Source organism: Rana temporaria, chromosome 3 (genome assembly GCF_905171775.1).
Source record: "Rana temporaria chromosome 3, aRanTem1.1, whole genome shotgun sequence".
In the NCBI taxonomy this organism is placed as follows: domain Eukaryota; kingdom Metazoa; phylum Chordata; class Amphibia; order Anura; family Ranidae; genus Rana; species Rana temporaria.
The window spans coordinates 411,862,169-411,934,257 of record NC_053491.1 but is presented as its reverse complement, the minus strand read 5'-3'; the positions used below and the strand labels follow the sequence as shown (position 1 = coordinate 411,934,257).

The 72,089-nt window shown below is 46.1% G+C and overlaps 1 protein-coding gene across 5 annotated transcripts; it reads right to left on the bottom strand.

Moving 5' to 3' along the window:
* Positions 1-11,808: 11,808 nt before the first annotated feature.
* Positions 11,809-42,201, bottom strand: TGOLN2 (trans-golgi network protein 2). Of its 5 annotated transcripts, none has more exons than XM_040346060.1 (5): positions 42,087-42,201; positions 23,977-25,259; positions 23,596-23,946; positions 19,276-19,377; positions 11,809-13,903 (listed from the first exon to the last, which is right to left on the bottom strand). In XM_040346060.1, the coding sequence occupies exons 1-5, from the start codon at positions 42,157-42,159 to the stop codon at positions 13,898-13,900; spliced, it is 1,815 nt and encodes a 604-aa protein (XP_040201994.1). In that variant the 5' UTR covers positions 42,160-42,201; the 3' UTR covers positions 11,809-13,897. The 5 variants fall into 5 exon arrangements, with proteins under 5 accessions (XP_040201994.1, XP_040201996.1, XP_040201995.1 ...); XM_040346062.1 differs by having other exon boundaries at positions 24,007-25,259; XM_040346061.1 differs by having other exon boundaries at positions 23,596-25,104; positions 25,165-25,259; positions 42,087-42,200.
* Between the last annotated feature and the right edge of the window lie 29,888 nt (positions 42,202-72,089).

Genomic DNA, 72,089 nt, shown 5'->3' with positions numbered 1-72,089 from the left:
AGCTCTACACACAGACAAATAGTGAGGAAGGGGATGATTCCTACCCATGAAATTCTAATACAAAAGGAAATCTGAGGGCTGTAGGAATAAGGGCCCATGTCATGCGCTTCTGAAGAGGCAAGAAAATGATCAACCAACTTTAGACCCCTTTCACACTGGGGCGTTTTTTTAGGTGCTTTGGCGTTAAAAAAGTGCCTGTAAAGTGCCTAAAAGAAGCCTCATCTGCAATCCCAATGTGAAAGCCCGAGTGCTTTCAGAGCCCTTTCACACTGCCAGCGCTCGAAAAACACTGGTAAAGCTCCACTAAGACCCCTTTCACGCTGGTGCATTTTTCAGGCGCTTTGGCGTTAAAAAAAGCTTCTCAATGGGAAGGGGCGCTTTAGGAGAGGTGTATTCAATGCTTCTAAAGTGCTGAAAGAAGCTGCTTGCAGGACTTTTTTGACGCCCTGACAGCACAGCGCCTCAGTGTGAAAGCATTCGGGCTTTCACATTGGGATTGCAGATGAGGCTTCTTTCAGGCGTTTTTTTTTTAACGCTAAGACCCCTTTCACACTGGGGTGATTTTCAGGCGCTTTAGTGTGAAAGTACTCAGGCTTTCACATTGGGATTGCAGATGCAGCTTCTTTCATGGGTTGTTGTTTTTTAACGCTAAAGTGCCTGAAAAATGTCCCAGTGTGAAAGGGTCTTAACTAACTGTATATTTAGGTTTATGGTTGTTAACCACTTCCGGACCGCCGCATGTACATATACGTCGGCAGAATGGCACGGACAGGCACATGTACGTACCTGTACGTGCTCTGTTTGACGTGGGTCGGGGGTCCTATCGGGACCCCCCCCCCGGTACATGCGGCGGTTCCCGTGGCTTCAGGAGCGATCCGGGACGAGGGCGCGGCTATTCTTTTCTAGCCGCCCCCTCGCGATCGCTCCCCGGAGCTGAAGAACGGGGAGAGCCGTATGTAAACGCGGCTTCCCCGTGGCGGCTGCATCGATCGAGTGATCCCTTTTATAGGGAGACTCGATCGATGATGTCAGACCTACAGCCACACCCCCCTACAGTTGTAAACACACACTAGGTGAAGCATAACTCCTACAGCGCCCCCTGTGGTTAACTCCCAAACTGCAACTGTCATTTTCACAATAAACAATGCAATTTAAATGCATTTTTTGCTGTGAAAATGACAATGGTCCCAAAAATGTGTCAAAAGTGTCCGAAGTGTCCGCCATAATGTCGCAGTCACGAAAAAAATCGCTGATCGCCGCCATTAGTAGTAAAAAAAAAAACAAAAAAAAAAGACCCCTATTTTGTAAACGCTATAAATTTTGCGCAAACCAATCGATAAACGCTTATTGCGATTTTTTTTACCAAAAATAGGTAGAAGAATACGTATCGCCCTAAACTGAGGAAAAAAAATGTATATATATGTTTTTGGGGGATCTTTATTATAGCAAAAAGTAAAAAATATTGCATTTTTTTCAAAATTGTCGCTCTATTTTTGTTTATAGCACAAAAAATAAAAACCGCAGAGGTGATCAAATACCACCAAAAGAAAGCTCTATTTGTGGGGAAAAAAGGACGCCAATTTTGTTTGGGAGCCACGTCGCACGACCGCGCAATTGTCTGTTAAAGCGACGCAGTGCCGAATTGTAAAAACCCCTTGGGTCATTTAGCAGCATATTGGTCCGGTCCTTAAGTGGTTAATGATCTAACTGGACAATTAACCATTGGAATTGTCAGATACTTTTTTTTTTTACCTGAAAATTATGAGGATATAGAAGTTGATATCACAAGTTCTCTTTAATATTTCAGTATTGCTTTAATTTGAAGGACACAGAGGAATGGAGTTCATGTGTGGTCACTGGATTTTCCAGGTCAGTTTGGAATGTTTGCCGACTCCACCAACCAGTTTCAGTCGTCCTGCTCTCACCTCCTCCCACGATTCACCTTTACACACTTTAATCACAAGACTCATTAAAAAAGTCCAATATGATAATGTCTCCTTTTATCTTGTGCTGTGCCATTTGTACCAGATATGGCCAAGGAATAAAATAAATATTGTCTATGCCGACATTGTAAACTAGGCTTGTCCCAGATCCATGAAAGTGCAGTTATGAGAAATGGAAATGCTTACTAGAAATAAGTCAGCGTTGTTCATCCATGCCAGCTCACAACTACGTGTTCGAAGGTAATCCGTTCCACAAATTCAGCTTGATTCTAGATGACGTGAAAATAGGGAAATTTAACTTGGCCACAGATGTACGTGGTCATGTGGTTTCAGGTATGATATGACTGCAACACCATACATGATAAAAAAATGCTCAGCACAATTGTATAAAGCCTGGCAGACAGCATATTATTATTGGTTTTATACAGGATTTATATAGCGCCAACAGTTTGCGCAGCGCTTTACAGCATAGGTTAAACAGTACATTTTCAATACAGCAGGGATCAGAGGGCCCTGTTTCGTCAGAGCTTACAATCTAAAAGGAAGGGTCAAGTGAAACAAAAGGTAACAGTGGTGGGGGATGATCAGATGGATAAAATTAAAATACAGTTGTTAGGTGTGGGAGGGATAGGCTTCTCTGAAGAGGAGGGTTTTCAGGGATCGGCTAAAAGAGTTGGAGCTAATCTGACAGATTGGGGTAAGGAGTTCCATAGGATTGGAGAGGCTCTGAAAAAGTCCTGGAGGCGAGCATGGGAGGAGGTGATGAGGGAGCATGAGAGCAGGAGGTCTTGAGAAGAACGAAGAGAACGATTAGGATGGTATTTAGAGACTAAGAAAGTGATGTAGCAGGGGGCAGCGTTGTGGATGGCTTTGTAAGTGGTTGATAGTATTTTGAATTTAATTTGTTGGGTGAGCAGGAGCCAGTGAAGGGATTGACAGAGAGGGGTAGCAGACACAGAGCGATTGGTAAGGTGGATGATTCTGGCAGCAGCATTCATGATGGATTGAAGGGGGGATAGACTATTTAGAGGTAAGCCAATGAGGAGTGAGTTGCAGTAGTCGAGGCAAGAGATGACCAGGGAGTGAATTAAGCATAGTCTGGGACTGCAACAGTGGCCCAGATTCAGTAAGCAATTGCGCCTGCGTAACCATAGGTTACGCAGCCGAATTGCTGACTTGCGCCGGCGTAACGAGTTCTCCTGATTCAGAGAACTCGTTACGCCGACTGCAGCCTAAAATCTGCGTGGCATAAGGCTCTTATGCCACGCAGATTTTAGGCTGCATTCTTGCGTTGACCGCTAGGGGGCGCTCCCATTGTGGTCAGCGTATAGTATGCAAATTGCATACTTACGCCAATTCACAATGTTGCGTGGGCCCTGCGTACGCAAGGTACGGAGTTTCCGTACGGCATCTTTAGCGTAAGGCTGCCCCTTCTAATAGTAGGGGCAGCCAATAATAAAGTATAGCTGCCGTTCCCGCGACGTGAAATTTGAATTTCACGTCGTTTGCGTAAGTGATTCGTGAATGGCGCTGGACTCCATTCACGTTCACTTTGAAGCAAATGACGTCATTTGCCGCAATGCACGTCGGGAAAGTTTCCCGACGGAGCATGCGCTCTACGCTCGGCACGGGAGCGCGCCTAATTTAAATAATTCCCGCCCCCAGCGGGATCATTTACATTGCGCGCGCTTACGCCGGGCAATTTTGCCGGCGCGCCCTCGCAATTTACAGAGCTACTGCTCCCTGAATCGAGGGCAGCGCAAAATATTTGCGTGGGCGCAGGGCAAAATCGTTGCCCTGCGCCTCCGCAAATATAGCAAAGATTTCTTTGAATCTGGGCCAGTGTTTGTTTGTTTTATAAAGGGGTTGTAAAGGGACATTTTTTTTTTTTTTAAATAACAAACATGTTATACTTACCTTCACTGTGCAGCTCGTTTTGCACAGTGTGGCCCCGATCCACGTCTTCTGGGGTCCCTCGGCAGCTGGCTCTGGTCCTCCCCGCAAGAACTCCACACATTCATGCGAGGGAGCTTGCATGGTGTGGAGTCCTTGCGGGCGCGCTCCTGTGATACAGCCAACGGCCATAGCCGCCGACTGCATCACTCGCCCCCACCCCATTGGTTGTGATTGACAGCAGCGCGAGCCAATGGCTGCGCTGTTTCAATCGACCAATGAGTGAGCCGCGAAGCTGGCCAAGTTGACAGCGTGTTCACGGCGCGGGACTTTCGAGGGGTCAGGTAAGTAAACGGGGGGCTGGCGAGGCCGGTATTGTCGGAAGTTTTTTCACCTTAATGCATAGAATGCATTAAGGTGAAAAAAACTTTTACCTTTACAACCACTTTAACTGTTAAATCGTTGGGTTTAGTTTCCACTTTAATGCAGTAAAGGTAAAAAAACAAAACAAAAAAAAAAAAAATTTAATCTCTCGGACCTCCTTTCATAGAATATCACTGGAAAAAAAATGATTTGCATTGTTCTGGTTCTACCGCAGACAAATAGTAATTTTTTTTGGGTGGGACATTAGAAAAATTTGATTTCTAGTGGTAAAGGTATTTCAATTTCTCCAAAGACCTACACTATTTTGTCAAAAGTATTGGAACGCCTGACTTTACACTCACTTCTGGAAGAATGGTCAAACATTCCCATAAAAACACTCCTAAACCTTGTGGACAACCTTTCCAGAAGAGTTGGAGCTGTAATAGCTGCAAAGGGTGGGCCGACTCAATATTGAAACCTATGGATTAAGACTGGAATGCCGTTAAAGTAATTGTTAAGCCTCCTTTTTTTTTTTTTTATAAAAATAACAAACATGTTATGTTATACTTAACCGCTCTGTGCCGTTGATTTTGTACAGAGCAGCCCGGATCCTCCACTTCATAGGTCCCTCTTCAGCTCTCCTGGCTCCTTCCCTCCTGATGAGTGCCCCCACAGCAAGCAGCATGCCGAGCTACAGCTCCATTCAGACGTGGAGCCACGGCTCCCCCCCCCCCTCTCTCTCTCCGTGCTGACTTTGACAGCAGCGGGAGCCAATGGCATCACTGCTATGCCAATCTGGAGGGAGAGTCCCAGGACGGCCGAGGCATTCGTGGACATCACTGGATAGAGATGGGTTTAAGGTAAGTATTAGGGGGCTGCTACACACAGAAAGCCTTTCATCTTAATGCATTAAAGCGGAGCTCCACCCTAAAGTGGAACTTCTGCTCATCGGAACCCCAGCCTCCGGTGTCACATTTGACACCTTTCAGGGGGGAGGGGGGTGCAGATACCTGTCTAAAGACAGGTATTTGCACCCACTTCTGGCCACACAGTCTGCAGGTAGAACCAGACAGCACGGCGCAGCGCGACTCGCGCATGCGTCGTAGGTAACCGTGCAGTGAAGCCGGAGTGCTTCACTTCCTGGTTCCCTCACTGAGGATGGCGGTGGGGGCAGCCGAGTGACGAGCGATCTCTCATTCTCTGCTACGGACAGCGCTGGACTCCAAGACAGGTAAGTGTGCAGATATTAAGTCAGCTGCTGCAGTACTTGTAGCTGCTGGCTTTTAAGATTTTTTTTTTATATTTCATGCTATTGCAGCTATTCTGCCCATATAGCCACACAAAGAAAACATGCATTCCTTTTAGTGTACATGTATATATGACTTTTCTCTTCTTATTGTTGCAGCTCAGGAGGGCTGCAAATACCTGAATGTTGATAGTTGAGCAAACACACTCAAATGGCCAATGCTTGAAAAGGCCATTACCTGCAAAAAAAAAAAACACCCCACACTACAATTTCTACTTAAAATGTACCTATATTTAGTTGGGCACCTAAAAGGAGAAGTACAACCAAAGCTTGTTTAGCTGGTACTGCAGTCCGTTCTGCACTCCTGTGACCCGTTTTCAGCAGACTGAAGCCTGCTGTTGGCTGACGTCAAAGAGCCGACCCAGGCTTTGTCAAGATCGCAACATTGAAGTCAGTGGGCCAGATCCACGTACATTGGCGCATACATCCGTCGGGCGTAGCCTATCTCCGATACACTGCGCCGCCGTTACTTATTTTTTTAATCCTCAAAGAATGTGCGCCGTAAGTTACGGCGGCGTAGTGTATCTTTGGCGGTGTAAGGGCGTGCCATTCAAATGGATGTGATGGGGGCGTGTTTTATGTAAATACGTCTTGACCCGACGTAAATGACGTTTTTTTTTCAACTGCGCATGCGCCATCCGTGGGGGTATCCCAGTGCGCATGCTCGAAATTAAACCGGAACAAGCCAATGTTTACGACGGTGACGTCATTCTACGCAAAGCCCTATTCGAACGACTTACGCAAACGCCGTAACATTTTTAAAATTCGATGCGGGAACGGCGGCCATACTTGACATAGGATACGCCTCATATAGCAGGGGTAACTATACGCCGGAAAAAGCCGAAAGCAAACGACTTAAAAAATGCGCCGGCCGGACGTTCGTGGATCGCCGTATCTAGCTAATTTGCATACTTGACTCGGAATTCGACGGAAACGCCACCCGGCTCAGTCTCTCAGAGAGCCACGAGAGCCTGAGCCAACTGCTCCTGCACCCCCACAGCCCAGCACGCTCCAATGAACAAGGAGGGGCAGAGCAGACAGCGGTGACTGACAGTCACCAGCACTCTGCTCATGAAGAACTGAGCAAACAGCAGTGGTTCATCCCTCGGTTCTCAGTGTTAGAAGCTGCATCCACCTAGGTAAGTATGAGTCGAAAAAACAAAAAAAAAACACATACTTCTCTCTTAACATTGGAGGGCTAGTTCACACCACAATCCCCATGTTCAGTGTGCATTTCTGCACCTTTCTAATTGTGTTTGTAATACTTTTTCTGCGGTGGATCACTTTTCACAGTGTGGATAACCAGCCATTGTCATGCATTCAGGAGGAGATCCTGGCACCTCTTGAAAGCCGGTTTCTTTTTGCCAAATTACACTTTATAATTGGGTTAAAGCGCCGCTTGATTTGCGGCTGCAGCCCTATTTGACTTCAATGGATGAATGTGACAGGCGGTGCTACCTGTCAGATTGAAATAGCCTTCTCTGGACCTATTTTATACTTTAGGTGGGTCACCAAAGCACAGCTCATTTGCTTTGTTTTTACTGCCCCCAGGTATACAGGACTAAACCAGTCCTTACCCATGAACAGTAATACTTCTACACCAGCCAATTTCCGCCTTTTTACCCCAGAACCCTTGAAATTGATTTCAGATCTCTGGGGACCCTTGAGAAATAATACATTTTGCAAAACATTAGTGTGATCACTTTATTTTAGAACCGTCTAAATAGAATAATGTAACATGCCTAGCATATTTGACACTATAGGGGTTATTTACTAAGGGTAAACCCACTTTGCACTGCAAATGCAAAGTGCACGTGGCAGTTCAGTCGCTGTAGATCTGAGGGGGATATGCAAGGAAAATAAAAACAGCATTTTAGCTTGCCCATGATTGTATGATAAAATCAGCAGAGCTTCCCCTTATTTCAGATCTACCCTTCAGATCCACAGCGACTGCACTTACAAGTGCACTTTGCACTACAGTGAAATTGCCTTTCATAAAAAACTCCCTATGAATGCTCTGTATGACCTGCTTAGTAATAATATTAAAAATAAGGATATAATAACAGAAAGAAATAATTGTGATGTTGTATTGGTGGTCAGTGTAGGTGGGACATCAATTTGCTCAAGCTCATGGAGCACCCAGGAACCCCTTGCAACTTCAGAAGGAACCCTGGTTGAAAAAAGGGCAGTATAGATCGACAAGAAAACGTTTCCAATGGAATGAAAGATGGAAGACTAAGTTAGAATCTTCATGTCAACTCATAATTTGAACCTCAAAGTAGATTGCAGTCACACGGCTTTCAGTTACATTGTTGTTCAGACTTTATTGCAGTCATTCACTGAGGTTTGCTCAAAACAACCAACCACACATGGACACCGATCAAGTATTCAGATCAGTTGATATGGACACCTTCTTCACCATTGTCACAGTTTAATAAATCTACTACAACCTCAACTACAAATACAAGAGGCAAAAATATATCTGTGGCAAATGGGTTTGATAACCAAGGCTCCTCAATTATTAGAAATGAATAACACACCACTCATCAAAAGGTGCAAATTCCCCAGTTTTATTTCAATCAAACATATTAAAAAAAAAACAATTGTCATGTTATATTTCTAATTTATAAAGCAGCATTTGATCAATTTATTTCTGATTGGTAAGCCCCATCTAAACATTTTTAGGTGGCCAAGTACCATTCAATGTTCCACAGGAAGTGACATTGCGTAGGCTTCACCCTTGAACCACATTTAGTGGTCTATTCATTTAAATAAAGGGTGCACAAATCCTTTGATCTATGCATGCCTGCATTCTATGGTTAACAAATGGTGGTCCCTGAGTCTAGTTACAATGTGTGATCAGACACAGACACAATGCTGTCCCTAAAAAGTGTCTTTGATTTCCATACCGCACAGCGACAGCCATTTTTAATTCTAGTGGCATCAGGTGTAAATAAACAGGCCTCATGCATGTGAATGTGTTCAGGTCACAAAAACGTGCCCACTGTGGACTAGCTGACAACTGCGCTATAATTTGATCTCCTGCAGACGATTCACAAATCCACCCCGAAACGTTATATATTAGATTTTTAATAACTTATAAAATATCCCCCAACAATGTACAAATCATGTCACTTTCATTTGACAGCAGAACGTAAAATCTACAACGAAAAAAAAAGAAACAAAATCAAATAAAAAAGTATTCACATATATAAAACTATATCTGGCAGAGGAGTGTAGCGGTTTGTTTGCAATTTTTCAAGTTTACCTAGAATTTTACCTGGGATCAGGGTAGCACTGGTAAGATGGGAAGCAAGAGTCATTCTACATATATGTAGAAGAAAGGAATGAGCGACATTTACAGTGAGGGGAAAGGGGAGTGCTCCTAATCTCAGCTTGTTACCTGTATAAAAAGACACCTGTCCACAGAAGCAAATCAGATTCCAATCTCTCCACCATGGCCAAAACCAATCTTGTCCCCAAGGATGTCAGGGACAAGATTGTAGACCTACACAAGTCTGGAATGGGCCACAAGAGGGTGGCAACAGTTTGTGTGATTATTCGCAATTGGAAGAAACACAAAATAACTGTCAATCTCCCTCAGTCTGGGCCTCCATGCAAGATCTCACCTCGTGGAATTTGACGGACCATGAGGACGGTGAGGAATCGGCCCAGAACTACACGGGAGAACCTTGTCAATGATCTCAAGGCAGCTGGGACCATAGTCGCCAAGAAAACAATTGGTAACACACTACGCCGTGAAGGACTAAAAGTTCCCCTGCTCAAGAAAGCACATGTACAGGCCTGTCTGAAGTTTGCTAATGAACATCTGAATGATTCAGAGGAGAACTGGCTGAAAGTGTTGTGGTCAGATGAGACCAAAATCAAGAAATGCTGCCTATGACTCCAAGAACACCATCTCCACCGTCAAACATGGAGGTGGAGACATTATGCTTTGTGGGTGTTTTTCTGCTAAGGGGACAGGACAACTTCACTGCATCAAAGGGACGATGGACGGGGCCATTTACTGTCAAATCTTGGCTGAGAACCTTCTTCCCCAGCCAGGTCATTGAGAATGGGTCATGGATGGGTATTCCAGCATGACAATGACCCAAAACACACGGCCAAGGCAACAAAGAAGTGGCCTCAAGAAGAAGTACATTAAGGTCCTGGTGTGGCCTGCCAGCCCTCTATAATGTAAACCAACAGCAAGTGTTGTAAGCAGTTAGAAATGGACAGTCAGACTTCAGAGTCTCCTATTGTGGTTTTTAGAGATTAATTACTTCAAAGTGCCGACAGCTACCAAGGTCAGTGAGAGCTTGTTTTAAAGCCCTTCTTCTACAACCCAAACCTTTATTGTCCATAATCTGGGCACAGATGCGTATTAAAAATATAGATAGAAAGGCATATTTGCCCAAGAATATAACGAGTGGTGTGACTGGACTATTAAATTAGAACAAGGTGGTTTTGTAAGCTTTCACACCTCTTATTAGGGTTGCAGTGATATTTATTTATTTTTACCGGTGAGTACCGATACTTTTGGTCACGTACTCACCGATACCTTTGCGATGCGATTTGAGCCCATACAAAATAAATGGGCTCAAATTGCACTGTAAAGAATCGCATGAGATTTGAACAGGAATGCGGTGCGATTCCTGCCCTAATAGCATGCAGTTTCCCGCACTACTCCTGTGTGAACCCAGGCTGAAACAAGCATGGGTTCACACAGGAGCAGTGGCGGAAACCACATGCGATTTGGGCAGGTATTGCACCGCATTTCTGTTTAAAAGGTATGCAATTTGAGCCCATTCATTTTGTATGGGCTCAAATCGCACCGCAAAGGTATTGGTTTTAGGGATCGGAGCATTTGCACGAGTACTCGTGCTAATGCTTAACATCGGCGCAACCCTACCTCTTATCATATCTTTGTCTAGTCAACATCCACCATGAAACATTTCACAGACTGGATTAAGGTTACTGATTCACCAACAAGACTAATAATTCTGGGTATATTTCTGACACTTGGAAAGCAACTAGCATGAGTGGCAAAAAAAAGTCCAATAGAACATGACTAACTACTACTAGCTATGCCACAACATGAATAAATGAAAACCTTCGCTCTCCCAAACTTACTTGTGCCACCCATGATCATGATGTAAAACAGGTAATATCTTCATGATGACATTCTGAATATATTATATTTAGAGCTGCTTTAAAACAACACCTTACAATGCTGACTTGTGTGGTTAGTGCAAGACAACATTCCATAGCACAAAGGGAACATGTAAAACGTTTTCTTTTAACATAGTGCAAAACGCAGTCCTACAAAAAAGCAGCTATATTTCCCCACATCCAAGTGGAATAAAAAGGCACGAGCACAGATAAAACAGCACAGCCATTCACAAACTATATCTCTTGATGCTCTGCCACTGTACTAGCTGAATGAGGTAAGCTAAGCACCTTGGCAGATGTAGTTTGACAAAATTGTGCAGCTTTAAAGGTGTCCAACCAAGGCCAAGCGCTCTGTACTCAACCGTTGGGCCCGTCCAGCTATTAAGAAAATACAAGTCCCATCGTGCTTTGTCTTTGGGAGTCATGCTTGTACCTGTCGGACTTGCAATGCATCATGGGACTTGTAGTTTCACGACAGCTGAATGATCACAGGTGCAGCACCCATGCTCTAGACCAGGGGTCTCCAACTGGCAGCCCTCAAGCTGTTGCAAAACTACAAGTCCCATCATGCCTTTGCCTGTGGAAGTCATGCCTGTAACCGTCAGCCTTGCAATGCCTTATGGGATTTGTAGTTACACAAAAGCTGGAGGGCCACTAGTTTGAGACCCCTGCTCTAGACAAATATAGTTTGTGGGGAGAGGTCTCAATCTCATTTACACCTACAAGATAATGAGCTACTAGGGGAAATATTGCACCTCTGTCATTTGGACATACGAAACATTAAAAAGTGCTATTTATACTATGCAAAGCATGTGCTATAAAATAAAGCAGAGCATAAATGGAGTAAATTGCCTGAGGTAAAATGGCACCACATGTGTTTTATGTGTCCTTTCCAAAGGAGGACGTTAGGCTGAACACATAACGCAGTCCATATATAGAAATAATACATCCGTCTTTTTAAGCATGATTGGTATACAAAGGGCTTTTTTTTCCTCAAACAATAGGTGCTGGAACTCAACCACGACCCCCTCCCCCCAAAACCCCCCTTCCACCAAGTTCCCCTGAAAAAAAGCCCTGGGTACAACCCCAAAAGCCCATCTCCATATAACGTGCGTTTTGATGAAAGCGTAGTTTTTTTTTTTTTACATACCATACCTAAAAAGCACAGGTGTAAATGGGACACCAAATGGTTTAAAATTTAGACCAGATTTGGACGATAACTGCAATTGTCCCCTCCTCTAGACTTCCTTCTCACATCGGAGCCTTTAATGTAGTTAAAAGTTATATGTTTTAGATACCGCCCTCTTTATCCATATAGGCACATGGATTAACACACTTTCCTAAACCTGGATGTGTTATTGAGGCCTCTGCATGCAAAGAGGGGTTCCTCAATGCCATTACACCCTTTGTTCTTAAAGGGGTTGTAAAGGTTTATTAATAAAAAAAGAAGAAAAAGAAAACAAACATGTCATACTTACCTCCACTGTGCAGATCGTCTTGCACAGAGTGGCCCAGATCCTCCTGTTCTGGGGTCCCTCTGCGGCTGTTTCGGCTGCTCCCCACAATAGCAAACCCCCACTGGGAAGCTCTCTCCCGAGGGGGTTAGCTTGCGGGCGCACTCCCATGTCATACAGTCGGCGTCCATAGACACCTCTTGTATGACTCAGCGCCGCACCCCAGCGGCCGCGTCATTGAATTTGATTGAAAGCAGCGGGAGCCAATGGCTGCACTGCTATCAATCAATCCAATGCATTAAGGTGAAAAAACACGAACCTTTACAACCCCTTTAACATCAGCTTAGAAAGCAGATTCTAAACGGAAAGTATAATAAAGATCTAGCAAGGATATATTTTTGAGGTATTAAAGGGACTTTTTCTTATATTTAATATAGGGAACTGAAGATAAGCAAGTAGAAGCAGGTATAATAAGTCATTACACCTACTCTTTCACCCTGCTTAACAATAAGTTAGGTGAATGGTATAAGAAGAAGCACTGTGTAGCACTGCAGAGCCTACATAAGCGAGAAGGAAATATGGCTTCCCTGTTGTGAACAAAGATTCTTAGAATATTAACACAGACTAAAACTATTTACATCAAAACAGATCTGTTTTAAACACATACAAAAATATACACTAAGACTATACATTCCTTCAAGAAAAATCTGATGGCACTGGAGACTTGGGTGCTCAGAGACAAGGCGGCGGTTGTTCATGCAGACATAAAACTGCTTCCCAGCATCTCAGGCTGGGTATTGCCTCAGACACAGAAACTTGGCACAGCCAAGTGGTAGAAGGGTAATAACAAAAGGCAAGCAGTCATGTGCTAGTCTGATAGACATGAGACCGTCACCAAAGTGGGTAGCTGTCGTGCTAACTTTAGGCTATATATACTGATCTAGTATAGCTCTCCGTTCATGCATGTTTCGTTTGTATACACACACGGCCTGCATAAAATAGACCCAAAGGTCAAGTCAAACATGCTTCTCTGCAATCTGTTTCTAGCAGGTAAGCTAGAGTGTAAAATCTGGTGCAGCTGTGCATGATAGTTAACCAACTTCTAAATCCATCTTGTTCAATTAGGCTTTGACAAAAAAATAAAAATGAAAGCCGATTGGTTTTTATGCAGAGGTGCCCCAGGATGTTGCACTCTCCAGTTTTAGCATTTTGTATACAGCAGATATAGTCTATTCGCAGCACACCCCTCTGCCATGTTATCAAGGAGAAACATTGACTGTTAGAAACCAAAAGCAGAACCCAATTCCAAAATACCCTGGAAAATGATTTAAAGGGTAAAAAAAAAAAAAAGGACATTATTTCTGTATATGTTATTTAAAGAAAATAGCAATTAACCGAAGATATTTGAACCATATATATGAAATCTCTGGCGGCTTGAAGCCACTACTACGATTGTGGAATTATGGGAAAAATGAAAAATCAAAAATCTAAATAATGGACATTATAGGCACAGAATCTCCATGTATGCACTGCTCTATTGTCACATAGTAGCCATCTAATAGTAGTAGGCCAATCTAACAATTATGTAATCTAATTGTGAACTATAAATATGGACAACAAACTCCTATTTCCCCAGTACAGATGTAGGGAACCAGGCTGCTGGTGCTGGATGAAGGATTCTTAAATTATTCAGGTGAAGTGACTTGTGTGCAGATCCTGGGCTCTTTTTGGATGACGTATGGTTCAAGTAGACTCCGAGAGAAAGCTCAGATCTGAAAAACAAGACAAGGGGTTAAAATGGATCTCCAATTTTAGGCCACAGCCACCCTGTAAAAACAATATAAGTAACTGAGTATTTGTAGAAGCACTATTTGCAATCTTTGTGCAGTCCCTCTCTGGAGACAAACCATCATACACTTTGGTTGCATACCTGACTGACAGCCAATGCCTGCGTGGAAAAAATGCACATATTTGTGCTCTTTCGCTTAAAGAATAGCGGCTTTAGGGAGATTTCAAGCTTTCTATACAAGATTTCTCATGACATCAGATAGGTAATAACTTGAATACAGGGCACCAGGTCAAAAGAACAGGTAGTGTGCAAAAATCTTTCAAATACACATAAAGGTAGCAGTAAGAACATACTGAGTAGTGTGAAGAAGAGTTAAAATGGTTGCAAAGCATCAAGGCCCAGATTCACGCAGAATCGCGGCAGCGTAACGTATCATAGATACGTTACACCGCCGCAAGTTTTCATCGCAAGTGCCCGATTCACAAAGCACTTGCGAGAAAACTTCTGCCGGCGGCCTCCGGCGTAAGCCCGCGTAATTCAAAGGGGCGTGTGCCATTTAAATTAGGCGCACTCCCACGCCGGACCTACTGCGCATGCTCCCTTTTGAATTTCCCACCGTGCTTTGCGCGAAGTGACGTCATTTTTTCGAACGGTGACGTGCGTAGCGTACTTCTGTATTCCTGGACGTCTTACGCAAGAAGGAAACATTTTTAAATTTCGACGCGGGAACGACGGCCATACTTTATACAGCAAATACGTGTGCTGTGTAAAGTTAGGGCACCTAAAACGACGACTAACTTTGCGACGGGAAACTAGACTAGCAGCGACGTAGCGAACGCGAAAAACCGCCGTGGATCGCCGTAACTACTAATTTGCATACCCGACGCTGGTTTACGACGCAAACTCCCCCCAGCAGCAGACCCCGGTATTGCATCCTAAGATCAGGCAGTGTAAAACAATTACACCTGTCGGATCTTAGGGCTATCTATGCGTAACTGATTCTATGGATCAGTCGCATAGATACTCTGAGAGATACGACGGTGTATCAGAGATACTCCGTCGTATCTCGGCTGTGAATCTGGGCCCAAGATTATTCACCTTTTTGCAGAAGGTGAAAAACCTTCTGTGCTGCAGCTCCCCCCAAACCCCTCCCATTTTCTTACCTACGCCGATCTGATCCAGCGATGTCCACAAGCATAGCAGTTCCAGCCACTGCCTCCCACCTTATTGGACAGATTTATAGTAGTAGGAGCCATTGGCTCAAGCGGCTGTCACTGAAATCTTTTGAAAAGGCAGTGGGGGCGGGGCAGATTCCCACTGTCTGTGTCAATGGACTTGGGAGCGAGCCCATCCGGGTGCCCCCATGGAAAGCAGCTTTCCATAAGAAACCAGCGGGGCACCCCAAAAGAGGAGGATCAGGGCTGCTCTGTGCAAAACCCTTGCACAGGTTTGTTTTATGTATAAAAAAAAAAAAAAAAAAAAAGAAGGAAGGTTTACAAACACTTTAAAACCTATGACAGTTTTCACTATGATGCTTTGGTACAGTGCTGGGCTATGTCTGTTATAGATACAGGAGGGCTAGTCCAGTATCTTCAAGCACTGCAGTGACCTCTTGTGGTTACTACATGCAGTGTCACTTTTACATGCTAAAGACTAGATGAAACTTTGAAACAGACATTGCCATATACAGTATTGTGCAAACATTTTAGGCAAGTGTTAAAAAAATGCTGTAAATAAGGAACGCTTTCAGAAAGCCCCCTCATGCAACCGAGCATCAGGAATGAAGGACTTCCAAGAGTCCGCAAAGACCAGGAGACATCCCCCTAGTCCGGAAAGTGGCACATTCATGCCGGGGATTGAACCCACTAATGAGAAGAAAAATTCTGTATCTGCTTACAACAGATAAGTGACGTTCCTTTTCAGCACCTGGGGTTTGCCTAGAAACTTGTGTACCTTTGTTCAGTGTCCATGATCACGGTTTTAAATTTGAACATATAAAACTTTTGTACAAGTTCTCTGTAACAAAAACATATACAGTAAAACCTTGGATTGTGAGCATAATTCCTTCCAGAAACATGCTTGTAATCCAAAGCACTTGTATATCAAAGCAAATTTCTCCATAAGAAATAATGGAAACTCAAATGATTCGTTCCACAACCATTTATTCATAAGTCCTTCAGTTTATAGCCCATATAAAAAGATTATAGCAATGTGATTGGTTGTGTAACCATAAAATGTCCATCCTCAAATGGAAGCCTCCACAAGGGGATTAGAAGCAAAATCCAGCAGGAGCTACAGAGTATAAAAGAGAAGAGAGGCGCTTCCAAGTGTAGCAATATGTTGTACCTTCATTAAATGGAACCATATTGCTACACTTCAAGGCGCCTCTCTTCTCTTTTATACTCAGTTGTGACATGACGCTACTCTTATATCAAGACATCGCTTGTATATCAAGTCAAAATTTATTAAAACATTTTGCTTGTCTTGCAAAACGCTCTCAAACCAAGTTACTCTCAAACCAAGGTTTTACTGTATTGTATTTATTTGTATGTATGTGTTTAACCACTTCCCGACCGCCGCATGTAAATGTACGTCCACAGAATGGCACGTACAGGCAAATGGGCGTACATGTACATCCTTGCCTTCTAGCGGGTGGGGGGTCCGATCGGGACCCCCCCCGCTACATGCGGCGGTCGGATTCCCGCGGGGAGCGATCCGGGACGACGGCGCGGCTATTCGTTTATAGCCGCTCTGTCGCGATCGTTCCCCGGAGCTGAAGAACGGGGAGAGCCGTATGTAAACACGGCTTCCCCGTGCTTCACTATGGCGCTGCATCGATCGAGTGATCACTTATATAGGGAAACTCGATCGATGACGTCAGACCTACAGCCACACCCCCCTACAGTTGTAAACACACTCTAAGTCATGGGTGCTCAACCTGTGGCTCTCCAGCTGTTGCGGAACTACAATTCCCATGAGGCATTGCAAGCCGCTGACAGGTACAAGCATGTCTCCCAAAGGCTGAGGCATTATGGGAATTGTAGTTTTGCAACAGCTGGAGAGCCACAGGTTGAGCACCCATGCTCTAAGTGAACACTAACTCCTACAGCGCTCCCTGTGGTTAACTCCCAAACTGCAACTGTCATTTTCACAATAAACAATGCAATTTAAATGCATTTTTTGCTGTGAAAATGACAATGGTCCCAAAAATGTGTCAAAATTGTCCGAAGTGTCCGCCATAATGTCGCAGTCACGAAAAAAATCGCTGATCGCCGCCATTAGTAGTAAAAAAAAAAAAAAATTAATAAAAATGCAATAAAACTATCCCCTATTTTGTAAACGCTATAAATTTTGCGCAAACCAATCGATAAACGCCTATTGCGATTTTTTTTACCAAAAATAGGTAGAAGAATACGTATCGGCCTAAACTGAGGGGAAAAAAAACATTTTTATATATGTTTTTGGGGGATATTTATTATAGCAAAAAGTAAAAAATATTGAATTATTTTCAAAATTGTCGCTCTATTTTTGTTTATAGCGCAAAAAATAAAAACCGCAGAGGTGATCAAATACCACCAAAAGAAAGCTCTATTTGTGGGGAAAAAAGGACGCCAATTTTGTTTGGGAGCCACGTCGCACGACCGCGCAATTGTCTGTTAAAGCGACGCAGTGCCGAATCGCAAAACCTGGCCTGGGCATTTAGCTGCCTAAAGGTCCGGGGCTTAAGTGGTTAAGGGCACCTGGGAAGTCCCATCCTTCCTTAGGCTACTTTCACACTGAAACCGCCCGACGTTAGCGGCAAAGCGGTGCTTTATCGTCGCATTAGCAGCGATTTTCGGCCGTGTACTTCGGCTAGTGTATACACAGCTTCTAAACTGCCCCAAAAGATGCTGCTTGCAGGACTTTTTCCAATGTCCTGCGAGTGCACTGATCCAGTGTGAAAGCACTCAGGCTTTCACACTGGGGAGGCGATTTTCAAGCGCTTTACAGGTGCTTTTATTTTAAGCGCTAAAACGCCTGAAAAATAACTCGTGGGAAAGGGGACAGTTTGTAATGTTCAGTCCGACAGCATTAACCTCTTTCACTGCAATCCAGTGGAAAAGGAGATTTAAAATGCAGTTGTGCTCAAAAGTTTGCACACCCTGGCAAGAATCATGAACGTTTGGCACTGGTATTGAAAATATGACTGATCATACCAAAAAACTGTCTTTAACCACTTCAGCCCCGGAAGGTTTTACCCCCTTAATGACCAGGCCATTTTTTTTCGATACGGCAATGTGTTATTTTAACTGACTGCACGATCGTAGGACGCTGTACCCAAATAAAACATATGTCCTTTTCTTCCCACAAATAGAGCTTTCTTTTGGTGGTATTTTATCACCTCTGCAGTTTTTATTTTTTGCGCTGCAAACAAAAAAAGAGCTACAATTTTGAAAAAAATAATACTTTTTAGCTATAAAACATATCCAATTAAATATATATATATATATTTTTTTAAATCAAAATTTCTTCTTCAATTTAGGCCAATAGGTTTTCTGCTACATATTTTTAGTAAACAAAATCCCAATAAGTTTATATTGTTTGGTTTGCGCAAAAGTTATAGCACACTATGGGATATATTTGTGGAAGTTTTATTTATTTTTACTAGTAATGGCGAGGATCAGCGACTTCTAGCGGGACCGCGAAATTGCGGCAGTCAAATCGGACATAACTGACACTTTTGACACTCTTTGGGGACCAGTGACACTAATACAGTGATCAGTGTTAAAAATATATACACTGTCATTGTAATAATATAACTGGCTGGGAAGGGGTTAACATCAGGAGCGATCAAAGGGTTAAATGTGTTAGCTAGTGTTTTTTTTACTGTAAGGGGGGTGCTTTTACTAGGGGAAGGCATGGATCCATGTCTGCTTTGAAGGAACACAGAATCCAATCTGTGCTTACAGAGCGGCGATCGGCCTTGTTTACATAGGCAGAACGCCATTCTCCCTCTGTTCTAAAGGATTGGCAGGTGCAATCGGACATCGAGTCCACAGTACCCGCCGCTCAGCGGCACGCATGCGTGTCCCAGACCTGAAGTGTCGAATCACTTACTAGGTACGGGATCCGGCACAGCTGTGCCACTTTGTCGCCGTATATCCAAGTTGTATGGCCCGCAAGTGGTTAAACATCAAATAATATCAGGATAGAGGCCCTTATGTTGTTTCTCAGGGGTAGCTGGAGGAGAGAATGCTTCCATGCCCATGTAAGAATTGATGTCTTATTACAAATCTCCATTTATTGCGGTCATCTGTGAGCAGATCCACTCTAATAGTATCAATTTCTTGAAATCAATTATTGCAAAGTTCTAACCTTGTGATCCAGTCTCTGGTATTCCCCTGAATTAGGCCTCCTGCCACCTTTGGAGCGTTTTCCCTCAAGTGCAAAAGCGATGATCTGGAGGGGAGAAAAAAACTGAACATCATGTTTACAGTGTGTATGCCATGCATGAATTATAAAGAATACCAGACCCACCCAATATACACCTTATCAACTATCTGTGAATGTCACATAGATCACTAAAAATGAGTGAATTCAGGAATGTGCATTTACATGAACAACATGACCAAGTATGGTCCACAAGTACTGGAAATATCGAGTCATATATGCTTCTAGTGACTTGACTTTCTATATCATCATCTAAATCAGGGGTCTTCAAACTATGGCCCTCCAGTTGTTCAGGAACTACAATTCACATCATGCCTAGTCATGTCTGTGAATGTCAGTTTTACAATGCCTCATGGGATGTGTAGTTCCGCAACAGCTGGAGGGCCGTAGTTTGAGGATCCCTGATCTAAACCATAGGTGTCAAACACAAGGCCCGCGGGCCTAATCCGGCCCTCCAGGCCATTTCATGTGGCCTTTGCAGCTCCAGCCCTCCTCTGGTCCTCCTCCAGACCCTTACTTTTCTGCTTCTAAGCAATGCATCCAGCTTCTTCCCAGCAGCAGCATAAGGAAAGGGGTGTGCACTGTGATGTAAGGGAGAGTGGGGGGACTCAACTTCTGATGGTGGGGTGGCTCTTGACATCTAATGTAAGGGGAGGGGATGCGCTGGACGTCTAATCTTACAGATACAACCGGCCCTTTTGAGGACATTCATAATGCTGATGCGGCCCACAATGAAATTAGATTTGACACCCCTGATTTAAACCTAAAAACAAAGATGCAATATATTGCAGCTTAGCAGTCCTTAGATGTGGTGGCTGCATTTCTTTACTTTTTCAGGCTAAGAACTATATAAGGCCCCTTTCAGACTGGGGCGGGAGCTGCGGTGGCGGTATAACGCCGCTAAAAATAGCGGCGCTATACCGCCGGGATTGCCGTGGAAATCAGCCGCTAGCGGTGCGGTATTAACCCCCGCTAGCGGCCGATAAAGGGTTAATACCGCCCGCAATGCGCCTATATAGAGGCGCATTGCGGGCGGTATTGCCGCGGTTCCCATTGTTTTCAATGGGAAGGAGCGGTGAAGGAGCGGTATACATGCCGCTCCTCTCACCGCTCCAAAGATGCTGCTGACAGGAGATTTTTTTGTCTCCCGCCAGCGCATCGCCTCAGTGTGAAAGGCCTTCGGCTTTCACATTGAGGTAGCTGGGCAGGAGTTTTTCAGGCCGGATAGCAGCGCTATTTTTAGCGCTTTACCGCCTGAAAAACTCCTCAATGTGAAAGGGGCCTAAGGCAAGTACAAAACTTTTAATCTTGTCAGTTCCGACAATTATTTTTTTTTTAAAATTCAGCAGCTACAAATACTGCAGCTGCTGACTTAAAATAAGGACACTTACCTGTCCAGGGCACCTGCGATGCCGGCACCCAAAGCCGATCGATCCCTCGGCTCTCGGATGCCGCCGCCATCTTCGGTAAGGTAATCAAGGAAGTGAAGCCATGCGACTTCTCTTCCTGGTTCCCTACTGAGCATGAGCGACCCACGCTGCGCGATACCACTGGTCCCTGCTGTCTTCTGGGACCTGTGTGTCTCCCAGAAGACAGCAGGGGGGGTATCGACGGAGAAGGCGCCGGTACCTACGGGTGGCTCGGGTATCTATGCCCAGAAGTGGGAGCAAAATATCTGTATTAAATGGGTATCTGCTTTCCCCCCTCCCCCTGAAAGGTGCCAACTGTGACACCGGACGGGGGTGGGGGGGTATCCGAAAAGCAGAAGTTCAATTTTTGGGTGGAACTCCGCTTTAAAGTAGAAGTCCACCCTAACACTAAGTCCCCATTCACACCTAGGCGTTTTTTCGCCTGTAGTGTGACGCCGCTGCCACCAGAGGGCTGGAAACACATTGCCCTCTATGGAGATGGTTCACATCTCCACGCTGGACACCTGTCGCCTGCCGCCTGAAAAAAGATCCCGGACCTTTTTTAGGCGGCTTTCGGCGTTCGGGGACCATCTCCATAGAGGGGCACATCCTGGCGGACAATCGCGGCGTTTTGTCGCTGCAAATCACGGTACAAAACGCCGCTATTTGCCGCCGCAATTCGCGGGACAAAACGCCGCGATTTCGTCCGCCTAGATGTGAATGGAGCCTTAAATCTCTAAATCTACAGGCATCCACTATCTAAGACTAACCTATTTAGCCCTGTAAAGAAGAAATCGCATACCCTTTCTGTAGCAGCTCCGATCTGGTCCCACGCTGAGCTATCAGCTGCGGAGGCGGGTGCAGAGGAGGCAGCCGACAACGTAAGCCCCACAGTAACTCTATGGGTGATGTCACTTCCCTGCCGTTGTCAGCTGTCTCCTCTGCAGAGATTCCGCCACTGGAGACTAGACCAGAGCGGCTACAAAAAAGGAATGTATAGCGATTTCATCATTACAGGGCTAGATAGGTTAGCGTAAGATCGTGGAAGCCTGTAGATGTAGATATTTTAGTGTTAGGGTGGACTTCTACTTCTAAAAGAAGTGGTGCAATGTATGTTATTTGCAGGATAAATATAAAAGACGGAAAAAAAATAACAATAATAATAATGCTGGCACCTAATTTAGCAAGCTGCAATATATTACATTTTGTTATTTTGGGCTTTAAAAAAAATAATAATAATATATATTTCCAGGCAGTTATAACAGGTACAGCCTACTATAGACATGTGACCACTTTACTGAACTGAATGCTGCCTCAATCCCAGTCCTCACCACCTGCACCCCCCATCCAGGCACTTACCCCACCTAAATATCTGAATTGCGAGCGGGCATGGCTCCTATGGGCGACAGCTTCTATTGTGTCTCCTACTCTGCAATACACTTCTCCTCCTACTAGTCCTTTCAGCCAACCGGGTGAAAGGTCTCAGGACCTGCTTTCTGATTGGCCGGGAGGAATATCAGTGGGAGAATAGCGAATATTCATTCGCTATTCTCATACAACTGTGTGGACTCAGAGCGCAGTGCTCTGCATCTTGAGCCCCCACTTTTTTGAAGCCTATTAGAGCCTCTGGCTCTAATCACGTGCTTCAAAAAACACCTCATTGGAATCCATGAGTCCGGTACCCTGCATGTAGATTAGGGGGCCTGACGCATGGGAAGGAGGGGGGGTAAAACCTGTGTGCCCCTAAAGGATGGGCCGCCACTGCTGTAAAGTAAAGGCATAATGTGCTAATATGCATCGCATACTAGCACATTATGTTAAACTTACCTGCAAACAAAGCCCTCGTCGTCCCCGCTGGAGACCGCATCCACCTTTGGCTGTGTGACTGGCCGGAGCCGCATGACGTCACTCCCGCGCAATCGCGTGGGAGTCGCCGCTCACAGCACAGGCTTCTGAAGAAATGCCACGGGTGGTCGTTCCTTCAAAGCGCATGCGCCGATGACATAATCAGCTCAGTATACAGTAAATATCTCCTAAACGGCGCACATTTAGGAGATATTTACAGTACCTATAGATAAGCCTTATGCTAGGCTTCTTACCTACAGGTACAAAGAATGCATGAAGGTTTACTTCCTCTTTAACCACCGAGGCACAAATAGCACTTGTTCCTTCAATAAGTATGTTAAAGTGGAACTCCACCCAAAAGGGGAAGCTCTGCTTGCCTGCCTCCTCCCCCTCTGCTACCACATTGGGCACGTTTTGGGGGAAGCGGAAACCTGGTTTTGCAGGTACCTGATCCCACTTCTGGCTCAGTATGGCCCGGAAGTTCGGACTCCTCCTTCCCCCCCCACAAGGCTTCACAGCTGATTTCCTTTAGACAAGATGGAAGCAGCAGCACCCATTAGTTGATTGAAAGGCTCGGGTGAGGACACCGCAGGATTCCTGGACAGGCAAGTCCCCTAATATTGAGTCAGCAGCTACAGTATTTGTAGCTGTTGACTAATTTTTTCTGAAGGAGTCTGGAACTCTTCTTTAAGAACTAGATGCTCCTGGTCCCTGCACCCCAATGTGTGTGCCATCACAGTATACTTTAGTATGTGTATTTTGAACCTGGACCCAATATCCCGGGTGTCCAAACCATGGATCTGCACTGCTCTGGATTTCCTCTAAGAGGCAGGGGGGAGTTAAGAGGAACTCTCCAACTAGTAGTACTCTATTTTCAGCCCAATAGGATTTGCCACCGATCAAAAGGAAATTATTGAAATTTAGTAAAGCGTTACAACAGGTGACATGTTTTATAAAATATGTTTTTTAAGTGTATGCCACGTTAGGTTACCTTTCGTTTGTTGTGATATGCAATATACAGCACAGCCACAAGAATAGCGGAGGTCACAAGATAGGCAAAGAAATGGCTGCTTTCTGTTTCACCCTGGGGAATTGAAGTCTCTTTATTATTATTGGGAGGTTGGTATTCCTGCTTGTTCAGAGAGTCTGCATTCTCTTCATCGGCTGTATCCACATTATCCAAATTTTCCAATTCTGCACCAACTGTGTCGTCTTTCATATTATCCGACTCTTGATCATCCTCAAGCATTTTCTCTTCTTCTCCAGGCTGCTGCTCATCCATTTCCTCCTCCTCGTCTTCTTCAAGCTCAACCTTTTCATCACCGCCGGTCTTGGCCTCAACCTTATCAGCACCGCCGGCCTTGGCCTCAACCTTATCAGCACCGCCGGTCTTGGCCTCAACCTTATCAGCACCGCCGGTCTTGGCCTCAACCTTATCAGCACCGCCGGTCTTGGCCTCAACCTTATCAGCACCGCCGGTCTTGGCCTCAACCTTATCAGCACCGCCGGTCTTGGCCTCAACCTTATCAGCACCGCCGGTCTTGGCCTCAACCTTATCAGCACCGCCGGTCTTGGCCTCAACCTTATCAGCACCGCCGGTCTTGGCCTCAACCTTATCAGCACCGCCGGTCTTGGCCTCAACCTTATCAGCACCGCCGGTCTTGGCCTCAACCTTATCAGCACCGCCGGTCTTGGCCTCAACCTTATCAGCACCGCCGGTCTTGGCCTCAACCTTATCAGCACCGCCGGTCTTGGCCTCAACCTTATCAGCACCGCCGGTCTTGGCCTCAACCTTATCAGCACCGCCGGCCTTGGCCTCAACCTTATCAGCACCGCCGGCCTTGGCCTCAACCTTATCAGCACCGCCGGCCTTGGCCTCAACCTTATCAGCACCGCCGGCCTTGGCCTCAACCTTATCAGCACCGCCGGCCTTGGCCTCAACCTTATCAGCACCGCCGGCCTTGGCGTCACCCGTTTCAGCACCGCCGGCCTTGGCGTCACCCGTTTCAGCACCGCCGGTCTTGGCGTCACCCGTTTCAGCACCGCCGGTCTTGGCGTCACCCGTTTCAGCACCGCCGGTCTTGGCGTCACCCGTTTCAGCACCGCCGGTCTTGGCCTCACCCGTTTCAGCACCGCCGGTCTTGGCGTCACCCGTTTCAGCACCGCCGGTCTTGGCGTCACCCGTTTCAGCACCGCCGGTCTTGGCGTCACCCGTTTCAGCACCGCCGGTCTTGGCGTCACCCGTTTCAGCACCGCCGGTCTTGGCGTCACCCGTTTCAGCACCGCCGGTCTTGGCGTCACCCTTTTCAGCACCGCCGGTCTTGGCGTCACCCTTTTCAGCACCGCCGGTCTTGGCGTCACCCTTTTCAGCACCGCCGGTCTTGGCGTCACCCGTTTCAGCACCGCCGGTCTTGGCGTCACCCGTTTCAGCACCGCCGGTCTTGGCGTCACCTGTTTCAGCACCGCCGGTCTTGGCGTCACCCGTTTCAGCACCGCCGGCCTGGGCGCCACCCGTTTCAGTAGTGCCGGCCTGGGCGCCACCCGTTTCAGCAGCGCCGGCCTGGGCCTTACCCGCTTCAGCAACGCCGGGATTCAGTTCATTATTTGCATCCTTGTTAATGTTTGGGTCTACAGCATCTTTATCCACAGGAGCAGCTAATGAAATATAAAACAACAAAACATACATAGTTTAACGAAGGCTTCATTTTGTGATAACACTATATAACACAATACTAACACATAAACAAGAGGTGCATCGAAAATTTAGGCTGCCGAAAATTATTGGCCCGAAAACTGTGTTATTTGATATGGGCAAAAGAAAAAAAACAGCCGAAACCAAAAGGGGGGCGTGGTCCACCCCGGGTGCCGCCCATTGCGGGAGTGTCAAACTGACACGCCCAGTTCTCACCTCCCTCCTCCTCCACTCCCTCCTCGCCGCCATCCCCGCATGTCAAAGAGATAAATGACCCGGGCCGTAGTAACACCAGTGCCCATCTTATGCAGCTTGCCTGTGACTCAACAGGCAGGCTGCATAAGATGGGCACTGGTGAGGCAAAGTCAGGCTGCATAAGATGGGCACTGGTGAGGCACAGGCAGGCTGCATAAGATGGGCACTGGTGAGGCACAGGCAGGCTGCATAAGATGGGCACTGGTGAGGCACAGGCAGGCTGCATAAGATGGGCACTGGTGAGGCACAGGCAGGCTGCATAAGATGGGCACTGGTGAGGCACAGGCAGGCTGCATAAGATGGGCACTGGTGAGGCACAGGCAGGCTGCATAAGATGGGCACTGGTGAGGCACAGGCAGGCTGCATAAGATGGGCACTGGTGAGGCACAGGCAGGTTGCATAGGATGGGCACTGGTGAGGCACGGGCAGGCTGCGTATGACGGGCACTATTGAGGCTGCTCGGCACAGGCAGGCTGCATTTAATGGACACTGGTGAGGCTGCATTGATCTCCTGTACCATGACTGCAGTTTCTGACCCATTCCTGTATCATATCTGCTGCTAAAAGTCGGCAGTGACAAAAAGTGTAGCTGCTGACTTTTATTAATCGGACACTCACCTGTTCCAGGTTCCAGCGATGCTGGCGTACGAAGCTCTGCTCGTCTCCCTCTCCTCTCTGCAGCGCGGGCATCGTGACTGTGGGCGCCTGGCTGTGGCTTCACAGCCGGGCACGCATTGCACATGCGCGAGACGCGCCGTGATTGGCCGGGCAATCATCTGGGACCCGTGTCGTGTGCTAGATGACTGCCGAGAGGGGGGGGGGGGGCAAACTTCCTTCCGGCGCCGCGGTTCCCCTGGGAGGAAGTGGGAGCTGGAACCCCTTTGCTAAAGATCACACAACTTGCAGTGCTGTGTCATCTACAGTATCTATGGCTGCATCTAAACATACACAGCCTTGGGCTACGGAACGTCCCAAGAGATGTTTCCCGCTTGTGATTGGCTCACTGGTTTTCCTAAAACTCTGCACTGAGATACAAGTCAGATTGTAGGCATTCTCTACAACAAAACTTTCAGTTTTGTTGAGTTTTTCCTAAAGGGTTAATCACGTCTAAAGAAATGCAGACCCTGCCTCTCTCCTTGCAGACCTGCAAGTGCATCAGCTGATCAAAAATAAAAAAGTCGCTCTCATTCGAAATCAGTCATGCACAAGACATGATCCAACAAAGATATTGCTAGAGTGGAAACAGGCTGTTAAAGTGGTTGTGAACCCTAATGCCGCGTACACACGATCATTTTTCGGGTGTGTGGGCTTCAGAGCATTTTTCGGGTTCTGAAAAACGAAAAAAAAAATAAAAATTCACAACATTCTAAACTATGTCATTTTTTGGGTTGTAAAAAATGGTCGTGTGTGGGCTTTAACGATGTGAAAAAAACGCACATGCTCAGAAGCAAGTTATGAGACGGGAGCGCTCGTTCTGGTAAAACTACCGTTCGTAATGGAGATAGCACATTCATCACGCTGTAACAGACAGAAAATCGCGAATCGTCTTTTACTAACACAAAATCAGCTAAAGCAGCCCAAAGGGTGGCGCCATCCGAATGGAACTTCCCCTTTATAGTGCCGTCGTACGTGTTGTAAGTCACCACGCTTTGCTAGAGCATTTTTTTTCCCACTATCGTGTGTGGGCAACGTCATTTTAATGATGAAGTTGAAAAAAACATTGTTTTTTCTAGAGGCTGAAAAACGTTGTTTTTTACAACCCGAAAAATGATCGTGTGTACGCAGCATCACAGTCTACTTTGACCTACAGGTAAGCCTAGATTATGTAGGTTAAGTTAAGGAGATATTTTTAAGAAAGACGGCACCGATGTCTACGGCGCGGAAAATGGCGCAGGCGCACTGAGTGTGCCGTCAGTGAAGGCGATCATGTCGTCATTGCCGACTCCCACGTCATCACTGCTCTGGCCAGTCACAGCGCTGGAGCAGCAATACCCGGAAGTCAGTCCGTGCATCATGGCGGCGACAGAGGAGGTGACCGGAATCGCTGCAAGGACTTCGATCTCAGGTAAGTAATTCATAAGGTAACCAATTCATAATGAGCTAGTATGCTATGCATACTAGCTCATTATGCCTTTGTCTTGCAGGGTGTTTTAGAGAGGGTTTACTGCCTCTTCAACCACTTGGGATCCGCGCTATGGACGAAATACGTCCACAGCGCGGCTCTCAAGTGCCGAGTGGACGTCTTTGGACGTCCTGTTGTTGTCATTGCCCGGGCGCGCAGCGGGGAAACAACGTGCCCGGCGCATCGCTCGGGAGCCGATGCGTGTGCCTGGCGGCCGCGATGTCCGCCAGATACCTGCGATCGGCAGTGACAGCAGGGACGTGGAGCTCTGTGTGTAAACACAGAGCTCCACGTCTTGTCAGGGAGAGAGGAGACCGATCTGTGTCCCTTGTACATAGGGACACAGCATCGGTCACCTCCCCCAGTCAGTCCCCTCCCCCCACACAGAACACACATTTAACCCCTTCCTCACCCCCTAGTGTTAACCCCTTCACTGCCAGTCACATTTATACAGTAATTAGTGCATTTTTATAGCACTGACCGCTGTATAAATGTGAATGGTACCAAAAATGTGTCAAAAGTGTCCGATACGTCCGCCGCAATATCGTAGGCCTGACAATTTTTTTTTTTTTTATCGCAGATCGCCGCCATTACTAAAAAAAAAAAAAAACTAGTAAAAAAAAAAAAAAAAAAATCATAAATCTATCCCCTATTTTGTAGGCGCTATAGCTTTTGCGCAAACCAATCAATATACGCTTATTGCGATTTTTTTTAACAAAAATATGTAGAAGAATACGTATCGGCCTAAACCGAGGGAATTTTTTTTTTTTTTATTGGGATATTATAACAAAAAGTTAAAATAGTGTTTTTTTCCAAAATGTTCTGTCTTTTTATGTTTATAGCGCAAAAAAAAAAAAAAAAAAAATTGCAGAGATGATCAAATACCACCAAAAGAAAAGCTCTATTTGTGGGAAAAAAAATTATAAAAATATAATTTGGGTACCGTGTTGTATGACCGCGCAATTGTCATTCAAAATGCGTCAGCGCTGAAAGCTGAAAATTGGTCTGGGCACGAAGGGGGTTAAAGTGCCCAGTAATGAAGTGGTTAAAATCCCAGCAATGTACATAGAACAAGCCAGAAGGGACTGTTTTTTTTTTCCCCCTCAACAAAAGTGGAGTTACTCTTACCACCGGTTTCCTAATTTGCAATCTGGCAGGAATTATTTTGGGGAATTTGTTCCACCCATAGCATCAGATTATTAAAGTGCCACACTAGACAACCTGCTACTGCAGAAATTTCCTATCTTTTACTGAACGTTGTTTGGATATTGGGACAATAAACACAATTATAGTGCATTCCTCCAATCAAAAATATAGTGGATGAGCTTGTTGGTTACCTAATTGTTTGTGTTTTTGTTCCAGCGATGAGAATGAGCCCAGCAGCTCCAGCTGTGGTCTCTGGTCCTCGTTGAATAGATTGATAGCAGCAGAAGCCATTGGCTCCCACGGCTGTCAATCAAATCCAGTGACACGGGAGCTGGGGCTGAATCCTACGGTCAATGGATGCAGCAGCAGCAGGACTCGTGAGAGCGCACCCGCACGAATGCCCATGGAATGCGGCTCCCAAGGGGACACTCGATGAGGAGGAGGAGGAGCCAGGAGTACCACCGGGGGACCCCAGAAGAGGAGGATCGGGCTGCTTTGTGCAAAACTCTTGCACAGAGGTGGTAAGTATAACATGTTTATTATAAAAAAAAAAACACTTTACAAATCACTTTAAAGGGTAAGTTCACCTTTACAGAAAAATCTGTAAGGGGAAAATAAACCTTGCCCCCCCCTCCCACTGACCTTGAGCCTGGCAATCACCTCCTAGGAAACCTTGTAAAGCCGCCTCATTGGTCCAGGGCTTAGAAATCCCCTCAGCTTAATCTCATAAACGTACCTCATCAGGGGTACGTTTAGGAGCATTATAAGTAATCAGAACACGCGTAGCCTGCCCTGTCACTGCAGGCAAAGAGGAGAGAAAGCCGCTGGGATTTCAAATCCCCCCTGACTGGTAAAGCGGCTATTTGATCTGTCAGAAGGACGATTGCCGGACTCCAGGTTAGCGGGACTGGGTGTGATGGGGGAGGGGGTCCAGTGTAAGTTCACCTTACAAATTTTCTGTAAAAGGTGAAATTACACTTTAACATCCCTTTAATAACTGTATTTTAAGGCGTGGCCACTACATGGTCATAAACACTGACATCCCATCGACCACTCTTCAGACCTTCTCATTGGTCAGATCATTGCAATCTGTGCATACGACCAACTTTAGATCTACCAAAACTATATCAGGAGGACACACCTAATGTATTCAATTACTTTCCATCCAGTCAGGCAAGCCCTTCCACTACATAGCAGGGATGAGCTCAGGCGTGTTAGATTACAAGTCATGCAAATAGATGTTACATTTAATGGAAGGGAGGAAAGACCTGCTTTAATTCAGGGCTTGACAAATTTGCTTGGAATCTAGGCGTCAGGAACGCGCCCCCTCCCGCCGAGCTCGCGTGCAGAAGCGACCGCATACGTGAGTAGCGTCCGCATACGTGAGTAGCGCCCGCATATGAAAGCGGTGTTCAAAACCACACATGTGAGGTATGGCCACGATTGGTTGAGCGAGAGCAATAATTCTAGCCCTAGACCTCCTCTGTAACTCAAAACATGCAACCTGTAGAATTTGAGATTTTAAAGGGTAAAAGTTTGTCGCCATTCCACGAGCGGACGCAATTTTGAAGAGTGACATGTTGGGTATCAATTTACGCGGCATAACATTATCTTTTACAATATAAAAAAAAATTGGCTAACTTTACTGTTGTCTTATTTTTTAAATAAAAAAGGTATATTTTTTCCCAAAAAAGTGCGCTTGCAAGACCGCTGCACAAATACAGTGTGACAAAGTATTGCAACGACCGCCATTTTATTCTCTAAGGCATAGGTGTCAAACACAAGGCCCGCGGGCTAAATCCGGCCCTTCCAGACACTTCACGTGGCCCTCGCACCTCCAGCCCTCTTCTGGTCCTCCTCCCGACCCTTACTTTCTGCTTTTAAGCAATGCATCCAGCTTCTTCCCAGCAGCAGCATAATGAAAGGGAGGTGCACTGTAAAGTAAGGGAGAGTGGGGGACTTACTTCTGACGGTGGGGTGGCTCTTGACATCTAATGTAAGGGGAAGGGATGCGCTGGACATCTAATCTTACAGATACAACCAGCCCTTTTGATGGCAATCATAATTCTGATGCGGCCCACGATGAAATTGAGTTTGACAATCCTGCTCTAAGGTGTTAGAATAAAAAATATATATAATGTTTGGGGTTTCCAAGTAAAGAGAAGGAGATGGGCGGGCAGTGAAAACAGCCAGTGGAAGCTCCATTAGCATTGCTGGTTGTCTTGCCATACCAACGGCCACCACAAGATGGCGCCAGATTCCAGAATGAAGCAAAAGACTGCAGAAGGCCGCAAAGCCGCGGCCTCAATTACCGGCCAGCGCGGCCCAACACGATCGGGCAAGGGGGGCTTGTGCACGGAGACAGTATACCTGAGCTGTGGTCGCTAATTTTAGTCGCAAATGCAACCTGGCGCACAGGGTTTGTCAAGCCCTGCTTTAATGTAATTGCAAACAATATTTTTTTCATTTAAAATAAAAAAAGATGTTATACTTACCTGTTCTGTGTAATAGTACTGCATATAGTTGTCCCTTACCTACACTTCTGGGCTCCCCAATCTGCACTTCCTACAATTGCCCCCTCAGAAATCCATGTGCTGAGAGTGAACATGTGCAGGTGCACTCCCTAGCTGCGCTGTGTGCGTTAATTGACACGCACACATCGTAGTGTGGTTTGGCCACGTCCCCACTCCCTCCTCAGAGGATTTGACTGAGAGCAGTAATAGCCTATGGCTCTCACTGTTGCCCACATCTCCCGTGAGAAGAGTAGGAGAGACGAGTGATGCTGCAGATGGACAGCACTGGATTGGTGGAGGAATCGGGTAAGTATTTAAAGCGGATCTCCACTCTAAAGTGAAGTCGCGCTGATCGGCACCCTCCCCCCCTCCGGTGTCACATTTGACACCTTTCAGGGGGGAGGGGGGTGCAGATACCTGTCTACAGACAGGTATCTGCACCCACTTCCGGCCCTACGATACGGGCAAAAGACGGGTTTTTTCCTTGCTTCCCGTCCGTCCCCGGTTGTATGCTGGGAACACTCGGCTCCCAGCACACAGCGGGAGCCAATCGGCGGGCACAGCGCGACTCGCGCATGCGCCGTAGGGAACCGGGCAGTGAAGCCGGAGCGCTTCACTTCCTGGTTCCCTCACCGTGGATGGAGGGGGGAGCAGCAGGGTGACGAGCGATCGGCTCGTCATCTGCTGCGATCGGCGCTGGACTCCAGGACAGGTAAGTGTCCTTATATTAAAAGTCAGCAGCTGCAGTATTTGTAGCTGCTGGCTTTTAATATATTTTTTTAGTGGCACATCCGCTTTAAGGAATAGGGGCCTTCACATTCCACATGATCAAAAATAGAAGAGAACTAGTTCAGCCTCTGACGCAGTCTGTCCTTTACTGGCAAAACCGGTCAGGCACCTCTCACTTGGCTACCTTGGCGACCTCAGAGCTATCTGCTAGAGAAACAATGGACTGCCAAGTACGTGCATATTTTCTCACCTCACTATGGCTTATGGGCATTTATACACTGTATCTACATATATTGGATGACCACTACTGCCTGTTCCATGAGTAGGCTTGCCCGATTCCCTCTATAGCCACCTGTGGGGACTTCTTACTCGTCATTGAGATGTACAAGATTTTCCTACGAAGATTGGTCCAGATACAGAGCCAGTCTCCCCTGAAGGTGTAGTACTGGCCAGTACATGGGACTGGAATGGTTATGTGAATCCCCTTTTGGTTCAGGCATTTATCACACTGAAGTGACTTCTATTTTGATCATATGGAACCACATGTACCAGCGTATATATGAAAGATAATTATGTTATTGGAAGACGTTTGATCATTCATATATGATGTACACCAGGGCTCGACAAATCCCGGTCGCCAGGGCGACTAGAAATAGCCTCCTGGCGACTTGGCTTGGAAGGTGGGCAAAAAAAATTTTTTTTGGGGGGAGTCCCCAGCTCTTCCTTGTGTGAGCTGGCACCATCTGGTGGTGGCCGTTGGTATTACAAGTTAAGCATTACAAGTTAAACAGCAATTCTAATGTAATTTTTCACTATTTTGCACTGCCATCTTCTTCCCTCTAATTAGAACCCCCAAACATTATATATATTTTTTATCCTAACACCCTGGAGAATAAAATGGCAATCATTGCAATACTTTCTGTCACGCCGAAGTGAAAAAACCTACGTTAGATCTACCGGTAACGGTATTTCTACGAGCCTTCCAGGACGGCACACCAGAGAGATAAGGGCTCCTCCCACAGGAAACACAATCAATTGACAAGTTTGTTATAAGTTCCCACCCCTCCCCTTGCTCCTCAGTATTTAATAAAGTAATCTTGAACTGGTTCACAAGGGGCACCCCATCGGTACTTACCATTTAGCATATAGCTTACCTTTCTTCACATAGGGTGGGTAGTAGGCCTGCCGTCCTGGAAGGCTCGTAGAAATACCGTTACCGGTAGATCTAACGTAGGTTTTCTCCTACGCCTTCCAGGACGGCACACCAGAGAGGATATGAAAGGACCTCAGGCCTACCTCAGGGTGGGACCACAGCTTGGAGGACCTTCCGACCGAAAGCCAGGTCTTGCTGTGACAACAATTCTACACGGTAGTGTTTCAGGAAGGTGTGATGACTTGACCAGGTAGCCGCAGTACGGATCTGGTCCCAGGAGGCACCTGCTCTCTCCGCCCAAGATGTCGCCAGAGATCTAGTTGAATGAGCTTTGATATTAAGTGGAGCTGGTTCTCCTGCACACTGATAAGCCTCTGTAATAGCTTCTCTAATCCATTTTGAGACTGATGGCCTTGAGGCCTGTAATCCCTTCCTGACCCCACCATAGAGGATTAGGAGATGGTTAGATTTCCTGAAACTTTTGGTTCTATCTAAATATATAAGAAGACATCTTCTTACATCCAAACAGTGGAACTTAAACTCCTTCTCGTTCTTTGGTTCTGAACAAAAGGACGGCAATATCATTTCTTGCGTCCTGTTAAGTAAGGATGCTACTTTAGGTAGGTATAAGGGATCTGCCCTAAGAGTGACCCTGTCTGGTTGCACCCTAAGAAAAGGCTCTTTCATAGACAGAGCTTGCAGATCTCCTACCCTCCTGGCTGTAGTAATAGCCAACAAAAAAGTTAATTTTAACGTAAGGAACCTAAGGGAAACTTTCTCTAAAGGTTCAAAAGGAGGCATAGATAATGACTCTAATACCCTAGTAAGGTCCCATGGTGGACAGAAGCTTTTAAGGACGGGGGACATTCTTTCCCTAGCTAGTAAGAATCTCTTAACTAGGTCGTCCTTCGCTAATCTTTTATCCAGGTACACCGAGAGGGCCGCTACCTGTACTCGCAGGGTGCTAACCTTAAGCCCAGCGTCCGCTCCATCCTGGAGAAAATCCAGGATAACCGGAACCGACTGGGAAGACTTTTGTCTTTTTCTACTCCAGGTCTGGAAGGTTCTCCATATCTTTGAGTAGATCTTTCTAGTGACCGGCTTTCTACTTGTAAGGAGAGTATCAATCACCTTTTCTGAACAACCTTTTTGTTTCAGAATCTGGCGCTCACTAACCAGGCTGTTAGCTGAAAGAACTCTGGTCTCGAGTGAAACACTGGACCTTGTCTGAGAAGATCTGTCCTGGCTGGGAGTCTCAGAGGCTCTGCTACTGACATGAACCTCAGGTTCGCAAACCATGTCCTCCTTGGCCACCATGGGGCAATAAGGAGGACCAGACCGGGGGACTTGCTGACTTTCTGGAGTACCCGCGGAATTAGCGCCAGGGGTGGGAAAGCGTAGGCCATTTTGAAATGCCAGTTCTGGGACAGCGCATCCAGGCCCTCTGAATCCCGTTCTACCGAGGCTGAGAAGTACCTGTTCACTTTCCTGTTCTTCCGGTTCGCGAACAGATCTATGTCTGGTTCGCCAAACTGAAGAACTAAGGCCTGAAAGACCTCGGGACTCAATTCCCATTCCCCCTGTCTTAATTGTTGGCGACTGAGGAAGTCCGCTTCTATGTTGTCTGTCCCCTTTATATGTATGGCTGAGATGGAGGTGACATGCTTCTCTGCCCAACCCAGGATTTTTATGGTTAGTTCTAATAGGGGACCGGATCTGGTACCGCCTTGGTGATTCAGGTAGGCCACTACTGTAGCGTTGTCTGAGCTCACCTGGACCTCCCTGTCTGTGACATCTTGTTGGAAGGCCTTCAGAGCTTCTCCTACTGCTCTGAGCTCCCTGGTATTGGAAGATTGATGAGCCAGGAGGTAGCACCATCTTCCTTGGGCTTTTTTCTTTCCCAAGTGGGCACCCCACCCCCATGTGCTGGCATCCGTAGTCAATTTTACCGGATCCCATTGTGCCCAAGGTCGACCTTTCCCTAGGTTTTGGTGACTGGTCCACCACTCTAGGGATGAGAGGACCTGAGGGGTGAGTACAATCTCCTGATCCAGGGATTCCTTCTTCTTGTCCCAAGAGGACAGAAAGAAAAAATGGAGCATCCTTGCATGTAATTGGGACCAGACTACTGCTGGTATGGATGCCGACATTAAGCCTAGCACTCTCATAACTGACCTCCTGGGAAGTCTGGGGAATCTCACCAGATTCTCTGCTCCTGACACTAATTTTTTTATTTTTTCCTCTGGCAGGAAAAGCGTCTGGAGCCTGGAGTCTATAGTGTAGCCCAGGAAATTTTTTACCTGTTCTGGTATGAGGGAAGATTTCTCTAAATTGATAATCCAGCCTAGGCTTTCTAAAAACTCCATCACCCTGTTGGTATCCCTCTGAACCTGTGACTCTGTCTGACCGGAGATCAGTAGATCGTCCAGGTATGGTATAAGGCATATTCCTTGAAGATGTAGGAATGCTACTGCCTCTGCCAGAATTTTTGTAAAGATTCTGGGGCTGGAGGTTAGGCCGAAGGGTAGTGCCCTGAACTGCCAATGAAAGATTTCCTCCCCTACCACCACCGCAAACCTCAAAAAGGCCTGATGGTCCACGTGAATTGGCACGTGCAAATAGGCGTCCTTGAGGTCTATGGTTGTCATGTAGGTTTCCTTCATGAGGTTCTTTCTTACTGAGTAAATACTCTCCATGGAGAATTTCTTTTGTTCTAAAAATCCGTTTAGTTTTTTTAGGTTTACTATCAGGCGGAATTTTCCTGATGGTTTCTGAACCAAAAACACGTGGGAATAGAACCCCCGGTATTGCTGTTCTACTGGCACTGGTGTTATTACTAGTTGCTCTACCAATTCCTGAATCCCCTCCAGGAGGGCCCTTCTTTTTAGGGTATCCTTGGGGAGCTGCGTGAGGGTGATCATAGGGGGGGGAAGGGTGACAAATTCCAGGCGGAACCCATCCCTTATAAGCTTGTGTATGTAGGGACTGTCTGAAATATTTTCCCACTGTTGTACAAACTGGGACAGCCTCCCCCCTACCTTGACCTTGGCGTCACTTGGTTTGTTTAGCCTCAGCCTTGGCGGAGGGAAAGAGTAAGTTATTCTTTTTGTTCCCTTTGCCATCCAACTGATTGGGTGAACGGGTACTTCCGTTTCCAGGTTTTCTGAGTGGTTAGTCTCCTTTCTGGATATTTCCATTCTTGTAGGATTATTTCTTTTAGAGATTGGTGGAGAGGGAAGACTCTATCCTGTATTTCACTGAGTCCCCTATACACCTTATCCTGTGCAGAGGTCGTTTTAGGAACCTCTGGAATCTCTTCAGTGGCATAGATTGCCTGAAGGAGACTGTCCACGTCCTCTGCTGAGAAGAGGAATCTTTTCAATTTTCCTTCTTCCTGAGACATGACTGAGTCTCTATCCTCCTCACCCTCTGAGCTATGTCTAGTGACCTGGCTCATGACCTCACTTTCCTCTTCCTCCAGATCCTGAGGAAAGACCTGAGAGGATAGGAAAGGGGTACTGGGTCCTGCAACTAGCCTTCCCTGAGAAATCAAAGTCTCTCTAGGGGCCGGTTCCTCTGTGCTAGGGCCTGTGGCTGCTTGTGTAGCTGTCTCCCTGAGAGCTCTAACCGTGGCCAACATTTCAGACTGCATTGACAAGAGAAAATCTTTCATCATAGCAGCTGCCTCCTTCCCAGCCAACTGGTTAATACATTTGTGGCAGAAGGGTTTGGTATAGGATTTTGGGAGTTTATCTTTACAGTTTCCACATTTTCTAGAGGAACTACCACTAGCAGATGCTGAGGATTGAGCAGAGGCCCCCTGGGTTTCACCGGGAGATTCTGTTAGAGAGGGAACATAATAAAAAAACAACCATGTTATTTCTTCCCACTTCAGAGCTGCAGGCTGTACTAGGGAGAAAAGAGGGAGAGAACGAGGAAGGCAGCCGTTACCAGCTGCATCCTGCGACTCAGGAACTCTCACTCTCCCCTTTTCTCCCTTTCCAGGAGGGACTGTACTCACCGACCCCCGATCTGGATTTGGTAGCCGCAGCGCTAGTCTTCCCTTCCTCTTCCATCATGAGGAGGTTGACTGGGTCCTTGGCTTGCCGGTACCTGTTCGCAGGGTTTATCCGCCGCCGACCCCACCGCTCCACGCTGCTCTCCACGCCGAGGCGTCACTTCCGGGTTGCCTGTAGGGAACGCCCACTCTCCGGTGACGCGCTTCCTGTACCTCCGAACGAGGTCTGGAGCGCAATGCTCCTCTGCAAACCCCCCCAGGAAGAAGAGTTAGCAGCGTGGCGGATTTTTGTGCAGAGGGACGATGGCTTTTTCACCACAGCTCAGAGCGTCCATGCCTGTCTTTGTGGCGACCTGTGAGCGACCGAAGCCAACAGGTCAGTTCAGCTCTCCCCGGCCTCCCTGAACCTGCCTCAACAGGGGTACCCTTCGACTTCACCGTCTCCAGGTAATGTAAAACAACAAACGTGCCGCTGTGTTCGGGAGAAACACAATCAAAATACTGAGGAGCAAGGGGAGGGGTGGGAACTTATAACAAACTTGTCAATTGATTGTGTTTCCTGTGGGAGGAGCCCTTATCTCTCTGGTGTGCCGTCCTGGAAGGCGTAGGAGAAATTACACTTTTTTAAATTAAAAAATAAGACAACAGTAAAGTTATCCCCATTTTTGTTTAATATTATGAAAGATAATGTTACACCGAGTAAATTCATACCAAACATGTCACGCTTCAAAATTGCGTCCACTCGTGGAATGCCAACAAACTTTTACCCTTTAAAATCTTCATAGGCGACGTTTAAAAAAATCTACAGGTTGCATGTTTTGAGTTACAGAGGAGGTCTAGGGCTAGAATTATTGCTCTTGCTCTACCAATCGCGGCGATACCTCACATGTGTGGTTTGAACACCGTTTACATATGCGGGCGCTGCTCACGTATGTGTTCGCTTCTGCGCGCAAGCTCGTCGGGACAGGGTGCGTTTTCTGGCTCCTAACTTTTTTAGCTGGCTCCTAGATTCCAAGCAAATATGTCAAACCCTGGAGGAGACATATCGTTGTTCCTACTTCGGTAAAATATTAAAGCCCCCTATAGGTAATCAGTTTACCTTTACAAAGGAGGTCTGGTGCTCGAATTATTGCTCATTCCAGCGCGCGCGGCTATATGCAACGTGTGTATCACAATTGACTGTTTCAGGGGTAGGCACCCTGCTGCAAGCGTTATGTGGTGGGCCTCCGGTATTGGGTTTTTTGGGGGGGTCGCATGTGCTTGGGTGTGGGCGGCATTCAGTGAGCCAGGCAACCTAGGGTTTGTCAAACCCTGCGCTGACAGACGGAAAAAAACTGACTTCAATGCATCTCTATGGAAAAACCATTTATATCAACATCCGTTCTTTGGAACAGATCAAAGCCCTATTTTTCTTCTGTTAAACAAATGTAACTACTTAAAATGGACAAACGGTCTATGTTTGCATGAAACAATTGTTCCAGGACTCAAGTGGCTAAGGACTCTAGCTGGAGAATATAAAAAAAAAAAAAAAAAATTAAAAACTGATGTAAACGTGTTCAGTTTTTATATTAAAGAAACGTGACAGTACTGATGAAACACATGGTCCACGTGTGTGAAAGGGCCCTTCGGTTCTCCCACATAGAAGAGTTTGTCTCCCATGGTTGAGATGCAGGATCTTTCATTCTAGGACCCTCTAATATGGGGTACTTTGTTGCAGTAAGTGGGCTTAGCACCATATAACCATATAGTGTGACCAGACCCCTGTATTTTTTGGAATATGTTCAGGTGTTTTTAAATAGCCTTGCAGTATTAATGTCATTTTTGTACGTGTGTGCTGTAATCCGTTTTGTACTGAAAGGGGCCCAAGTCACAGAGGGGAACGGATGAACTCTTTGGATAGCTGACTCGACCGCTCAAGCCTAGTACACATGGGTCTCATGTCGGGCGGCATTGCCCCCGCTTCAATAGAAACAGGCTGACCCGTGTGTATGCTATCTGGGCCAGCTTCTGTTGAAGGGGCACGACTGAAAAAGGTCTGCTGACTGGCATCCGATTAGCGATCTTAAAAGCTCAGCGGGGGAGATCGCTGTACTAACATCAGAGCTGAGCCCTTCAGTTTTTTTTCCCATTCAGCTTTCTGGGTTGAATGGAAGTGAAAAAAGCTCAGTGTGTACCAGGCTTTAGGGTCCATTCACACCAGGTGCAGTGAAACTTCATTGGGTGACTATTCCTGTTCACCCCCACTTCAAGACAAAGTAAAATGCCTGGTCCTTGGTGTGGCCGATTCACACCACTGTATTGGGGTGGTGTGCGCAGAGAATAAGTACTGTGGGTGGTACTTTCTTCCAGTGCAGTGCGGGTTACTGCATGCCGGATGATAGAACACTAACATTTTAATATAGTTTGTATAAATGGTGAACAGTGCAATCGCTCTGGTCTGACCGGACTGAACTGTACAGCTGGAGCGGCATCGCAGAGGCTGGTGTGAATGAGCCCCTACAGTGGTACTGGGCTCCCCGTGGCAAACACAGGAGGGGTCCTGTAAAAGTGATGGGGTGTCTGCAAAGCTGATCGCTGCCCATCCATGACTATTATATATATATATATATATATATATATATATATATATATATATATATATATATATATAGACACACATATACACACATACACATATACATACACACACACTGAACAGGAAATGGTTAAAGTGGTTGTAAACCCCACTTTTTGACTTTTACCTACAGGTAAGCCTATAATAAGGCTTACCTGTAGGTATAAAGAATATCTCCTAAACCTGTACGGCTTAGGAGATATTCCCGCCGCTGATAGCGGCGCATTCACAGCGGGGATCCTTGGCTAAAGGACCGGCAGCCGCCGGACCTTGCCGAATTGAAGCCTCCCGCACACATGCGCGGGAGTGACGACATCGCCGCTCCAGCCAATCACAGCGCTGGAGTGGCAATACGCAGAAGACACGCCGGAGCAAGTAGACATCTCGCTCGGCGTGGACCAGGTAAGTTCTCTTCACCTCGTTTTAAGGTAAGTATTTCATAATGAGCCAATATGCGGTGCATACTAGCTCATTATGGCTTTTCCTTTACAGGTGTAAAAAAATTTTTTTTACAGGGTATACAACCGCTTTAAAGCAGGGGTTCACCCAAAAAAAAAAAACATTTTAACATTACATTGTCAAAATGACAATCGGCTGTTTTTTGTTTTTTTTATGCCCGTACATACCATATTTTCACTGCTGCTTCCGGGTATGTCTTCTGCAGAACTGGGCGTTTCTTAATTGATTGACAGGTTTCCGACCGTCGCATACAGCGCGTCACGAGTTGCCGAAAGTCGGTGCGGCTCTATACGGCGCCTACGCACCGACGTTCGGCTTCTTTCGGCAACTCGTGACGCGCAGTATGCGACGGTCGGAAGCCTGTCAATCAATTAGGAACGCCCAGTCCCGCAGAAGACTTTTTTGGGGGTAAACCTCCGCTTGAAGGCTCACAATAAAATCTCTGTATAAACCATTCTGGCAGCCAGTAAAAAATGATCACTTTTCTCCTGCCAGTAAATGCCAGTAGGACAAAAAGGTTGTTAGTAAAAACTATGGCTGTGACCCTCGGCTCGCAACTATGCAGCTCGGGTCCGCAGCTGGCTGAGACCATCCAAGTGCCTGCTATAGTGTGTTCAGGTCGGTGCCGGCAGGGGGGCGGGTCTGGTGGAGGCGGTGTTGCGCGATGTCATGGTGCAAGGGAGCGGCCGGAGCCTTGTGTGTGGGTCTGCAGGGCGGGAGTAAGGCAAGCCAGGAGCTGGACTGTCAGTGCTGTTTGGACCGAAGGGACCACCTGGCGTGGAAAGAGACTGTTACTGTGACTCAGTAGGGGACGTGTCGTGCCGGTGCTGCACACTGCTGTCATTGTCACTGTGAGGCCCCGTACACACGACCGAGTTTCTCGGCAGAATTCAGCCAGAAACTCGATCGGAGCCGTATTCTGCCGAGAAACTCGGTCGTGTGTACACTTTTCCGCGAGGAAGCCGACGAGGAACTCGTCGGGCCAAATAGAGAACATGTACTCTATTTCCTCGTTGTTCAATGAGGAAAGTCGGCCTGCCGAGATCCTCGGCGGCTTCAACACTGAACTCGACGAGGAACTCGATGTGTTTGGCACGTCGAGTTCCTTGGACGTGTGTACGGGGCCTGAGAGTCAGTTTCATGACTGCATCACCCATTCTAATGTATTGCCCTCCTGAGTCCTGTCCCTGAGCTACTTACTTACTATATCGAAAATAAAAGAAATATGCTTTTTGTCTTAATACCTACCTTAAATCATATTGCTAATTGCATATTGTACTTATTTGTAGCCTAAATACTGGAATTTGCACTTCAAACTGTAATTCTGTAACCTTTGGAACTGCCATTAAAAACTTAGTTCTGCCAGTAAATTTGTTGTGTCAGTAAATTTCAATCTGGTAGGTTGGCAACACTGATCACAATGTGAATACAATCATGCAGCCCCTGGCACTACATAGTGGCTGGAATAATGTAAGAGTGATGGTACAGATTGTCCTGTGTGTGGTGAGCATCCAATATAGGAGCTCTCACATGTCTATGGACAGGAAATCAGATTGTAGTATATGGCTGATTATTTTTATGGTGATCCTCAGCAATGTAATCATTCCTCTTCAACCTTCAATCAGGACTATAAAAGAGGAAGGGGGGAGGGGAAGATAGAACGATGGCCGGAAATGACTATGAAGTGTCACAAAACAAATAAGAGCGAATAGCTTTCCCCAGCCCCGCACCCCCCCCCCCCCCCCCTCTTCTTCTATACAATGATAGGAAATGTCTCCTCACCTCGGACCAGCAACACAGCGCCCAAAAACAGCAAAACCACCAGCCCGACTCCGCACAACACACGACGCTCCATGATTCCAGATAGAACTGTACACACACTTCCGGCAACACATCCTGCTTCCGGCAGAGGCGGCCCGCCTACTACACCCAGCACGATATGAGAGGGAAAGGATGGCGGTGCTCAGAAACGGGTTAGCACGCCATCTTGGGGTAAGCGTGGGGTAAAACAACGTGTGTAGAAAAATTAGACGATCTATGTATTGCTTTGAATACATGCCTTGTGGGGGAACCCTGTGTATAATAAGCCCCTTCTTCTCCACCCCTGTACATGAAGCCCCTCCTCCTCCACCCCTGTACTGTACATGAAGCCCCTCCTTCTCCACCCCTGTACATGAAGCCCCTCCTCCTCTACCCCTGTACTGTACATGAAGCCCCTCCTTCTCCACCCCTGTACATGAAGCCCCTCCTCCTCTACCCCTGTACTGTACATGAAGCCCCTCCTTCTCTACCCATGTACTGTACATGAAGCCCCTCCTCCTCCACCCCTGTACTGTACATAAAGCCCCTCCTCCTCCACCCCTGTACTGTACATAAAGCCCCTCCTCCTCCACCCCTGTACTGTACATGAAGCCCCTCCTCCTCCACCCCTGTACTGTACATGAAGCCCCTCCTCCTCCACCCCTGTACTGTACATGAATCCTTTCTCCTCCACCCCTGTACTGTAAGGTGACCAGATTTTTTAAATGAAATCCAGGGACTAAGCCCCTTCTTCTCCACCCCTGTACATGAAGCCCCTCCTCCTCCACCCCTGTACTGTACATGAAGCCCCTCCTCCTCTACCCCTGTACTGGACATGAAGCCCCTCCTCCTCCACCCCTGTACTGTACATGAAGCCCCTCCTCCTCCACCCCTGTACTGTACATGAAGCCCCTCCTCCTCTACCCCTGTACTGGACATGAAGCCCCTCCTCCTCCACCCCTGTACTGTACATGAATCCCTTCCTCCTCCACCCCTGTACTGTACATGAAGCCCCTCCTCCTCTACCCCTATACTGTACATGAAGCCTCTCCTCCTCCACCCCTGTACTGTACATGAAGCCCCTCCTCCTCTATCCCTGTACTGTACATGAAGCCCCTCCTCCTCTACCCCTGTACTGGACATGAAGCCCCTCCTCCTCCACCCCTGTACTGTACATGAATCCCTTCCTCCTCCACCCCTGTACTGTACATGAAGCCCCTCCTCCTCCACCCCTATACTGTACATGAAGCCTCTCCTCCTCCACCCCTGTACTGTACATGAAGCCCCTCCTCCTCTATCCCTGTACTATACAAGAAGCCCCTCCTCCTCCACCCATGTACTGTAAATGAAGCCCCTCTTCCACCCCCCTGTACTGTACATTAAGCCCCTCCTCCACCACCCCTGTACTGTACATGAAGCCCCTCCTCCTCTACCCCTGTACTGGACATGAAGCCCCTCCTCCTCCACCCCTGTACTGTACATGAATCCCTTCCTCCTCCACCCCTATACTGTACATAAAGCCCCTCCTCCTCCACCCCTGTACTGAACATGAAGCCTCTCCTCCCCTGTACCATACCTCCCAACATTTTGAAATAGGAATGAGGGGCACCTACTAACAAACGAATATAGACAGAGGACACGCTCCTGCCACCCCTTAAAGGAGAATTAACCCCCAAAAAAGGCTAATTAAATCCACAAGTGCTTTTTTTACCACTACTATACCTTTTTATTGGCTTTTAAAATGTACAAATACAGCACTTTAGAAATCGGATGAAAGGTTTAGCACTGGAAACACTTTGTGAAAGATAAAAAGTGCATTTTATATACAACTATATGGATCAGACCAAAATGAGGGACAATGGGGGTTATCCACAAAGCCGCGGCGCAACGTAACTTTTCGGATTTAAGTTAGGCCGAGTACTCACGAGCAAACATGTCCGTTCGAAATGTCCGACAGGCTGTTTCCGGCGTACAAGGCTGTTTTTTCATTTGGCCCGCTGGCTTGTACACACCAGCGGACGATATTTCCCTGCGGACCTGAACGCGTGCACGTAATCCACGTTTGACGTCACTATAAAGGGAAAGGCCAAAGTCAATGGCGACGCCCTCTGTTCCGCTTTTGCTAGTTACGGCTTTGCTCGTGTTAGTGAAGGTTTGGTTAGAGCTGATTCGCGCTTCTCGGTCTCCAGGCTTTAGCAGGTAGTATTTTCTCGTTCAGTGCGTGTGCTTGTGGGTACGTAGTTGGCATTCGGGTACAGGCGTGCAGTTCGTTCTGCTTAGCAGATTCGTACTGTGCGTTCGTATCTGTGTGTCGTGCGTTCTTTGCAGGTACCGCTGGATTTGATTGTGCTTTCTGTTGGAGTGTGTTCTTGACTGACCAGCCGGCCGGTTTGAAGCCATGATGGAGCAGCAGCGTCAATTTTCGCGAGTTGGTGCTGTTTATGGGATGGCTGCTGGATATGTTCATTATTCCAGTACTTTGGCCAGAAACAGGGGGCGGAGGCGTTTCTGGACCAAGAATTGGTTGCGCCAGCGTGACCAGTTCTCACATATGCCTCTGCTTAGGGAACTCCAGGAGAATAATCCTAATGACTATAGGAATTTTCTCCGCATGACGGACCCCGTATTCAACAGTCTGCTGGAACTTCTGTCCCCCTATATCACGAGGCAGGACACTGTGATGCGCCAAGCCATCACGGCCGAGCAGAGGCTTATTGCCACGTTGCGGTACCTGGCGACTGGGAGGAGCCTGCAGGACCTCAAGTTCTCGACAGGCATCTCTCCGCAGGCGCTTGGGGTCATCATACCGGAGACGTGTGCTGCCATCATTAAAGTTATGCACGAGGAGTATATGAAGGTAAGTTTCCTCATTTTAACCTCACAATGTGTCTTTAATAATGTGGCAAACTAACTTTTTATTTTATTTCCCAGATATGCTGTGTGTTTAACTAACGTTCCCTTTTCTCACTATGCATGTTGATATCAGCTTTTACATGTTATTTTTATTTTGGCCTACCTGCATATTTTGATCTTACCCAATATTAACCTGTCCAGCATGCTATCTTCGGGCCAACCCCCACCATGCCACTTTTTTTTTTTTTTTTTCTAAAAACAGTTTAAACACCCCCCACCCCCCCTTCAAAGTGTTTTTGTCCCCATCAGAGGGCTGTGGAGTCTCTTATTAATTAAGTGGGCCTATATATTTGTGCCCCGAAATTCTCCCTTCATAATTTGCAAATGCTATTTTAAAAATGTAAAGTTGCACAAGGATGCTTGTATGATTATGTTTGCAATGTTTATGTGCCAAAGTACTAAATCTCTTTTTTTGTTTGTCCCCACAGCTACCCTCCACACCACAGGAATGGCAGTCTGTGGCTTCCCAATTTGCCGAGCGGTGGGATTTTCCTAACTGCGGTGGAGCAATAGATGGGAAACACGTCCGCATTGTGCCCCCACCCCACTCGGGGTCCTACTATTATAATTACAAGGGTTATCATAGTATCGTGTTGATGGCGGTGGTGTCGGCACAGTATGAGTTTCTATATGTGGACGTGGGGAAGAACGGCCGGATGTCAGATGGGGGAGTGTTCGCACGGACTGATTTCTATGATCGTCTCCAAACTGGTGGTCTGGCATTGCCACCAGATGAAGATAATGTGGAAGGACTTCCGTTTGTGTTCCTAGCGGACGAGGCTTTCGGCCTTGGACCTCACCTAATGCGGCCTTTTCCCCAGAGGACCCTCACCTTAGAGAGGAGTGTGTTCAATTTTCGGTTGTCCAGGGCTCGGAGGGTAGTCGAGAATGCCTTTGGGATCCTCAGCAACCGGTTCCGCCTGTTCCTGACATCGATACATTTGGCGGAATATAGATTGAACACCATTATATTTGCCTGCTGCATTTTGCACAATTTTCTACGCAGGCACTCCCAGACGTACCTAGCCTCCATGGGCTCTGAGGCAGGACTACCCTCAGAGAACATTCCTGGCCTGGACACTGGTCGCGCTGGCTTGGCCCCCCAATCTGCTCGTGAGGTACGCGACAAATATGTTGAGTACTTCATGGGTCGGGGGGCCATTGCTATGCCAGATCATATTTCTTTCTAATTCGGCCCCCAAAGAAAGGAATATTCTCACAACTAATAAATAATTAGACCATTGGACTTTATACAGTTGTTTGTCATTACTGCTTTTTCTCTATTTTTCTGTCTTCCAGGTTATCTCCAAAAATAGTGCACTTCTAGTGCCAGATTTACTTACTCAGATGTATTAACTAACCACATTTGCACATTATTCACTCATCTACTAACTGGGTATTCAGTCTAGAAATAAGAAGCCACTCATTTTTCTGCTTTTGATGTCTCATTATTTTTATTTTTTTAGTCATTTTTTAACAAGAAATGTGTATTTTTAGGCAGAAAACATTTCCTGCAAATTCTTGAGACAAAATATTGGCTTTTAATTATTTATTTTTTTGTCTTTATTGACAGTGATTAGCAATAATAATGATCGAAACACAATGTAAGAATAATTTCACAGAAACTATACGCAAGAATTTTTGGGCTTGTATTTGTTTGTGTCTAATTTTTTAAACAAGATTTTAACACAACACAAAATTTTTTATTTTTTTTACAAAAATTAGTTAACTTCTTTCTTTAGGTGAGATTTCTTGTTCGTTTTGTGATCTGAAACTGGAAACATTTACAAACCAAAAAAGATCAACACCAAACAAAAATTTAAAAAAAGAACAGCAGTCAGTCATATGGATGGTGTGCTTTCACACTGGAACACGCCAAAATTTCTAAATGCACACATTCAGTGAAAACTCGCCAAATGTCATTGGTTAAACAGACAAATGGCCACATGTGCTATCTGACATCATGGGTGATCAATGTCTGTGTTTTGTGGGAGCAAACCCTTCCTCTCAACTACTTGAGGATCGAGGAGGGGTTTGTACCCACAAAGCACAGACAATAGATAGTCTGTGATGGCAGATAGCACATATTGGCACACTGTGTGTGCATTTAGAAATTTTGGCGTATTATAAAGTAAAAAAATTAAAAAGGGTTTTGTGGGCGGGGGATGGGCTTCTGTGGTTCAGTCTTTGACACGGCCCATCATGTCAATGATATTTTTGTAATTTTGTTCGATGACTAGCATCCTTTGTCGCATGTTCTCCATTTCCGTGCTACACTCTGAAATGACATTTCGCACATTCTGCTCCATGACTAGCATCCTTTCCCGCATAATGTCCATTTCCGTGCTGCACTCCATTAGTTGCTGTACAATTATAGAAGCACTTGCACGTGAAAAATGTGCTACTCCATCTTCATCCCCTAAAAATAAACAAATTGGCATTCAAAATATGTAAATAATTTCCAGCCTATCTGCATATGTTTGGCCCTATTAATATAGGGGTGACACTGACCTGATGGCCTGATAATTTCCACATCCCCAATTTCTTCATCTTCTATCACTCCTCCTTCTTCCACCACCTCCCCATCATCTTCTATCACTCCTCCTTCTTCCACCACCTCCCCATCATCTTCGACTCCTCCTTCATCCATCAATCCACCTTCTTGCAATTCGCCAAATTGTTCTTCCGCCACTTGCCCTTCATCTGATATAAATTCTAAGTCCAAAATAACTTCTTCCTCCTCTCTTCCTTCCTCCTTTCTTCCTTCCTCTTCTCCTTCCACATCCTCTTCTCCTTCCACATCCTCTTCTCCTTCCACATCCTCTTCTCCTTCCACATCCTCTTCTCCTTCCACATCCTCTTCTCCTTCCACATCCTCCTCTCTTCCTTCCCCAGCCTCCTCTCTTCCTTCCCCAGCCTCCTCCTGCTCAACATGTGGAGGTGTTTGATTTTCCGGGTGTCTGGCCCTCTCTGCCTCCTCCAATTGCTGGCGTCTTCTTTCCCCTATAAGAAATAATAAAAAACAAAAGGTATACTCATCAGCACACAGATATTGTATATCATAAATCGCACACATTGCATAGACGATACATTTATGATGATTTTTGGTTGTTTATTCTTTCAGCAATCCTCCATTTTTGGCGTAGTTCTAGGCCAAGCTCTGATCCTGCCCCTTTTTTGCAAAGAAGTGACACAAATGGATGTCCCCCCAAAACATTAATTCTCGTCGACCCTCCAAATAAATATACTTTGATTATTGAGACACAGGTGCTTTGCATTTCCAGATGTTAAAACATCAGCTTTATTTGCATTTTGGAGAATGAATCTTGTTTGCCTGTCACATTCACTCAATTTAATTTCTGTGATTTTGCTATTCAACAATGTTGGAAAACCAAGTTTGGGGCCAGTCAGCCATGTCCAGGTGTGTTGTTCCTGGAGTAACGTCACATTTTTGCTAAACAATGTCATATTACGCGTGTTTACTATTTCACAAAATTTGTTTAAGGTTGTTATTTGACATAAACACAATACAGTATCTACACGTGTTCAAAAGTACAAGCAGGCCAAGGAGGCAGATGTGAAAAAATACATGTCAACACATTATTGCAGACATTCCCCCCCCCCTTAAATAATATGGATTTACTTTTACGCAGAATTTTGAGTATCTTCTTCATGTGATGTGGCTCCCTCAATTTTAAATCGGACCAACGCTTCCGTAGTTGCTCCTTTGACCTGGTGACACCAAACATTCTCCTCATTCTCCTTGCCACCTTGTCCATTATGTGTGACTTCCTACGGTTCGGTGTTTTGTAGGGCCCACATTCACCATCATAATCCTTCCTCCTCATGATGTAAACCAACTCCACCATTTCTTCGAACGCCATATTAGTGGCTTTATATCTTTTAGGCCTGGATCGGGACGGTCCTGCCTCTGTCCCTTCACTTGCGCCATGAGAGCTCCGTGCCCGCTCGTGTGACATCGCCATCTTTCCTTCCCACAGAGATTAGGGGCGTGGAAACGAGGAAATGTCCCGTCAGGGGCGGAGATGAGGGCGGGGATTATTGCATATGCGGAGTGTCGCGAATGCCAACAACGTATTGACGTAGGTTACGCGGAGAATATTCGCGCGATTCCAGAACCTACACAGTTAACGCCATATTTACTTTTTCAATTGATTAGGGGCATGGCAAAGGTGACGAGGGCGGCGTTTCATACATACGCGGAGTGGATAAAAGGCGCTTGACGTGATTACGTAGGTTACGTGTTAATTCAGCGAGCGGAAGAAACGAGGATTGTGAGAGAGGCAGGTAAGAAATTTAAACATGGGATCAGCAGCGGGCTCTAAAATGTAGAGCAATGGGATGGGGGTTTGGTCTGTTGGTTGCACAGTTTTATTAAGCTATTATGTCTCTTGGATACCAGAATGTGATTTTCGTACCCAAATGCTTTTGTAGACATCACAAAATAGAGAGGTCAAAAATGCTGTGACTCATTATCAATTATGTAGGGTGTATTCAGATCAGGCCAAGTATTGTTCTGTGTTGGTTGGACAGAGGTCATTAGGAAGTTTCTTTCATGTAATCAATGCTGAGGGGCAGGATATCTACACATGCAATAGTGCCTTGATGAATGCTGTCATTTGTAATAATTGTGTATGGTTGTAGATTTATATTATTTCCTGCAATGTATCCAAAGGGGCGGCATGTATAAAAAAAATGTTAGCTAAAACCAACCAATGGGGCAGAGCTGGCCAGCATTTTCTAAACAAGAGACACTGTGTTTGTATTTCTATATAGGTACTACTTTTTAAACAACATATTCTATCAATGTAAATGCTGAGGCTTTTTTTAATTGTGTTTTTGTTTTTTTTTCATTTTTTCAATCTAGAATAAAAAAAAGTAAATCATAACTTCACAATGGATCTCCTGCAGAGCCAAGACATTATCCAGCATTTGCTGGATAAATTTAGGGAAATGCCCATCCTGTGGGATTCAAAGCAGGACCATTATCATAACAAGGACATACGAGCGGCAGCACTTGAACAGCTAGCAGCATACATGAGGACATGGGTGCCAGAATGCAGTGCCAACATGGTGAAGGATAAACTTGCCAACCTCAGGGGCACATATAGGAGAGCGTACAAAGCTCACCAAAAGCAGCTAAGATCTGGAGCAGCAGCAAGACCACCAAAGGAACCCAAGCTGTGGTATTACAGCCAGATGTCATTTTTGCGGGATCAACTGGAAGGCAGGGCATCAATGTCAAGTCTGAATCCCAACCTTTCCTCCACGCTACCTCCCAGCGGGACTTCCCCAGATCACCACAGCCCTGCAGAGTCAGATGAAGAGGGCCTGGCTGACAGAGAGGCAGATCTGCGCCTCTACGATGATGAGGTATAGTAGTTTCATAACTATTTATGTAATAATCTTAATTATTGTTTGATTCTTGACTTGATATTGGTTAATAAAATACAAGCTGGGAAGTAAAAATCTAAAATCGTGGGCAAACAAATAGGTGTCAGGGATGACAACTGCAGGGGTCAGAGGGTGAGTCTGTTTTCAAGTTTAAATTCAAGGCAAAAAATAAGATTCAAGCATGAAAATGTGAGTGAGTATATTCCTAAATATATTACAACATGTCCCTTTTTTTTACACAGGAAGAAGAGACCAGCCAGGAGGTGGCAGATCCTCTCCTCACTGTCAGCCAGGACGAAGGGGTCAGTGGCAGCCAGGAGGAGGCCGGGCCCAGTGGCGTTCAGCAGCTCCCCAGGACAAGCACCACCAGCCAGGCTCCTCCCCTTTATATTAGGCCACCAGGCCGTAAGAAGAAATTGGGGGCAGTGGAGGAAGCCAGCCTGAAAATGATTCAGGAGGCGAGTGCCATCATGAGGGCCCCCCTCAACCCCACTGAGGCCTACAGTGCCTCCGTGGCACATGACCTCAATAAAGGCACGGAGGAGCAGAGGCAATTGGCCAAGGGCATCATCAACCAGGCCCTTTGGTGGATGCAGAGGGAGCTGCTGACCCCAGACACTGGGATATGTGACCCGGCCCGGCTTGCTGAACACCATTCTCCTGCTGCCACATCATCCCCACCTGCAAGGGCCCAGGGAAGACCCGCTGGAAGGCAGCCTGGAAGGAAGGTTGCAAGGAAGAGGAGACGTTGATGCCCTGCCTTCCATTTGATCCCCCACAAATGGCATCTTGTTTGGACTACCACAGCTTGGGTTCCTTTGGTTATGTGCTGCTGCTTCAGATTTTATTTTGTGTGCTTCCTGAGGTTGGCTAGTTTATCCTTCACCATGTTTCAAATGCAAGTTTGCATGTATGTTGCTAGCTGTTCAAGTGCTGCCATTCTGTTTTTGATCCTTTTTATAATTTGCTCAAATAAAAGCCTTTTTGTTGATTTGAAAAACGTGCCTATTGTTTGTAATACTGTGGGTATTATTTTAGGCATCAAACATTACAAACAAATAAAATGTTTAATCTAAAATATTCACTAACTCATGTGGGGGGGGGGGGGGGGGTCATTTGGTGTGCCAACATGGTAGACAATTTAAACAACCTTCAAAAAAATCCTGTTAAATATACAAACAAAAGCTAAATCAAAACTATTTCCTATTAAAATATTCTAAATGGTGACATAACTATAAACACCTAAAGAAAGTGGGAAAGATAACCATTAAACATTAAAAGCAAAAAATTTGAAATGTGGAGGACCACTAAAAATATGATACGTCGGGCCAATAAAAGTTTGCAAAAATCTTACTACATCACAGCTAACAAATGTCACTTTTCAGTATGGAACAACTCAGTTGAAATAACATGAGCTAAATAACTGATTAGTTATAGCAAGAGAAGAATGAATAAAACGACGGCATCAAGCGTTGGTTATTGTGTGTTTTGCTTCAGTGTTCTATTGCTAGAATTAATCTTTCTATTGACGAATGTGCCATATCCCAAACAAACGTGAGTTTTACCTGAACGAGCGCTCCCGTGGCCTCATTTAGTCTGAGCATGCGCGGGGTTTTTGTACGTTGGTTTTGTGTACTCACCACCAAACATGTACGTTCGGACAGGATTTGAGCGGACGGTTTTAAAACAAGTTTGGAAATAAATGTCTGCTGAAAAACGGCCCGGCGGGCAAATGTACGGTGAAATTCTGTACGCTCGTAACTACACACGACCAAACATGTATGCTGAAACTGGTCCGCGGGCCAGTTTCAGCAAACATGTTTGGTCGTGAGTATGGGGCCTTACTCCGCCGCAAAATTCCCAAGTTAGGTGCCGATCCACAAAGCACTTACCTGGAATTTTGCGGCGCTGTAACTTAAATCCGTCCGGCGCAAGGCGTTCCTATTCAAATGGGCGAGTCCCATTTAAATTAGGCGCGCTCCCGCGCCGGACGTACTGCGCATGCTCCGTCGGGTAAATTAGCTGACGTGCATTGCGCTAACTGACGTCGCTCCGACGTCATTTGCTTAGACGTTAACGTAAATGGCGTCCAGCGCCATTCACGGACGTCTTACGCAAACGACGTAGAATTTAAAATTCGACGCGGGAACGACGGCCATACTTAACATGGCTTAAGACAACTAGGGCTTAGCCCTAGTTTTACGCGGCGGAACTCGACGTAAACGACGTAGATTTAGAGCGACGGGCCCGTCGGAGCGTTCGTGGATCGCCGTAACTGGTCATTTGCATATTCTACGCCGGCCGCAATGGCCTCGCCACCTAGCGGCCGGCCTAGAATTGCATCCTTAAGATCCGACAGTGTAATTCAATTACACATGTCGGATCTTCGTCCTAACTATGGGAAACTGATTCTGTGGATCAGTTCCATAGTTAGGACCAGGGATACGACGGAGTAACAGCAGTTACTCCGCCGTATCTCTTTTGAGGATCTGGCCCAATGTATATAATAATTCCGCACCAACCAAAATTAAAAATGTAAAAAATAAAAAGAAAAAATAGGTAACACCGTAGTGCTATGCTGCACCCCTAATGATGAAGTGGATACCTTCTATCTATGATTGTTACAAGTAGTAGGGGGCGCTAGTAACTAAATAAATTAGTTAGTTATGTATTAAGTGTTGAAACAAATTAAAGTGGATGTAAACCCAAATTTTGCTTTGAGTGACAGGTTATTTACATATCTAGCTTGGACATGTTTATCATATGTTATGTTATGTTTATCATAATATGAGGTGATCCACAGTATAAAAAGTGAGAAATCCACCTCTCCCCCACATAACACATCCTGGTAATACACAGTGGGGTAGATTCAGCAAGCAATTACGCCTGCGTATCCATAGATACGCAGCGTAATTGTTAAGTAGCGCCGGGGGTATCTACTTTCTGTATTCAGTAAGCTAGATACGCCGACTGTAGCCTAAGATACGAATGGCATAAGTCTCTTATGCCGTCGTATCTTAGGGTGCATTCTGACGCTGGCCGCTAGGTGGCGCACCCGTAGTTGTCAGCGTAGAGTATGCAAATTGCATACTAACGCCGATTCACAAACGTACGCACGGCCGGCGCTCGTTTTTACGTCATTTGCGTACGTCGTTTTTCGCCGTAAGGCTGCTCCTGCTATTAGGAGGCGCAGCCAATGGTAAGTATGGACGTCGTTCCCGCGTCGCGATTTTCAAAATTTGCGTCGTTTGCGTAACTCGTTCGTGAATGGCGCTGGACGCCATTTACTTTCACGTCTAAGCCAATGACGTCCTTGCGACGTCATTTACCGCAATGCACGTCGGGAGCATGCGCAGTACGTTCGGCGCGGGAACGCGCCTAATTTAAATGATCCACGCCCCCTACGGGATCATTTAAATTATGCGCGGTTACGCCGGCCCCTTTTAAGAAACGCCGCTGCAAATTACGGAGCAAATGCTTCATGAATGAAGCGTAGCTCCAGTAGTTTACGGAGGCGTAGCGTAAAAACGAAACGCTGCTCCGCCGTATCAGTGCGCGCCCCTACCTGAATCTGGGCCAATGAACTGTGGATCACCTCATATTATGATAAACATAACATAACATATGATAAACATGTCCAAGCTAGATATGTAAATAACCTGTCACTCAAAGCAAGGAGAGAGGAAAGGACTTTTTATTTAAACAGGATTTTATCTGGAAGTCTGTAAATTTTCACTGAACAATAAAAGAGGATTGCTCAGAGCTGTGTGGCAACTCTGTGTGGCAAGACTGGGCACAGATGATAGGAAATCGTATTCTCTACATTGTGACATCAAAAAAAAAATCAAAAATTGGGTTTACATCCACTTTAAATCTTGTGTTAATAATTAATAGTGATGAAATATTGTCCATTAGGCAATGACCAGGCTACACTGACAACAAACATTTCATTAGAATAACGTCTTCATGGGGCGCCCCTGAAGACGTTATTCTAACGAAACATACGTCGGCGGCGTAGCCTGGTTACGTGTATTATGCTCTACGTCCCAAACGGTCCTTCTGATCCTTCGGCCAATCAGAGGAAGCTTTGTATTCATTGTTAGAATACGTTGCTTTCTCTGAATGGCTGAGTACCGATGTGATAGACTCTACTGTGTTCCGGGTATATCACAGCGGTACTCAACCATTCAGAGAATGAAACATATTCTAGCAATGAATACAATGCTTCCTCTGATTGGCCGAGTCAGAGGTTGTGACATCATCAGCCTGACTCTCTGACTCAGGAAGCTTTGTATTTATTGCTAGAGACTCTATTGTGTTCCGGGTATGAGACTAGAAGTCTCGGCTCAAACCCAGGACATCATGCGGTATGCTGTATGTAGCCTCAGTTACATACAGTTTATACAGAACATCCATCAGCCTCACATGTTAGCAGGGCTGCTGTTAGAAATCACAGGGCCCCGTACATGCTACCTGGCATAACAACCCCTGTATTTCTCCCATGTCAGGTTTACTTTAAGCCCTGCCTGGTCTTGAGTTCACAATGGCTTTTCATTCCTAGTTAATGAAAGGAAATGAATATGTACGAGATGTTACTTGCCTAAATAGCTAATTGAAGTCATTTCTCTGAGTTTATTGTGTTTGTTGGGAATTCAGTTGTTTCTTTGTTGGGTCATCACAGCCCTGTAATAGAATTCAGTCAGCAAAACAAGATTTGTTCCCATATTAATTCTGCTTGTGGTTCTGATTTTTGAAGGGTGGACCAGAACCTCTTCACTAGGTTGGATATGTTAAAGCATATCTATGGTCAAAATGTAAGATCATTACATCAGCCTTTGCCAACCATTTTGAAGACAGAGGAACCCTTAAAATACCTTTGTGGTTTTAGAAAACCCTTGCTAAAAATTACTGTTAGCTGGATTAAAAAAGACGCGCCTAACGTTAGGCCACCGTAAGTTAGAGAGGCAAGTGCTGTATTCACAAAGCACTTGCGTCCTAAATTACGGCGGCGTAGCGTAAATGTGCCGGCGTAAGCGCGCCCAGGGGAGGGCTGGCAGCCTTAGGCCTGGGGGGCAAGTCCAGTCAAGTGGCCCATTAACACCTTGCCGATCAGCCACCGACGTTATACGGCAGCAGGTTGGTTCCCCAGCGCCCACGGCGTGGAGCTGATGCGCGTGGCCAGCGGCTGCGATATCCACCGGCGACCCTATGGAACACTTAAACCCTTGATCGCCCCCTAGTGTTAACCTCTTCCCTGCCAGTGACATTTATACAAAAATCAGTGGGTATATTTAGCTCTAATCGCTGTATAATGTTCACTGGTCTCAAAAAAGTGTCCAATCTGTCCACTCCAATGTCGCAGTCCTGCTAAAAAAAAAAAAAGAAATCGCTGATCACTGGCATTACTAGAAAAAAATTGAAATAATACAAATTTCAAATCTATTCCCTATGTTGTAGATGCTATAACTTTTGCGCAAACCAATCAATACACGATTATTGCGTTTTTTTTTTTTTTTTTTTTTACCAAAAATATATATATCTTGGCCTAGACTGATGAAGAAATATATTTTTTTGGGGGGATATTTATTATAGCAAAAAGTTAAAAATATTGGTTGTTTATTTTCAAAATTTCTCTTTTTTGTTTATACTGCAAAAAATAAAAACTGTGACCAAATACCACCAAAAGAGAGCGCCATTTGTGGGGAAAAAAGGACGTAAATTTAGTTTCGGTACAACATCAAACATCAATTGTCAGTTAAAGCGATGCAGTGCCGTATCGCAAAAAATGGCCTGGTCAGTGCCCATCAATGCAGCCTCATCAGTGCAGCCTCACAACTGCAGCCTGATCAGTGCCGCCTCACCAGTGCAGCCTGATCACTGCCACCTCACCAGTGCAGACAGTACCCATCCATGCAGCCTCACCAGTGCAGACAGTGCCCATCAGTGCAGCCTCACCAGTGCAGACAGTGCCCATCAGTGCAGCCTCACCAGTGCAGAGAGTACCCAGGCATCAGTGCAGCCTGATCAGTGCTCATCAATGCAGCCTCACCAGTGCCTATCAACGCAGCCTGATTAGTGCACTTAAAGCGGAGGTTCACCCTTTAAAACATTTTTTGACATCACACAAAGTCGCGCCATCCTACCGACACAATGCCGGTGTTTTTTTTTTCTCAGCACATACCTCTTAATCCCGATTTTGACCTCACGGCGATCCCGCGGGAGACGGCGTTCCCAAGCACTGCCTGTGATTGACAGGCTTCCGAACGGCGCATACTGCGCATCACAGGTTGCAGACAAAACCCGAATGTCGGTGCGCAGGCGCCGTATAGAGCCGCACCGACGTTCGGGTTTTTTCGGCAACCTGTGACGCGCAGTATGCGCCGTTCGGAAGCCTGTCAATCACAGGCAGTGCTTGGGAACGCCGTCTCCCGCGGGATCGCCGTGAGGTCAAAATCGGGATTAAGAGGTATGTGCTGAGAAAAAAAAAAACACCGGCATTGTGTCGGTAGGATGGCGCGACTTTGTGTGATGTCAAAAAATGTTTTAAAGGGTGAACCTCCGCTTTAATGCAGCCTCACCAGTGCAGAAAGTGCCCATCAGTGCAGCCTCACCAGTGCCCAGCTCCTATGCGATGCATACTACTGAAGGGGATACAGACTATACAGTAATAATGTTTTGACAGAGGCAGGTCATCACATCTTACCTTTGCAGCCTTGCAGCCTTTCAGTGTCAGTCTCTCTCTCTCTCATGTCTCCCTGCAGCCAGCCCCAGCCCGCTCGTACCGTGTGCCTCCCCTGACGTGCCACATGAGTCAGGTCATGTCACATGACCTGGTTGCCTCTGAGACTCCTGGGAGGTGGGAGTTGTAGTTTGCTGTGCTGATAACTTCCTTAACTTCAGTGCGGCCAAACTACAACTCCCACAATGCAGCACAGTCTGTGCAGCAGACAGCCAGCCAATCGGCGGCTGCGGCGGCCGAACTACAAACTATAACTCCCACGATGCAGTGCAGCAGCCAGCCAATCGGCGGCCGCCGTGGCCGAGTTATAGTGAAAAAATAAAAATACATTTACAGACAGCCAGCGCCGCGGCCTTTTTTAAAGCTAATGTAAGCGGCCCGGGGGGAAATCTCCACTTTTCCACCTGGGCCAGTCCGCCCCTGAGCGCGCCTAATTCAAATTGTGAAGAGGTGGGCGTGTTTTATGTAAATAAAACATGACCCCACGTAAATTACGTTTTTATCGAACGGCGCATGCGCCATCCGTGGACGTATCCCAGTGCGCATGCTCCAAATTGAGCCGCAAAGACTCATTGGTTTCGACGTGAACGTAAATTACGCCCAGCCCCATTCACGGACGACTTACGCAAACGACGTAAAAATTAAAAAATTTGACGCGGGACCGACGTCCATACTTAACATTGGCTGGGCCAGCTTTTTGGTGGACTAACTTTACGCCTGAAAACGCCTTACGTAAACAGCGTATCTTTACTGCGACGGGCAAGCGTACGTTCGTGAATAGGCATATCTCGCTGATTTACGCATTCTAGGCATAAATCAGCGTACACGCCCCTAGCGGCCGGCCTAAATACACAGCTATGCGCCCGCCGTCGTATCTTAGCTAGATTTAAGTGTATCTCAATTTGAGAATACACTTAAATTTACGACGGCACAGATTCAGAGTTACGACGGCGTATCTACTGATACGCCGGCGTAAACCTCTCTGAATCTGGCTATGTATCTACAACTCATGATACATTAGAGCAGGGGTCTCCAAACTATGGCCCTCCAGTTGTTCAGGAACTACAATTCCCATCATGCCTAGTCATGTCTACGAATGTCAGAGTTTTACAATGCCTCATGGGACGTGTAGTCCCAAAACAGCTGGAGGGCCGAGTGATAGTAGGAAGAATGCTCCTTACACTTGGAAAGATGAATGGAGCCAGTAAGAGGCAGGAATGGCTCATTGCTTATGGAACCCCTAGAAACCTCTGGAGGAGCCCTAGTTGAGAAGCCCTGCATTACATTCATTTCCAGATTGTATTTCAATCATTTCTAGCCTACTCCTATTACTCTGAATGATCTTGAAGTTTGTAAACTTACGTTGTGAAGTTCCACACACGATTATCTTGAATAACACATCACTATGCTCTTTGAGTAGGCACTGCTGTGTAGACATATATAAAATGAAGACGCCACTGAAATCGACCCAGTGACCAAGCCCTGGTGGGAGGGGCGAAACGCGTCAGTGGGGCATGACCAGAGCAGTGCCAGCTAAGGCCATACAAAGCTACCTTTACCTCTGGGTTGGTTTGAGCGGCATCTTCATTTTAGATATGTTTACGCTCTTGTTAGTGCTCTGATTCCAGCTCCAAGATTCTGGACCTCTGCAAGCTTTGAGCGGCGCTCTAAGTTTGTTAATAGGCACTGCTGTGTTACACATTTCACAGAGCCTGCCTTCTAAACGACAGGGGTGCTGAGAGGAGGGCTTTCAGGAGGTGGAGTCTGTTCGGAAATCACTGCTTGCAGGCATCAAAGTACTATACAGTATAATGCTTAGAATTTGAAAGCATACATGGAATCCAGTACTCCAGGTACTGTCCCATACCGCCATCTTACTTTTTATATCAAAGAGAGCCTTCCAGCAGCCTTCCTGGTCTGTTCCTGCTTCCTGCAGCCAGCTCTCCAGCCGCACGGCACCAGATCTTGCACATGCATAGAAAGAGATTTGGTACTGTGTCTGTTTACATATTGTTCTATGAATAGAGCATAGGCATGTGTACAGGGTGTGCCTGGGCACAACCTAATAACCCCATATACATTAGCATTATCCATGGGTGGCACCAGATGGGTGGTTGGGAGTGCCAGTGGCCAGTGTAAATTCCCCTATTATAATAAAGGCTAGGTTCAAATTTAGGAATCCATTACACCCGTATTTAGGTTGTAATGTAATATTCTCCCAATCAACTGTCTCCTACCATCAGAGCCTCCTCCCTGTAACAGCAGGTGGTGTTCATGTGTGTTTGAGCTTTGGGGTGCACACCCTAATGCAATAGGTTGCGCACATCTATGGAATAGAGGAGTGTAATGCCTCCTGGAATACCAACATCGCATATCCCAAGAAGCATAGCTCACAACTGTCCCTGATTTGGAACAATGTCCCTCTGTCCCTCATTCCTCCTCATTTGTCCCTCATTTTGGTCTGATCTATATAGTTGTATACAAAAATATACTTGTTATCTTTCAAAAAGTGTTTCCCAGCGCTAAAACTTTCATCCAAATTCGACATTTCTGCATTTGTAAATTTCAAAAGCCAATATAAAGGAATAGTAGTGGTAAAAAAGCACTTGTGGGATTAACAAATCTTTTTTTTTGTATAATTCTCCTTTAAGGGGGCGTGGCAGGGGGTGTGTCCTATGCCTACATACTTTTGATAATAAGTGTCCCTCATTCCCATCTTAGAAAGTTGGGACGAATGCAAGAGGCATTGATTTTCTCCATTCATAGAACAATATGTAAATAGATACAATGCTAGAGATCTGGGGCTAGATTCAGATAGATCAGCGAATCTTTAGATCCGCGTAATCTATCTTATTTACGATCCGCCAGCTCAATTTTTTGAGGCAAGTGCTGTATTCAGAAAGCACTTACCTCTAAACTTGCGCCGGCGGATCGTAACTCCCCCGGCGGAATTCAAATTCCGCTGCTAGGGGGAGTGTATTATTTAAATCAGGCGCGTCCCCGCGCCGATCGTACTGCGCCTGCGCCGGCCGCGATTTTTCCCAGTGCGCATGCTCCAAATGACGTCACTAGAACGTCATTGTTTTCAGCGTGACGTAAATTACGTCCATCCGTATTCGCGACCGACTTACGCAAACGACGTAAAAATTCAAAACTCGGCGCGGGAACGACGGCCATACTTAACATTGGATACGCCGCATATAGCAGGGGTAAGTATACGCCGGAAAAAGCCGAACGCAAACGACGTAAAAAAAAAGCGACGGACGGGCGTTCGTTTCTGAATCGGCGGAAATCGGAATTTGCATATTCGTCGCGTAAAAAACCGAAGCGTCACCTAGCGGCCGACGGGAGATTGCAGCCTAAGATCCGACGGTGTAAGTCACTTACACCTGTCGGATCTAAGGGAGATCTATGCGTAACTGATTCTTATGAATCAGTCGCATAGATCCGACCGTCGGATCTCAGAGATACGACGGCGTATCAGGAGATACGCCGTCGTATCTCTTTGTGAATCTCCCCCAGTGTGTCACCTCTGTTTACTTTCTCCATTATATAGGGGGGGGAAGATATTTAAAACTGGAGCAGAAAAAATATACAGCAGTTGTGCATGGGACTTAATCAAATTCGATTTCCACTTTGTTCAGATAAGGTGGAACTGAAAGCGGATCTTCAGTCATTTTTTCATCTTTCCATATATTAAATCTTCTGCCCTTGTTTTAACTTTGCATAATCATTTTTTTCTTCTGCCAGTAAATACCTTATACAGCCCACTCCCTGTTTCTTGTCTGGTAAAAGGCCTAGGCTTATGACATCACGCACAGCTCTCTCTCTAAGGCCCCATACACACGAGAGGATTTATCCGCGAATACGGTCCAGCGGACCGTTTCCGCGGATAAATCCTCTCGAGGATTTCAGCGGATTTCCATGCGATGGAGTGTACTCACCATCGCATTGAAATCCGCGCCGAAATCCTCTGGCGATGACGTGTCGCGCCGTCGCCGCGATTATGACGCGGCGACGTGCGCGACGCTGTCATATAAGGAATTCCACGCATGCGTCGAATCATTACGACGCATGCGGGGGATCCCTTCGGACGGATGGATCCGGTGAGTCTATACAGACCAGCGGATCCATCCGTTGGGATGGATTCCAGCGGATAGATTTGTTTAGCATGTCAGCGAATATTCGATCTGCTGGAATCCATCCCAGGGGATAAATATCCACGGAAACAGATCCGCTGGAGTGTACACACCATAGGATCTATCCGCTGAAACCCATTCGCTGGGATTTTTCAGCGGATGGATTCTATCGTGTGTATGGGGCCTAACTCTTGTGAGAGTTTGCCAAGAAGAGAGGGGGGGATCAGTCATAAGAGGGCCAATGAGAGCTACAGGGTTGGAGGTGTGCCTCTGTGTGTCTGTGTAAATCCAGGAAGGGAACAGGCAGCAGCTTCAGCTGCCCACAGTTAAAATAGATGGAGCCAGACTTTGTGGAGGGAGATTTCTGCAGAATATTTGACAAGTACAGAATCACAGTATATATAAAATAATATGCAAAGTGGTTGGAGGGAAGCTTCAAAATGGCAAAGATGTTTTTATTACAAATTATGTGAGCAGACTGCAGTTCCTCTTGAAGTTCCACTGTAGACAGTGAGTAAGCAGGCTTTTATTGCCTGCGCAGCTCAGCTTACAGCGCTGAGTTGGCCTCTGCATGCCGGAATGATAACCTTCTGCGAATGCAGTGATGTCATCCAGTGCCAGCCAATAAAGACAGCTGAAGACCAGCACACAGGAGAAGATGTCAGCAAAGGACCATTGGAAAGGTATTAGTGCCTTTAGATCCCATTTAATTTTCTAAATTAAGAAACAAGTCAGGCCCCGTACACACGACCGAGTTTCTCGGCAGAATTCAGCCAGAAACTCGGTCGGAGCTGAATTCTGCCGAGAAACCCGGCCGTGTGTACACTTTCGGCCGAGGAAGCCGACGAGGACCTCGGCGAGGAAATAGAGAACATGTTCTCTATTTCCTCGTTGTTCAATGGCAAATTTCGGCTCGCCGAGATCCTCGGCGGCTTCACAAGGAACTCGACGGGCAAAACGATGTGTTTTGCCCGTCGAGTTCCTCGGTCGTGTGTACGGGGCCTCATACTCACCTGTTGTGTGCAATGGTTTTTCACAGAGCAGCCCTGATTCTCCTCTTCTTGAATTCCCTGTCAGTGCTCCTCGCTCCTCTCCCCTGCTGAGTGCCCCCATAGCAAGCAGCTTGCTATGGGGGCACTAGTGTATGCCGGCTCCCGAGCCCTGCTCTGTGTGTCAATAAGATACACAGAATGGGGCTTGGACTCCCCACTGGCTGTAATTGACAGCAGCGGGAGCCAATGGCATAGAATGCATGAAGGTAAAAAAACCTTCAGATTTTAGAATCACATTAAGCTTTGAAAATGAAAGGTAGAAGCAAATTGGTTGCCATACGCAGCTCCAGTTTTGTTAAAGCGGAGGTTCACCTGAATTTTTTTTTTTTTAAAAGCCAGCAGCTACAAATACTGCAGCTCAGTAGTGGAATTATAGGGGTCGCTGAGGTCGCCATGGCGACCGAGCCCCTTGCTGCAGGGGGCCCTTGAGGGCCCCCTGTATACTGTACTTTGATAGGAGGAGCGGAGGCGAGCTCCCCGATCCCAAGCCAAACTGTAATCGGCACTGTGCGGGGAGCTCGTTACAAAGTGAAAGCACAGCACAGTGTATGCTGTGCTCTTTGTCTCCCCCTACAGTGCAGTACCTGGCAGGAAGAGCTGCTAAGGTTAAAGACAGCCGGTTTTTATCTACTGTGTATGTGTGTGTGTGTGTGTGTGTGTGTTTATATGTGTGTGTTTGTATGTGCATGTGTGTATGTATGTGTGTGTGCATGTGAATATTTATGTATGTGGCGGTGCGTCCATAAGGGCGCACGGGCACCGCCCCCTCTCTCCAGCCACCCCCTGGCTGCATTTGATGGGCACAGTGGCTGCGTTTGATGGCACAGTGACTGCATTTGATGGGCACAGTGGCTGCGGTTGATGGCACAGTGGCTGCGGTTGATGGGCACAATGGCTGCGGTTGATGGGCACAGTGGCTGCGTTTGATGGCACAGTGGCTGCGGTTGATGGGCATAATGGCTGCGGTTGATGGGCACAGTGGCTGCGGTTGATGGCACAGTGGCTGCGGTTGATGGGCACAGTGGCTGTGGTTGATGGGCACAGTGGCTGCGTTTGATGGCACAGTGCCTGCGGTTGATGGGCACAGTGCCTGCGGTTGATGGGCACAGTGCCTGCGTTTGATGGGCACAGTGCCTGCGTTTTGATGGGCACAGTGAGACTGCAATTGTTTTTTTTAAGAATTTTTCGGTTTGCCTGCACCCCCCCAAAAAATTTGAGCACCAGCCACCACTGGTTTATATGTGTGTGCATTTATATATATATATATATATATATATATATATATATATATATATATATGTGTATGTGTGTTTACATGACCCCCTTATATGTGCACAATCAGAAACGATTTTTTTTCATAGTACCAGCAAAAAAATGTTGTTCCACTGAAAAGCGATCCATGCTCAGATCGCTTTTCAGAGGCATTTGACAGCCGGTAAAGAGGCACACAGTTGCAGGGTGGTTGAAGTGCAGCCCTATTCACCTAGGTCAGTGATGGCGAACCTTGGCACCCCAGATGTTTTAGAACTACATTTCCCATGATGCTCATGCGCTCTGCAATGTAGTTGAGCATCATGGCAAATGTAGTTCCAAAACATCTGGGGTGCCAAGGTTCACTGACCTAGGAGTATACTTCAAGGGTGCCCTGGCATAAAAAATATTGAGAAACACTGGCATAGAGGAACCAATCTCTCCATTTTCCTTCTGCAGCGCTGAATGCCTGCAGGAGGGAGAGGAGGAGAAGCAGGGGGAATGGAGAAATCAGTTCCTTTATATGCAGCCACTCACTTGCGACCGGGTCCTGTTGTTCCGCCACCGAGCTGACGTGCAGGAGCAAAAAGTGCTATAAAAATGCACTGATTACTGTGAAAATGACGATGGCAGTGAAGGGATTAACCACTAGGGGGCGCTAAGGGGTTAAGTGTGCCCTAAGGGAGTGATTCTTACTGTAGGGGGGCGTGGCTGTAGGTGTGACGTCACTGATCGTCGTTCCCTATAACAGGGAACAGACGATCAGTGACACTGCCACAGAGAAGAATGGTGAAGGTGTGTTTACACAAACCTCTCCCCGTTCTTTAGCTCCTGTGACCGATCGCAGGACACCGGCAAAGATCTGACCCGTGGGTCCCGTGGGCGCGGTCACAGAGCTTCGGACTGGGTCGCGGCTGGGCTCTTAAAGGCGACGTACAGGTACGTGCCTGTGCCCAGCCGTGCCATTCTGCCGACGTATATGTGCAGGAGGAGGTCCTTAATTGGTTAAAACAAGCTTCAACATGCTATTTCTTCAGCAATGGAGTTTTGCATGGTAAGCGTGCATACAGGCCATGGCGGTTGAGTGCATTACTTGTTTTCTTTTAAACCATTGCACCTGCTAATTCAAGGTCTTTCTGAAGCTCTCCACAAGTGGTCCTTGGCTCTTGGACAACTCTTCTGATAATTCTTTTCACTCCTCTGTCAGAAATCTTGCAAGGAGCACCTGGTTGTGGATGGTTTATGGTGAATTGATGTTCTTTCTACTTCCGGATTGCCCCAACAGTGCTCACTGGAACATTCAGAAGTTTAGAAATCCTTCTGTAACCAATGCCATTAATATGTTTTGCAACAATAAGGTTGTGAAGGTCTTAAAAGAGCTCTTTGCCTTTACCCATCATGAGATGTTTCTTGTGTGACACCTTGGTAATGAGACACCCTTTTATAGGCCACTATAACTTTTATAGTCGAGACTGAACCAGCTGATATTAATTTGCACTGACAAGGGGCAGGATTTCTTTCTAATTACTGATAGATTTCAACTGGTTACTTGGCTTTCCATTGGTTTTTGCACCTCCCTTTCTTTATTTGTTCAATCCTTTTCCCTGTGTCATTCTATTGTATTACACATAACTTAATTTCTGAACTTATTTGTTTTGGTTTATTGTATGTGTGGATTGCATGTTTTTTTTTACCGACATTTGAGAAATATATTTACCTAGAAAAATGGTGGTGTGTTCAATACATTTTGTACCCGCTGTATATGACCACCCACATTGTGGCACCTTTGATTCATTTAGCACCACCAGGAGAAACTACAAATCAGTATATGTAATATAAGGACTAATATATGAAAGACCAATCTGGTACATTAACCGCTTAAGGACCGCCTCCTGTACATATACGTTGACAAAATGGCACGGCTGGGCACAAGCATGTACAGGTACGTCCTCTTTAAGTGCCCAGCCATGGGTCACGGGCGCGCTCCCGTGACCCGGTCTAAAGCTCCATGACCGTGACCGCGGGACCCGATCACCGCTGGAGTCCCGCGATCGGTCCCCAGAGCTGAAAAACGGGGAGAGCTGTGTGTAAACACAGCTTCCCCGTTCTTCACTGTGGCGCCGTCATCGATCATGTGTTCCCTTATATAGGGAACCACAATCGATGACATCACATCCCCCTACAGTTAGAAACACAGATGAGGTCATACATAACCCCTTCAACGTCCCCTTATGGTTAACTCCCAAACTGCAATTGTCATTTTCACATGAAATTCCACTTTAACTATGGGAAACCGGCTGTAAAGCCGTGCTGCATTTTGTGAACAGTCCTGCAGTCTTCTGGGACCTGTGAGGTGTCCCAGAAGTCTGCAAGCGAAGGGGAGGGGGAAAGAACTTCTGCTTAGATTTACTAGGCTTGTCGGTACCAGTTCACATATACAACCTCTGAATTTTCGCAGTAGTAGTGTAATATACCCCACCGGTGAGGTTTTCATTATCTTTTTATCTCTACATATATTTATGGCTAGAAAAACTACTATAAATGCACTGTGAATACTAATTCACAATTATTTCATTGAGGTACATGTAAACCCAATTATTAAAATCTAATATAAGTTTGAATGTGTCCATTTCATTTATAAAGTGCTTTTCAATATTTTAAAATCTGCAGTTTTCATAAAATAAGATCTGGTAATCCAGTTATGAAGGTCATGGTCCACTGTAGTCAGCATCAGGAAACCTGCCCTGAGAAATAACCTGCAGCCATCATTGGATTACATCAATGAGATTCAACAAAGGAAAAAGCTGTAAATGGCTATTTTATTTTTTGAAAATGGCAACTGTAAATAAAACACGGTGCTATGGCAACTAAATGTCATTCAGTTAGGGTTTATGTCTACTTTAACATTCACATAAAAGGAATTCTTGCTGTTATTTCTTAACCACTTAACCACTTGCCGACCGCGCACCGCCGTTCTACGTCGGCAAGTTGGCTCTGCTGGGCGACAGCACGTAGTATAACGTCCTCTCTCTCAGCCGCCACTAGGGGCGCGCGCTCGCCCCCGACTCCCGTGCGTGTGCCCGGCGGGCGCGATCGCCGCCGGGCACACGCGATCGCTCGTTACAGAGCGGGGACCGGGAGCTGTGTGTGTAAACACACAGCTCCCGGTCCTGTCAGCGGGGGAAACGCTGATCTTCTGTTCATACAATGTATGAACCGAGGATCAGTGTTTCCCCTAGTGAGGCCACCCCCCCCCCACAGTAAGAACACACCCAGGGACATACTTAACCCCTTCCCCGCCCCCTAGTGTTAACCCCTTCACTGCCAGTGGCATTTTTATAGTAATCCAATGCATTTTTATAGCACTGATCGCTATAAAAATGCCAATGGTCCCAAAAATGTGTCAAAAGTGTCCGAAGTGTCCGCCATAATGTCGCAATACGGAAAAAAAAACCGCTGATCGCCGCCATTACTAGTAAAAAAAATATATTAATAAAAATGACATAAAAATAACCCCTATTTTGTAAACGCTATAACTTTTGCGCAAACCAATCAATAAACGCTTATTGCGATTTTTTTTTACGAAAAATAGGTAGAAGAATACGTATCGGTCTAAACTGAGGAAAAAAAATGTTTTTTATATATTTTTGGGGGATATTTATTATAGCAAAAAGTAAAAAATATTCATTTTTTTTCAAAATTGTCTCTCTATTTTTGTTTATAGCGCAAAAAATAAAAAACGCAGAGGTGATCAAATACCACCAAAAGAAAGCTCTATTTGTGGGGAAAAAAGGACGCCAATTTTGTTTGGGAGCCACGTCGCACGACCGCGCAATTGTCTGTTAAAGCGACGCAGTCCCGAATCGCAAAAAGTACTCTGGTCTTTGGGCAGCAATATGGTCCGGGGGTTAAGTGGTTAAGACCCGGACCTTTAGGCAGCTAAAGGACCCGGACAGTTTTTGCGATTCGGCACTGCGTCGCTTTAACTGACAATTGCGCGGTCGTGCGACGTGGCTCCCAAACAAAATTGGCGTCCTTTTTTCCCCACAAATAGAGCTTTCTTTTGGTGGAATTTGATCACCTCTGCGGTTTTTATTTTTTGAAACAAAAATAGAGCAACAATTTTGAAAAAAATGAATATTTTTTACTTTTTGCTGTAATAAATATCCCCCAAAAATATATAAAAAAAAAGTTTTTTCTTCCTCAGTTTAGGCCGATACGTATTCTTCTACATATTTTTCATAAAAAAAAAATCGCAATAAGCGTTTATTGATTGGTTTGCGCAAAAGTTATAGCGTCTAAAAATAGGGGATAGTTCTATGGCATCTTTATTAATATTTTTTTTTTACTAGTAATGACGGCGATTTGCGATTTTTATCGGTACTGCGACCTTATGGCAGACACATCGGACACTTTTGACACATTTTTGGGACCATTGGCATTTTTATAGCGATCAGTGCTATAAAAATGCATTGATTACTGTAAAAATGTCACCTGCAGGGAAGGGGTTAACACTAGGGGGCGAGGAAGGGGTTAATTATGTTCCCTAGGTGTGTTCTAACTGAAGGGGGGGGTGGGACTGACATGGGGAAATGACAGATCGCTGTTCATACATTGTATAAACATGTGATCAGTCATTTCTCCCCCTGACAGGACCAGGAGCTGTGTGTTTACACACACAGCTCCCAGTTCACGCTCTGTAACGAGCGATCGCGGGTGCCCGGCGGTGATCACGCACACGGCACCATTGGCTGAAATGCGAAATGACGTAATAATACGTGATTTTGTGCAGCCGAGCCGATCTGCCGCCGTAAAACTAGGCTGGTCGGCTAGTGGTTAAACGTAAAAAAGAAACATAAAAGTCAATATTCAATGTTCCCCACGTGTTCTAAGTATCCAACAAATACATGCTCCTTTCCACTGTGTCCAAAAACAGGACTCCCCAGATTCTTGCACTAGCAAGAAATTTAAATTGCGCTTGTTAATGTAAGGTGCACCACTGGACCAAGAATGGAAGCCGGGAACACTATCTTGCCAGTCAAAGAAAAGAACCAAGGAATGCCATTTTCACTATCCCTCCAACTAATATCCCTGTACCTGTTTAAGTCCTCTCAAAGCCACTAGGTACACATAGCAAGACCATTAAGAAGAAAAGCAGAGGCCTCCCATATTGTAAAATTGTTTATTTATTTAACACCTTAGTAACATTGCACTTACACAATACAAAATGTAGCCAGTTATACAGAGAAATTAAACCAGACCTGTTCCAGCAAACCGAAAATGATGTCACCAGATGTCCCGCCCTACGCATTTTGTCATTAACATGCAATGTCTTGAGGAGAGTTATAACGTTTTTGGAGGAACTGTTATCCATAATGTACAGCGTATAATGACTTAAAGAACTCTGCCATGGATTACAAGGTGTTAATTAGGTCTTTATGGAGAAGCTTTACTTTTAAGTCAGCGTGCTGCCCTAAGGCCAGCCTTATGTTAAACAGCAGCTTGAGCCCACCTCTTGGGGCACTAGCGAGTGTCCTTTCCTGGTCCCTGTATGGGCGCTGTAAGCACTGCCACGCCCTTCCCACCAGGCCACCCCACAGGACCCAATGGGGATTATGTTTTTAACATAATGGAAGCTATTAGGTGCGAGCTGGCCAGATCTATTGCAGGTTTGTTTATCTCTAGTTCCGTGAAACACCATAAAATATTGTTTGCGCTTTTCTTTTTTTTTTTTACCTTTATGCATCCTAGTGCTGCTGCTCTCCTTTAGCCTTTACGTAGCTGTTTCTTGTCTATACTCACTCAAGCACTAGATTCATATCATTGACCGGTCTCCTTGCTGTGCAATGTGTCTCCACCTGGGTGCATGTGACAGGGTGACAACACAGGAGCACAACTGAGAAACTCAAAAAAGGGAATTGCCTGAACATGGATCCTAAAATAAATCTAAAGCCAAAACGTTTTTAAGTTTTGAATAGAGTGGAGAAGGGTTAGAACACCTGTACGTTTTTATTGCAGACAATGCCCTCGCTATGGAGATCCACCCTCTCTATTTGTACTTTTAATCATTATCACCAAGTGAAAGTAAAAAATATTAAAAATATTTTGGGTTTTTACCATAATAGGGATAGAAGGGAAGCTTTCCAATGGGCTCACTAACTCTGGTGACAACTGGGGAGTCTCTCACCTTGTAGGGACTTTCTTTCAAGTGAAGAGAAATCTTCCCAAATGGACACAGATGGTAAAAAACTGACATGGGGTTATAACCCTCCCATAACCAAACAAAAGAAATAATAACCCAGCTATGACTCTAACCACAATCGGAATTATTTTAGTAACTAAGTAAATACAGTATTTATCGGGGTATTGCGCGCTCCAGCGTATAGCGCGCACCCCTAAAGTGGACCCGCATTCCTGTAAAAAAAAAACATTTTAGTACTTACAGTTTTGGTGTCTTGAGCGGCGTCCATCGGCGGCCTCGTCGGGTCCAGCGTCCGTCTGCGGCTTCGGTGGTGTCCTTCTGCGGTGTCCTCCCCGCTCGATCCCTGCTTCCCGCGCTGAGTTTGAACCACTGCGCCGGCATATACCGAGCGCAGTACACTCGGGTATAGTCGGGCAGGCTCGGCTCCTCTCGCGGTCATGTCCTGTGCGCCCTGTACGTCCAGGACGTGACCGCGAGAGGAGCCAAGCCTGCCTGACTATACCCGAGTGTACTGCGCTCGGTATATGCCGGCGCAGTGGTTTAAACTCGGCGTGGGAAGCGGTATCGGCGTATATCGCACACCCACGATTTTGCCCTGGGCAAAAAAGTGTGCGGTATACGCCGATAAATACAGTAAATAACAAATAGGTTAAAGCTGAGGTCCGGCGGTGAAAAAAAATAAAATAAAAGTCAGCAGCTACAAACACTGTAGCTGCTGACTTTTAATAAGCACACTTACCTGTCCAGGTTGCCCGCGATGTCGGCCGCCCGAGGCCGATCCATCCCTCGGACCGGGTCCCGGCACTGCCATCCTCACTAAGTGTAACAGGCAGTGAAGCCTTGCGGCAGATTAGGACGACCTAGTAACAGCCTTTTCTGGTAAGTATAAATGTTTTTTTGTTTTGTTTTTTTTTTGCCTTTTTGGCAATTTTTTTTTTTTTTAGGGTGGACCTCCACTTTAAGATGCCAAATAATTGCATGCCAGTATGTAGTTTCTAAAATCAGGATTATTATTAACATACATAAATCACAAGTATCACAAAAAACCCTTGGCCAGGAAAATAAGCATTCTCCCTTATCGGAAATGAAAAAATATGTTTTGCCTTTAGTTTTGCTTTATTGTCATGATCACCAGGTATTGTTTTAATAAAAACTGCAAATTTAAAAAGATAAAAAAAAAAAAACGCTTGGCAGTGTATTATCTTTTTAAAGCTTATACAGTATGAGATTTTAATGATTGTGCTTAGATCTAATTTAACCCATCTCTACTATAGTAAAAAAAAAAAATGGCCCGGATTCACATACATCGGCGCATATTTATGCCGCCGTAGAGTATCTTCTTTACGCTACGCCGACGGAGCGCAGAGAGGCAAGCACTGTATTCACAAAGCCAGTGCTGCCAAATCTGCACTGGGTTTCCTAGGCGTAAGCCGGCGTATGTGGAAGTGGGTGTGAGCCATGCAAATGAGGCGTGACCCCATGCAAATGATGGGCTGAGTCTCAGACAGATACGTATAATGAACGGCGCATGCGCCGTCCCGTGGATGTATCCCAGTGCGCATGCTCAGAATCACGTCGGATCTACTCCCTAAGATACGACGGATGACTGCCTATGGCGTGAACGTAACCTACGCCTAGTCATATTCACGTCCTACGTAAAATACGTTGGCTTGTGTTCCCTGGTGCAGCCCTTTGCATGGATGCTGCTGAGTTACACCTCCTTTATGGGGCATAACTTTACGCCGGACGTATGACTTTACGCGCACTGCGTCGGACGGACGTACGTTCGTGAATCAGCGTATCTCCCTCATTTGCATATGTGAATAGAAAATCAATGGGAGCGCCAAATACGTCCAGCGTAAATATGCGCCCACTCTACGCCGGCGTAGGCAAGTTACGTCAGTCGGATGAAGCCTATTTTCAGGCGTATCTTAGTTTCTGAGTCCGGCACATAGATACGACGGCGAATATTTTCACTTACGCGGCGTATCTGGAGATACGTCGGCGCAAGTGCTTTGTGAATCCGGGCCAGTGTCTTCATTGCTGTTTGCTTACCCACTATAGAGTTTCCCTCGGCTTTCTGTTCCAGAGATCATGTGCTACAGGCTCAGAAAATGAGGGAACACAGACAACAAGAAAATCAGTCAATGCTTAACTCAGCCCTGCTCTAAAGCGCCCCTTGAAATCACTTTCTGGTCTCAGGGATCTAGGGTTGCTCTACAAGACTTTGGTCCAGCCGCACCTAGAGTATGCTGTCCAGTTCTGAGCACCAGC

Excerpts from the sequence above, each read along its gene's own strand:
- TGOLN2 (XM_040346058.1), bottom strand. The coding sequence starts at position 42,159 with ATGGAGCGTCGTGTGTTGTGCGGAGTCGGGCTGGTGGTTTTGCTGTTT. Across the intron at positions 25,260-42,086 it reads CGCTGTGTTGCTGGTCCGAG|CTGCTCCTGTGGATAAAGAT; the intron begins GTGAGGAGACAT and ends ATATTTCATTAG. Across the intron at positions 19,378-23,595 it reads CATATCACAACAAACGAAAG|TTTTTTTCTCCCCTCCAGAT; the intron begins GTAACCTAACGT and ends CATGATGTTCAG.